This window comes from Thalassophryne amazonica, chromosome 5 (assembly GCF_902500255.1).
Source record: "Thalassophryne amazonica chromosome 5, fThaAma1.1, whole genome shotgun sequence".
Taxonomy (NCBI): Eukaryota; Metazoa; Chordata; class Actinopteri; order Batrachoidiformes; family Batrachoididae; genus Thalassophryne; species Thalassophryne amazonica.
This window is the reverse complement of record NC_047107.1, coordinates 88022512-88094600: the sequence shown is the minus strand read 5'-3', so window position 1 is coordinate 88094600 and position 72089 is coordinate 88022512. Positions and strand designations below refer to the sequence as shown.

The following is a 72089-nucleotide window of genomic DNA, read 5'->3' as shown; positions in this document are numbered from 1 at the left end:
TTTGCAGCATGTCTCAAGCTCCATCAGGTTGGATGGGGAGCATCAGTGCACAAAATTTTCATATCTCTCCAGAGATGTTCAATCAGATTCAGTTCTAGGCTCTGGGTTGTGTTTGTGCTCTGACATGCAACTGTAGGACCTTATATGTAGACAGGTGTAAGCCTTTCTAAATCATGTCTAATCAACTGATTTTACCCCAGGTGGACTCCAATTAAGCTGTAGAAGAATCTCAAGGATGATCAGTGGAAATAGGATGCACCTGTGTTCAATTTTGAGCTTCATGGCAAAGGCTGTGAATACTTATGCACATGTGATTTCTTACTTTTTTACATTTTTTTATAAATTTGCAAAAATCTAAAAAAAAAGTTTTTCACATTGTCATTATGGGGTATTGTGTGCAGACATTCGAGGGGAAAAATAGATTTACTCCATTTGGAATGAGGCTGTAACATAAAATGTGGAAAAAGTGAAGAGCTGTCAATGCTTTCCAGATACACTGTATATTGCATCTGCAACACTGCACCAATGAGTCAAAATTTCACACATTCCCAAGAGAAATGTTGGTTTCTGCAAAAATGGAGAACTACACCCTTCTTTTTCTTTTCAGTCACACCTCGTAAAATGGTCTAAACTGTAATTTTTTTTTTTTTTTTGTTCCTGTTGGGACAAGTGTACATTGTCCCAACAAGTGTGCATTTGACTGGCAACAGGTTAGCATAAACTAACTGTATCAGTGTGTACAGTCCCCTCTGAAAGTATTGGAAGAATAAGTAACATTCAGCACATCAACAAATTAAACTTGTTTAACTTCTTGGTAATTCTGTAAACCCAGATGTTGTTCATATATGAAAAACATTTAAAAAGTTCATATATATATATATATATATATATATATATATATATATATATATATATATATATATATATATATATATATATATATATATCTTCTTCTTCTTTGTCTTTCGGCTGTTCCCGTTAGGGGTCGCCACGGCAGATCAATCGTTTCCATCTCACCCTGTCCTCTGTATCTTCCTCTGTCACACCAACCACCTGCATGTTCTCTCTCAGCACATCCATGAACCTCCTCTTTGGTCTCCCTCTTCTCCTCCTGCCTGGTGGCTCCATCCTCAGCATCCTTCTCCCTATATACCCTGGGTCCCTCCTCTGCACATGTCCAAACCATCTCAATCTCGCCTCTCTGACTTTGTCTCCAAACCGTCCCACCTGAGCTGTCCCTATGATATGTTCATTCCTAATCTTGTCCATTCTTGTCACTCCCAAAGAGAATCTCAACATCTTCAGCTCTGCCACCTCCAGCTCTGCCTCCTGTCTTTTTGTTAGTGCCACTGTCTCTAAACCATACAACATAGCTGGTCTCACTACTGTTTTGTAAACTTTCCCCTTCACTCTTGCTGATATTCCTATATATATATAGGAATATTCAGCTTCAGCTTTCAGGCTCCTCTCCTGTGGAACCAGCTCCCAATTCAGATCAGGGAGACAGATACCCTCTCTACTTTTAAGATTAGGCTTAAAACTTTCCTTTTCGCTAAGGCTTATAGTTAGGGCTGGATCGGGTGACCCTGGGCCATCCCTTGGTTATGTTGCTTTAGACGTAGACTGTGGGGGGGTTCCCATGATGCACTGTTTCTTTCTCTTTTTGCTCCGCATGCATCACTCTGCATTTAATCATTAGTGATCGATCTCTGCCCCCCTTCTCGGCATGTCTTTTTCCTGGTTCTTTCCCTCAGCCCCAACCAGTCTCAGCAGAAGACTGCCCCTCCCTGAGCCTGGTTCTGCTGGAGGTTTCTTCCTGTTAAAAGGGAGTTTTTCCTTCCCACTGTGGCCAAGTGCTTGCTCATAGGGGGTCGTTTTGACCATTGGGGTTTTTCATAATTGTTGTATGGCCTTGCCTTACAATATGGAGCGCCTTGGGGCAACTGTTTGTTGTGATTTGGCGCTATATAAGAAAGGGGTTGATTGATTGATTGATTGATATATATATATATAATAAAACCTAGGAATCTAAACATTAATCTAAATATTAATGCTGACGATTGTGACAATACATTTATAGCTTCTATTTTGGATTTTCCAAATGGCATCCATAATACATATTTTTGTATAGCTCATAGCTTCATAGTGGAGTGGAGCAGCGAAGAATTTTGACTTGCATTGCCGATGTGCCTCCTGGAAAATTGTAGCTGAACTTTCAAGTTTTCTTAAAAAAAAAAAAAAAAAATCCTTCTCTATACCACTTCATCATGAAGCTCTATAAATGCTGATGCAAAATTCAAAACTTGCACTATGCACAATTTTTGCAGTTGCAGCCACAGAAACCTATAACGTCTACAGGGTTGTCTGGGTGTGTTGGTGGCTTTCCTCACTCGTCTCCTTGCATGGTCCTTAGTTTTTGAGAACTGTCTGCTTGACACAGATTTACCATGCAGTACCATACTGCTTGTATTTCATCATAACTGATGTAAATAAAGTCCAAGATATAATCAGTGTCTTGGAAATGTTCCTTGTCTGAAGAAGAGCAGGTGTAAAAGTGAACTGAATGCATAATGTAGAGATTACTTTTTACTGTGAGTTTACAGGGCATAGGTTTAGAAATTTTAATGTAAAAAGCTTGAATTTTTATTTTTTTTATACTTTTTTATGTCTTTCAAGCAGCACTGTATGTCCAAAGAACAGTATGGGAATGTTTTCTTTATATTAAAAAACTTCTGTTTATGTACACATTACCAAAGAACAAAAAAGGAATTCACATCTAAAGCTATACAAGGAACATTTTTATTTTTTTCTTACTGTCTAGCTTAGACCCATGTGCCAACATTGTGATTAAATCCTCAGTAAAATGTTTGACCAATTTTCTGTTTATACAAACAGTACTCTTTGTATAATTGTTATTTGACCATGTGATATTAATATTCTGCTATGGCCATATTGGCAGTTTACCAAAAGAAGGCCTGTCATGGTTCAGGATATTGTAACCTAAAGAAAACATTTAGCAAGGTCCCCAGAACAACTGAAGGTTAACCATATGTGTTGAGAAAACATTTTTATTACAAAGAAGCACTTGCACATGAATAATCACCTTTTAGGTATTATTTTTATTTTACTTTGAACAAAACTGAAGCAAATTATGAAATGTTTAAAACCCGTATGGGATTCCTGTAACATTTCAGCAGTTCAAAAACTTGTGTTGTGAACTGTCTTTAACCTCCACATTCCTGCACATGAAAGAAGACTGAGGTGAGGATGACCTGTTATTTTAGTTGTAGAGTTGTAAAGCTGAGGCCTGATAAACGTGAAAAGAGGAGGCTGTTCTGAATTCATCAAAGAATATCTGACAACTCAAAGGAAAATACCTGCATGGGCCAGATGCATGCACACAAAAATAGTGTATATCTGTGCCCCGTGATGAAAGTGAAAAACGCACACATCTGTCGATCAGGGTATGTCAAAGATTGCTGTGCTAGTCTGTTATCAAAAGCAGAAATACATACACAGTAATATATTGAAAGTGTTTATTTTGCAACTTTATAATTTTTTTCCCCAAGAAAGACTTTGCATATTATAATTTTTTTGCTTCAATTTAGTTGCATCTGAGCTCTACGTGTATTGTAAGTTCTACCATTAAGACTCAGGAGGTAGCAGACTTAAACATTTATTCCATAGAGATAGTCTTTGTATTGGGGCTGCTCCCCCTTTCCAATGGCTTCAGGCTATATTTAAGTCAAATCCTGCCACTGGAAGAAGGTAGGGTCAGAGCCTGCTCCTCGGTGCCAGACGTGGACTAACTGGTGGCAGAGGGGCGGGGGAGGGTGTGGCACAGGACAGTGACCAGGGTGGATGCAGGAAACAAGGGAAGACAACAGGAAGAGGAGGCAGCTGTGAGGCCAGTGACAGACAATGACAGAGAGGGGCAGACAGGGAGGCAGTGGATCATGGAGGGAGGACAGGAACCAACCAGGACATGGCAGGGCGGAGGAGGCAACGCCCCAGACAGCGTCTGCAAGCAGCCCAGAGGTGAGACAGGATTTGCACCTTTAACTGGCTTTGGCTTTTCTTATTGGTCACGGTTAATGCTGAAATTAAGATCAGCTGCATCTGATTAGATAACAGGTGTTATTAATTAGTAAATGTGAGGAAAGCTAAAACCTGAGTCTTCCTGGTAGAACCTGCACTATGCTCCATTTTTTTCACCTTCTCGTTTTTTTACTTGGGTCACCAAGTGAACAGACGATAGCAGTGCCAGTGTGAACTTGACTTTGGCTGCATGTTGCATCCAAAAGAGGTACAATGTTGTCTTTGTTTCAGCCTGGTCTCACGGCAAGTCGTGATTCAGCAGCATGAAATATACGTTAATCTAATGGTTCATGATATTGTGATGAAAGCGCCTTGGGGCAACTGTTTGTTGTGATTTGGCGCTATATAAAAAAATTGATTGATTGATTGATTGATTGATGAAAAGCGCCTCATTTTCGTCACGGTAGCACAAATTCATTCTAATTAATTTTGTGATGGCTGCATGAAATTAAAAGTGAAGTGGGGGGGGTCGGGGTGGTTATGGTTAGGGTGGGGGGGAAGAGTAAGATTAGGTTATGGTTAAGGTTAGGGTCGGGGGTAGGAGTAGGGTTAGGAATAGTGAGTTAAAAAAAAACCCCTTCACAAAAATTTGACTCATTTCGTCACGGGAGCACAAAAACAAAATGTGAGACTGGGCTGCTTTATTTATATGCATCCTTCAAATGTAACGTTTTAATGAGTCCATGCTCTGATATCTGTTAACACAATACCTAAAGAAACAACAAAAACAACAAACAAACAAACAAAATAAAAAAGAATAAATGCTGTCATCTTGAACATCTCCAAATTACAAGAGCATGTAGTGATGATAAAATATGGAGAATGTTGAGGCCACAGCAGCTTGTACTAAAAATGAAGATTAAAAATAAGATTTAAATGAAGGAAGAGTAGCTTTTTGTAGTTACTTTGTTTTGACCATATGCCTTTTAAAAACAGCGATCCAACCAGCTTGGTGCTGGAAGTGAAATATTATATATAGAATATATTTTCAATGATATCTGTTGCAGAAGAAGTAACCGAGTATGTTCAGCTTGGGGTTAAAGATGAAATCCAATGTCTGTAGATGAAAAGCAAAACCCCCATATTTGATGATGCCTTTAAATTTTTTCACCAGTTTCTCCTTTTTACTGAGCTACATGAAAGTGTTTTATGGAGAGCCGGTGTGACACAGAAGGATACCACCTCTGAAGTACTTTTCAGGACACTCGATTCATCCAATACATCACCTGTAAGTCTATCTTTCGGAAAGACAGTCACCCAGCCTTTGATCAATTGCAGACTTGTCAGAACCTTCAGTTTCAGAGGTCAGTACTGTACAATACAAATCACATGTGAGACAAAGTATGGCCTTATTCTAGTCAAAGCTAATAGGCTCTAGGAACATTATTTGTATTATCTTAAATGGACTGCGTTTATGAGGGGATGTCAAATGTCATTCTGCTTCACAAGGACAACGTACCAGTCCACACCAACTGGGTTGCCATGGCCACTGTGTACAAGTGTGGCTATGAACTTCTGCCTCGCCCACCCTATTCTCCAGACATAGCCCCTAACGACTTCCACCTCTTTCCCAGGCTGGAAAAATACCTTTGGGGTGAGAGATTTGAGGATGAAGATGAGCTGACTGCTGCAGCGGAGGGCTGGTTAGGGGGCCAAGATGTTAAGCTCTACCCATCGGGTTTCAATGACTGGCAAACTAGATGGAACAAGTGTATGGAGTTGGAAGGGGACTATGTTGAAAAATAAAACATTATGAATCCAAATATCTTGCTCTCTGTTTGAGGCTCAAAACGTTTTGATATCCCCTCGTATATCGCGTTTTCTTACTCAGTGTTTTACAGTGATGCCTCACATTTACTGAGCTGTCATGTAAGGTGCTCAATTGCGCACGTGGAGCAAATTGGGGCTTAAGGACCTTGGTCCAAGGCCGCTTAATGATTTTCTGGTCTTGAAGTGAGGATCCTCTGGTCACAAGCCACCACCTTAACCACTTGATCATCACCTCCCAGAAGGACTGGAATTTGAAATGTGTTTTTATTGAGGTGAAAGAGGCAGACTTGAAACAAGAGGTTCGTTGGTTCGTATTCCCATCAGACAACAAAACCTCTAAGGTTCCTTGGGAAAGGTCATTAATCCCTAAGTTGCTCCTGGTGTACAGCTGTGCACTTTACATGGCAGCATGCTGGCATGAGCGTGTGATTGTGAGGAACTCACAAGACAGCCCAGTCTCATGTTTTTTTTTCGTCCTCCCGCCACAAAATTATTCAACTACTCCTACCCCCAACCCTAACCATAACAACGGGTGCACTTTTAATTACGTGCATCCACCACAGAATGAATTAGAATAAATTTGTGCTCCCATGATGAAAAATTTGCACTTTTCATGACAATATGACAAACCAATAGATTAATGTATATTTTGTGCTGCTGAATCACAATATGCCGTGAGACTGGGTTGGCTATAGAATGCAGGCCATTATCATTTCTGCGTTGAGGAATTGTTAAAAGAATCTGTCCAAAGCTAATAAACTGTGAAGATGATGACAAGGTTGGATGTAATGTAAAATCGATCAATATAGCAATAATATTAAAAAAATTACATTTTCTATGAATAATTTCATCATTTTACAAGGAAAAAAAAGATAAACAACCCCTGAATATTTTTTTTGAAGTATAAAGAAAGTCACACATTTCGAAGAAAATATTTTCTGAGATCCAAGAGATGCGCTGAGATTTAAACTCACAAATTACAAGAAAATAAAAACACTTCCTTTTTTCGGTCAAGAAAAAACATTCCTTTAGGTCACACTACAGACACTTCCTGTGTACTGTGACTGCAAACTATACACATACACATGTTCACACCTGCCTACCGTACATAAGACATCACACACTTAATTGCAAAGTTGATTAGGTGGTTTACGTAGATCAGTGTACTGAATCCAGTATCACTCTTGTGGGTTGTGTTAATGTGTGTATGAAGGTATCTAGCGTATAATAAATTACAAACTACTATAAGGATCATATGCAAAATGCAAATACCATAAATTCTGTATGTTTTGTGTTACTATGAAGATGCACACCCACTGCGAAAATAAATTCAAGTGGAAAGAGTAATCCATGAATATTTCACCAATAATGTGTAATGCACCAAATAACATCAACATCTGAAGTAGAACAAAACACCAAAGATGTGAGAATGTCTATACTATATCCTTTGCCTGCCTCAGTCAGATGGCAACGCACATTATATAATACATATTTACACTGAAACAGTATTTCTGTATGGTACAAGGAGTTTGATGTGTCATTCAATAATATTTATACTGCATCCGTCAATACTAACTACTAATGAGTCTGAAAATATCCCCACCTTGAGGAAAAGCCTCCTATGCCTCGCTACGACTTCAACATTGCAGCATGAGTCCATATTTTTACAAGCTGTATGTATCTCTCCGATATAAATTGATACAACTCATATCTACATATATGAGTCACAATGCCTATGTTACAAAGCAATACTTTTTATTGTGTAATAATTTAATTAGATTACATGTGATTCGATTTGATGCAATTCTGTACAATTCTTTCTACAAGTTAGACATTTATTTTTCATGTTAATTTAGAATAAGCCAAAAGTGTCATTACTTACCCTTAAAATACATATTTAAAAAAAAAAAAACAAAAAACATGGACAGTCTTCAGGTTTTTGCAACTGTGCTGCAGCCACTGTTTTCCACTGGGGGCAGCACCACATATACAAAATGCAACATAGAATAAGTCCAGAAGAAGAAGACAGCTGTTGTTAGCATAGCATAAATAGCACAGTATAACCTTCCTGTTCTGAATCGATATGATGGTATCAACAAATTGTTAACTGAACGCTAAATTCAAATTGGTGCGTTTATCTATTATACCGCCTACTACTATCAGACATGTTGATTTTGTTTTACCTCGCAGGCAAAGGGTTTAGCTGAGACTACAACCACTTCAAAACACAACCTGTGAGAGTCTCGCAGCGACCTTTGCACTTTTCCGAGTTTAAGTACACAGAAGCATAAGAAAAACTATATTAATTTAACAGATGTATTACATTAAAATAAATCCATCAAACAGGTTATAGCACATTTGATCGATTCAGGGGTCATGTTAATGGAGTCGTATCTATTAGTTTCAAATCAGTTTTTGATTAATATCAATTAACTGTTACACCCCTTATAAGAAATAATATTTCCTAAGTAAAAACTAACAATTTGTGCCAAAGATGAAACAAAAATTTGACATCACCCTTGAAAAATCTTAGTAATAAGGCAACAGTGCACACTTTTGAACCCAAATGCACTGGGATCTAACAAAACGGGTCAGGATAAACATAAAGTTCACATTTCCTTTCTAAAATACAACAGTGTTCACGTGGGCATCTTTAACCTGCTCCACCTGTAGGAAAATTATCAAGAGAATCTTTGGAAGTCAGCAGGAGGTCCACGAACATGAGCTACTCAGCTGCTCCCCTTATAGTTCGGATCTGCTGGTCTGAGCAAAACCTGGACACGTTACACTACTGGAAGGTAAGATTTACACCCCTGCTCTGAAAGAAACCCTCAGAGCCACATTTCCCTTCCAGTGCAAGTAAATGTATTCTGTGCAGTGATGTAACAGTATATATCTGTGATACTAATGACTTTTGTGGTTTGCATGTGGAACAACTTTAGAAATTCTAAACGTCTCAGGTAGCGTCAGAAACCTGCTGCTGTGGGTGAAAATGACTTTTCTTTGCTTGTCCTCTGTCATTAGTAATGCGGGTCAAGAATGGTCCAAGTGTTACAGCATACATGTACATAGACAGGGAAAGTATTCACTTCCTTTGGACCTGAGGGGAAAGTGCAGACAGCTGAAATCTCCACTGCTTTCAGGCTTCATGTGAACACATGATTTCACTGCTATGACTCAGTGAGAGGACTTTTAAAAACATGACAGAGAAAGAGAGAGATTCCCCACAGACCCTTGTGGTAAAATACGATGAGAATAGATTTTAGAATTTCCAGGTGACCATGTGTTGACAGGCTCAATAACTCATCGTCAGTTATATCAGTTCAGAAAGGTCCTGAATAAACATAAAGACATTATACAAGTAGAGAAGAACCAGGTCTAGATACATGCACAACATTTAAGAAAGTGTCAAAGTTCAGACAAGTAAGAATACAAATGGTGGAAGACGTTCCTTTCTAATGAGTGAAACAAAGTGAGGAAGGAACCAAGGGAGATATTAATACAATAACATGCTTTTGGAGGGCAGTATGCATTTTCAGTCCCTCCATCCATGCCCTGTCACCCAAAATGACAGATATTCGCCCGTGTTAGACGAGGGCAAAAACTGCATGTTATTTGCATTATTATCACTTACTGAGATATACAACATGTGGAATCACATGAACAATATTTAATGTCATTTCAAAACGCACGACACCCAGCAAACGTGTACATAAAAAGTTGCCTCATTTTAACTTTTGTTGTGTCGGCTGGCACCGTGCTGCTCTCCAAATTCGCCAGGGCATCCTCATCAAGCTAGGTGCTTTGGCTGCTGTTCATTGTCAGACTATTGATGATACAATCATCCGGAATATCCATATTGGGACCAACACACACTTCTCACCTTTTCATGTTATCGTTTGCGGACAGTTCTTGGGTTACACATGCTATGACGTCATCACGTCATTACTGCGGGCAGGTATGGACAGGTAGCATAAATGTAAATCTATGCTACCAGCCCAGCAACGCCTCGGTAAGTGATAACAATAGCTGAATATTGGGTGGTTCTCATCCAACATATTTACACCTTTTCCTAAAGAACACAACACGATGAGTCACAAGAAGTGTTGGGCACAGCTAATGTAAAAGTTAGCTTCAATAGCATCTTATCTGTGAACTGAAAACTCTAAATTTAGAAATTGCTAAAACACTGAGGTGAAGCTACTGCTAACTTTGACTTGATGAATGTAGCTTTGATTTGTTTTTTTATGTGGGTTTTTTTTGTGTCTAAACTACTGAATCCAGTGTCACCATGGGCGCAGTTTGGTGGGGGATGGGGGGACATGTCCCCCCACCTTTTCAACCAGGGGGGACAGAATATGGTATGCCCCCCCCCACCTTCTGACATATATGTGTGTACTTGAAACATGTTATGCCAGTCTTATGTGCAAACCATGTCAGTCTTATGTGCAAAACCATGTCAGAATAGTATCTTTGTTTCTGCAAGTTTGTATTTTTAGCAGCACTGACTTGTTTACAACACCTGTTTCTTGTTAGTCACATTCAGAATTTTCTGGGACTGGATTTGCCCAGATTTGAAACCAAAAATGGTTGCCTCTAGGGACTAGTGTCTACACATAAGTATCAATGGACCATATGCTAATTTACTAAATTCTGAAAGTTGGGAAAGAAAATCAGAAAAGCTATCTGGGACCTCAGAAAGCCCATCTGCAATTATTGCTTGATCTCCAAAATCAGTCTATACAAGCGGAATTATGTTCAGTATGAGTGCTGTCATTGGTGCCACTTCGAAAATTAAATACATGATAAGTAATTTATTCTAAACTTATGATCTGTTGTTTTTCAAACTTATGCAAAAACAAATCTTGAGAAAAAAAAATACAGTATGCGATAGTTAATAATTATTAAGAGCCTGTTCTTTCATATTTATGAATAGATTTTACCACATTGCAGTTGTTTTTTTAATGAGAACTCAACCTATCATTGTTTTTGAGTTCTACACATGTGGTGATACCTTATTTACACCAGCATGTTAATAAAATCAATGCTGGCTATTCTCAGAATAAAGTACTTATATCCACAGTTTCAAATTGTATAAGTCAAATGGTGTCCACTTTATGGTCTTCTCAAAACATTAAAATTACTGTTCTGGATGCTCAGAATGCATCTGAGCTTATCTGGAAACCGTTGGCTTCTGGGGCCGCTTTAGGCCCCCAGACCCCCGGACAATGGCCTTTGGCCCTGCGGGCCTCGCACTTTGTCTCCCCAAATTTCTAGTTCTAAATTGTGCCCTTGAGTGTCACTCTTTTGTATTGTGTTTCCCCGTGTTTGTGAGTTATTTTAGCAATAAATCACAATTTTTTTTTTTTTTTTTTTTTTTACTGAAGCTACTGTTAACCACTAATTTTTATTTAATTAATTTTAGCTTTGGTTTGGTTTTTGTCTCTAAATCCCTGTCATACAGACTTAGCAAGTGGAATTTTAATATGATGACACATAAACATGGAGATTGACAAAAAGGTTTATATACTGGACAAAGCCTGCTTGATGTCAACCACAGGTTTTACATGGAGACCCGGAACAGCCGATTTGAAGCCTGTGTCTGGGCATCACCATGTTGGCAGTGGTGGCAGTGCTGATTCTAGCTACGTCACAATGAACGCATTAATACATGAAAGGCTGGCGCTTGTGTGGCTCAGTGTGTGATGAAAGAAGCCTGAACATGCACGTCTCTTGAACCAGAGTTTGAACCAGCTAACAGGCTAACCTCCGTTTGTATGTTTATCAAATCATATTTTTGGGGACTGCATGGCGGTTCTCCTAATGGTTTCATTTGGTGTAAACACAAATATTAGGAGCTTATTTTCTCAGTAATCATACATTAAAGGGACCCAATGGATCAGGCTACTCATAGCTGCTAAAAGGGCTAATTACATTAACATACAACATTAAATACGAGAGTTTCATTCAGTGCGAATATTGCAGCAGGGACATTTTAGATGATCTGATAGGATGTGCCACCACACAGCAAGCCATCTTATTTCAACAAAACACTCACAGCAACCACGTCCCGAATTATACAGAACTTTATGGCTTAAACCATCTTAAAGAAGGAGAAGAAGGTAGGGAAAAAGTTCACGTCCCATACCGTTGTCATGGAGGAGGAAATGATGTATAACCATTTTTTGTACAATCAATCAATCAATCAATTTTCAATCAATTTTTTTTTTATATAGCGCCAAATCACAACAAACAGTTGCCCCAAGGCGCTTTATATTGTAAGGCAAGGCCATACAATAATTATGTAAAACCCCAACGGTCAAAACGACTCCCTGTGAGCAAGCACTTGGCTACAGTGGGAAGGAAAAACTCCCTTTTAACAGGAAGAAACCTCCAGCAGAACCAGGCTCAGGGAGGGGCAGTCTTCTGCTGGGACTGGTTGGGGCAGAGGGAGAGAACCAGGAAAAAGACATGCTGTGGAGGGGAGCAGAGATCAATCACTAATGATTAAATGCAGAGTGGTGCATACAGAGCAAAAAGAGAAAGAAACAGTGCATCATGGGAACCCCCCAGCAGTCTACGTCTATAGCAGCATAACTAAGGGATGGTTCAGGGTCACCTGATCCAGCCCTAACTATAAGCTTTAGCAAAAAGGAAAGTTTTAAGCCTAATCTTAAAAGTAGAGAGGGAGTCTGTCTCCCTGATCTGAATTGGGAGCTGGTTCCACAGGAGAGGAGCCTGAAAGCTGAAGGCTCTGCCTCCCATTCTACTCTTACAAACCCTAGGAACTACAAGTAAGCCTGCATTCTGAGAGCGAAGTGCTCTATTGGGGTGATATGGTACTACGAGGTCCCTAAGATAAGATTGGACCTGATTATTCAAAACCTTATAAGTAAGAAGAATAATTTTAAATTCTATTCTAGAATTAACAGGAAGCCAATGAAGAGAGGCCAATATGGGTGAGATATGCTGTCTCCTTCTAGTCCCCGCTAGTACTCTAGCTGCAGCATTTTGAATTAACTGAAGGCTTTTCAGGGAACTTTTAGGACAACCTGATAATAATGAATTACAATAGTCCAGCCTAGAGGAAATAAATGCATGAATTAGTTTTTCAGCATCACTCTGAGACAAGACCTTTCTAATTTTAGAGATATTGCGTAAATGCAAAAAAGCAGTCCTACATATTTGTTTAATATGCTCTTTGAATGACATATCCTGATCAAAAATGACTCCAAGATTTCTCACAGTATTACTAGAGGTCAGGGTAATGCCATCCAGAGTAAGGATCTGGTTAGACACCATGTTTCTAAGATTTGTGGGGCCAAGTACAATAACTTCAGTTTTATCTGAGTTTAAAAGCAGGAACTTAGAGGTCATCCATGTCTTTATGTCTGTAAGACAATCCTGCAGTTTAGCTAATTGGTGTGTGTCCTCTGGCTTCATGGATAGATAAAGCTGGGTATCATCTGCGTAACAATGAAAATTTAAGCAATGCCGTCTAATAATACTGCCTAAGGGAAGCATGTATAAAGTGAATAAAATTGGTCCTAGCACAGAACCTTGTGGAACTCCATAATTAACCTTAGTCTGTGAAGAAGATTCCCCATTTACATGAACAAATTGTAATCTATTAGATAAATATGATTCAAACCACCGCAGCGCAGTGCCTTTAATACCTATGGCATGCTCTAATCTCTGTAATAAAATTTTATGATCAACAGTATCAAAAGCAGCACTGAGGTCTAACAGAACAAGCACAGAGATGAGTCCACTGTCTGAGGCCATAAGAAGATCATTTGTAACCTTCACTAATGCTGTTTCTGTACTATGATGAATTCTAAAACCTGACTGAAACTCTTCAAATAGACCATTCCTCTGCAGATGATCAGTTAGCTGTTTTACAACTACCCTTTCAAGAATTTTTGAGAGAAAAGGAAGGTTGGAGATTGGCCTATAATTAGCTAAGATAGCTGGGTCAAGTGATGGCTTTTTAAGTAATGGTTTAATTACTGCCACCTTAAAAGCCTGTGGTACATAGCCAACTAATAAAGATAGATTGATCATATTTAAGATCGAAGCATTAAATAATCCCTTACCAAAAAGTAGTATATGCAAGTATGTTTCAAGTATACTTCTAGTTTACTTTTTATATACTTATCAGTACTATTTTTTGGTAAGGGATGGTAGGGCTTCCTTGAGCAGCCTGGTAGGAATGGGGTCTAATAGACATGTTGATGGTTTGGATGAAGTAACTAATGAAAATAACTCAGACAGAACAATCGGAGAGAAAGAGTCTAACCAAATACCGGCATCACTGAAAGCAGCCAAAGATAACGATACGTCTTTGGGATGGTTATGAGAAATTTTTTCTCTAATTGTTAAAATTTTATTAGCAAAGAAAGTCATGAAGTCATTACTAGTTAAAGTTAAAGGAATATAGCTAATTAGCTGTTAGTTGAACGTATATCCACCCCGGTTACAAGCCACCTCTGGACAAGTTGTAAACTCTTGATCCACTCTGTCAATAGAAGTTGAAAGACAAGTATTAAACTGTAATTCTATGAAATGTCCTTTATGATGTTACCTTGGATTACACATGGTCCAGGGAAACAAGACATAAGAAAAATAAGATGCAGCCTTTCAGCTAATAACTGAACAGTGCCCGAATGTTGCATTAATGTGACAGTGTTATATCACAACTTTGTAGGAACATTCATTTGTGTTTTTGCATGTGCCACCAATTTGCACACAAGGTTGCAAACAAATATTGCAAAACTCTGACCATTGAATGTTGCAGTGAAAAGTTGTGTGAATATGGACACAATGTTTCTTTTTTTTCTGGTGCAACTAAACCTTCAGGCAGCATTATGAATACGTTACTACATTCACTGATAGAGCACTGGCACTGCTCAATTCAGTAGAAGAGATCAGTAGTCATGTAGACCAAAGGGAAATAGTAATAGGTTTATTTATTGACCTGAGAAAGGCTTTTGATACAATTGATCAGAATATATTATTTCAAAAGATGGAACTGTATGGGATCAGAGGAGTGGCTTTGAACTGGATTAAAAATTACTTACAAAACCGGAAACAGTTTGTTAAGCATGGGGATTGCTGCTCTTCATATCTGGACATCTTTGTGGGCTTCCTCGGGGTTCTGTTTTGGGACCCAAATTATTTATTTTGTACATTAATGATTTATGTAAAATTTCGGATCTGTTTAAGGCAGTTCTGTTTGCAGATGATACAGCCCTGTTTTGTTCAGGAGAAAAATTGCAGAAATGATTGTCCGATTTACATACTGGAATGATAAAGTTAAAGAGATGGTTTGATATTAATAAATTATCACTAAATTTGTCTAAAACTAAAATAATGTTATTTGGGAATCACAATAAAGACATACAAATTCAGTTAAATATTAGAAGGGGTAATCATAGAGCGTGTCAAAGAAAATAAGTTCTTAGGTGTTATTATAGATAAAAGAATTAATTGGAAAGCTCATATTCAACATATTCAAAAGAAAGTGTCAAAAAGTACTGCAGTACTAAATAATGTAAGGCATGTTCTTGATTGCAAAGCACTTCATACTCTGTATTGTTCATTGGTAGCACCCTACTTGGCTTACTCTGCTGAAGTTTGCGGTAATAATGATAAAACTACACTGCAATCATTATTTATTTTCCAAAAAAGAGCATTTAAGACTGTGCAATTAATCTATAAAGTGAAAACTAAGCAACTGCCCCTCAGAATTCAAGAATTTTTCAAGGACAGAGAGGGAAAATCTAATTTAAGGGTTTCTGTGTTTCTACTTGTGGCCCAAAAATATGGAATAATCTGACGAAGAAACTCAAGCGATGTCCAAATGTCAGTCAGTTTAAACGCCAGTATAAGGAACTGATGTTTTCTGAATATGTGAAAATTGTCTGAATTCTCTGAAAATTACAATTCATGTTGAAGGACTATATAGCTGTTAGTGGTATGAACAATTATGTTATTGATTTTGTATATATATATATATATATATATATATATATATATAATTATTATATATACATATATATATATATACATTATATATATATAATGCGATGTGTGCCTATGATGAGGAATTTGAGTTTATTATTTGATTATTTAGATTTTTAGATTAGATTTAGATATTTGATTATTTTGATTACTCAATTTGATTATTGAGAATTTGATTATTTTTGAGATATGTGCTTTGCTGTTCTGTTCACTTTGTTTTGTGGTTTTGTTGCGATAAGTATAAGTTGATGATGTAAAAGGGGTAGGTGTATATCAATCAATCAATCAATCAACTTTTTTCTTATATAGCGCCAAATCACAACAAACAGTTGCCCCAAGGCGCTCCACATTGCAAGGCAAGGCCATACAATAATTATGAAAAACCCCAACGGTCAAAACGACCCCCTATGAGCAAGCACTTGGCCACAGTGGGAAGGAAAAACTCCCTTTTAACAGGAAGAAACCTCCAGCAGAACCAGGCTCAGGGAGGGGCAGTCTTCTGCTGAGACTGGTTGGGGCTGAGGGAAAGAACCAGGAAAAAGAGATCGATCACTAATGATTAAATGCAGAGTGATGCATACGGAGAAAAAAGAGAAAGAAACAGTGCATCATGGGAACCCCCCCACAGTCTACGTCTAAAGCAACATAACCAAGGGATGGTCCAGGGTCACCCGATCCAGCCCTAACTATAAGCCTTAGCGAAAAGGAAAGTTTTAAGCCTAATCTTAAAAGTAGAGAGGGTATCTGTCTCCCTGATCTGAATTGGGAGCTGGTTCCACAGGAGAGGAGCCTGAAAGCTGAAGGCTCTGCCTCCCATTCCACTCCTACAAACCCTAGGAACCACAAGTAAGCCCGCAGTCTGAGAGCGAAGCGCTCTAATGGGGTAATATGGTACTACGAGGTCCCTAAGATAAGATGGGACCTGATTATTCAAAACCTTATAAGTAAGAAGAAGAATTTTAAATTCTATTCTAGCATTAACAGGAAGCCAATGAAGGGAGGCCAACACGGGTGAGATATCAATCAATCAACTTTTTTCTTGTATAGCGCCAAATCACAACAAACAGTTGCCCCAAGGCGCTCCACATTGCAAGGCAAGGCCATACAATAATTATGAAACACAGTCTACGTCTAAAGCAACATAACCAAGGGATGGTCCAGGGTCACCCGATCCAGCCCTAACTATAAGCCTTAGCGAAAAGGAAAGTTTTAAGCCTAATCTTAAAAGCAGAGAGGGTATCTGTCTCCCTGATCTGAATTGGGAGCTGGTTCCACAGGAGAGGAGCCTGAAAGCTGAAGGCTCTGCCTCCCATTCTACTCTTACAAACCCTAGGAACTACAAGTAAGCCCGCAGTCTGAGAGCGAAGCGCTCTAATGGGGTAATATGGTACTACGAGGTCCCTAAGATAAGATGGGACCTGATTATTCAAAACCTTATAAGTAAGAAGAAGAATTTTAAATTCTATTCTAGCATTAACAGGAAGCCAATGAAGGGAGGCCAACACGGGTGAGATATGCTCTCTCCTGCTAGTCCCCGTCAGTACTCTAGCTGCAGCATTCTGAACCAACTGAAGGCTTTTTAGGGAACTTTTAGGACAACCTGATAATAATGAATTACAATAGTCCAGCCTAGAGGAAACAAATGCATGAATTAGTTTTTCAGCATCACTCTGAGACAAGACCTTTCTGATTTTAGAGATATTGCGTAAATGCAAAAAGGCAGTCCTACATATTTGTTTAATATGCGCTTTGAATGACATATCCTGATCAAAAATAACTCCAAGATTTCTCACAGTATTACTAGAGATCAGGGAAATGCCATCCAGAGTAACGATCTGGTTAGACACCATGCTTCTAAGATTTGTGGGGCCAAGTACAATAACTTCAGTTTATCTGAGTTTAAAAGCAGGAAATTAGAGGTCATCCATGTCTTTATGTCTGTAAGACAATCCTGCAGTTTAGCTAATTGGTGCGTATCCTCTGGCTTCATGGATAGATAAAGCTGGGTATCATCTGCGTAACAATGAAAATTTAAGCAATACCGTCTAATAATACTGCCCAAGGGAAGCATGTATAAAGTGAATAAAATTGGTCCTAGCACAGAACCTTGTGGAACTCCATAATTAACTTTAGTCTGTGAAGAAGATTCCCCATTTACATGAACAAACTGTAATCTATTAGACAAATATGATTCAAACCACCGCAGCGCAATGCCTTTAATACCTATGACATGCTCTAATCTCTGTAATAAAATTTTATGGTCAACAGTATCAAAAGCAGCACTGAGGTCCAACAGAACAAGCACAGAGATAAGTCCACTGTCCGAAGCCATAAGAAGATCATTTGTAACCTTCACTAATGCTGTTTCTGTACTATGATGAATTCTAAAACCTGACTGAAACTCTTCAAATAGATCATTCCTCTGCAGGTGATCAGTTAGCTGTTTTACAACTACCCTCTCAAGAATCTTTGAGAGAAAAGGAAGGTTGGAGATTGGCCTATAATTAGCTAAGATAGCTGGGTCAAGTGATGGCTTTTTAAGTAATGGTTTAATTACTGCCACCTTAAAGGCCTGTGGTACATAACCAACTAACAAAGATAGATTGATCATATTTAAGATTGAAGCATTAATAATGGTAGGACTTCCTTGAGCAGCCTGGCAGGAATGGGGTCTAATAAGCATGTTGATGGTTTGGATGAAGTACTAATGAAAATAACTCAGACAGAACAATCGGAGAGAAAGAGTCTAACCAAATACCGGCATCACTGAAAGCAGCCAAAGATAACGATACATCTTTGGGATGGTTATGAGTAATTTTTTCTCTAATAGTCAAAATTTTGTTAGCAAAGAAAGTCATGAAGTCATTACTACACTTAACAAAAATATAAACGCAACACGTTTGGTTTTGCTCCCATTTTGTATGAGATGAACTCAAAGATCTAAAACTTTTTCCACATACACAATATCACCATTTCCCTCAAATATTGTTCACAAACCAGTCTAAATCTGTGATAGTGAGCCCTTCTCCTTTGCTGAGATAATCCATCCCACCTCACAGGTGTGCCATATCAAGATGCTGATTAGACACCATGATTAGTGCACAGGTGTGCCTTAGACTGCCCACAATAAAAGGCCACTCTGAAAGGTGCAGTTTTATCACACAGCACAATGCCACAGATGTCGCAAGATTTGAGGGAGCGTGCAGTTGGCATGCTGACAGCAGGAATGTCAACCAGAGCTGTTGCTTGTGTATTGAATGTTCATTTCTCTACCATAAGCCGTCTCCAAAGGCGTTTCAGAGAATTTGGCAGTACATCCAACCAGCCTCACAACCGCAGACCACGTGTAACCACACCAGCCCAAGACCTCCACATCCAGCATGTTCACCTCCAAGATCGTCTGAGACCAGCCACTCGGACAGCTGCTGAAACAATCGGTTTGCATAACCAAAGAATTTCTGCACAAACTGTCAGAAACCGTCTCAGGGAAGCTCATCTGCATGCTTGTCGTCCTCATCGGGGTCTCGACCTGACTCCAGTTCGTCGTCGTAACCGACTTGAGTGGGCAAATGCTCACATTCGCTGGCGTTTGGCACGTTGGAGAGGTGTTCTCTTCACGGATGAATCCCGGTTCACACTGTCCAGGGCAGATGGCAGACAGCGTGTGTGGCGTCGTGTGGGTGAGCGGTTTTCTGATGTCAGTGTTGTGGATCGAGTGGCTCATGGTGGCTATGGGGTTATGCTATGGGCAGGCGTCTGTTATGGACGAAGAACACAGGTGCATTTTATTGATGGCATTTTGAATGCACAGAGATACCGTGACGAGATCCTGAGGCCCATTGTTGTGCCATACATCCAAGAACATCACCTCATGTTGCAGCAGGATAATGCACGGCCCCATGTTGCAAGGATCTGTACACAATTCTTGGAAGCTGAAAATGTCCCAGTTCTTGCATGGCCGGCATACTCACCGGACATGTCACCCATTGAGCATGTTTGGGATGCTCTGGACCGGCGTATACGACAGCGTGTACCAGTTCCTGCCAATATCCAGCAACTTCGCACAGCCATTGAAGAGGAGTGGACCAACATTCCACAGGCCACAATTGACAACCTGATCAACTCTATGCGAAGGAGATGTGTTGCACTGCATGAGGCAAATGGTGGTCACACCAGATACTGACTGGTATCTCCCCCCCCCCCCCCCCAATAAAACAAAACTGCACCTTTCAGAGTGGCCTTTTATTGTGGGCAGTCTAAGGCACACCAGTGCTCTAATCATGGTGTCTAATCAGCATCTTGATATGGCACACCTGTGAGGTGGGATGGATTATCTCAGCAAAGGAGAAGTGCTCACTATCACAGATTTAGACTGGTTTGTGAACAATATTTGAGGGAAATGGTGATATTGTGTATGTGGAAAAAGTTTTAGATCTTTGAGTTCATCTCATACAAAATGGGAGCAAAACCAAAAGTGTTGCGTTTATATTTTTGTTGAGTATAGTTAAAGTTAATGGAATACTCAGCTCAATAGAGCTCTGACTCTTTGTCAGCCTGGCTACAGTGCTGAAAAGAAACCTGGGGTTGTTCTTATTTTCTTCAATTAGTGATGAGTAGAAAGATGTCCTAGCTTCACGAAGGGCTTTCTTATAGAGCAACAAACTCTTTTTCCAGGCTAAGTGAAGATCTTCTAAATTAGTGAGACGCCATTTCCTCTCCAACTTACGGTTATCTGCTTTAAGCTACGAGTTTGTGAGTTATACCACGGAGTCAGACACTTCTGATTTGAAGCTCTCTTTTTCAGAGGAGCTACAGCATCCAAAGTTGTCTTCAATGAGGATGTAAAACTATTGACAAGATACTCTAACTCCCTTACAGAGTTTAGGTAGCTACTCTGCTCTGTGTTGGTATATGACATTAGAGAACATAAAGAAGGAATCATATCCTTAAACCTAGTTACAGCGCTTTCTGAAAGACTTCTAGTGTAATGAAACTTATTCCCCACTGCTGGGTAGTCCATCAGGGTAAATGTAAATGTTATTAAAAAATGATCAGACAAAAGGGAGTTTTCAGGGAATACTGTTAAGTCTTCTATTTCCATACCATAAGTCAGAACAAGATCTAAAATATGATTAAAGTGGTGGGTGGACTCATTTACTTTTTGAGCAAAGCCGATAGAGTCTAATAATAGATTAAATGCAGTGTTGAGGCTGTCATTCTCAGCATCTGTGTGGATGTTAAAATCGCCCACTATAATTATCTTATCTGAGCTAAGCACTAAGTCAGACAAAAGGTCTGAAAATTCACAGAGAAACTCACAGTAACGACCAGGTGGACGATAGATATGCTCTCTCCTGCTAGTCCCCGTCAGTACTCTAGCTGCAGCATTCTGAACCAACTGAAGGCTTTTTAGGGAACTTTTAGGACAACCTGATAATAATGAATTACAATAGTCCAGCCTAGAGGAAATAAATGCATGAATTAGTTTTTCAGCATCACTCTGAGACAAGACCTTTCTGATTTTAGAGATATTGCGTAAATGCAAAAAGGCAGTCCTACATATTTGTTTAATATGCGCTTTGAATGACATATCCTGATCAAAAATAACTCCAAGATTTCTCACAGTATTACTAGAGATCAGGGAAATGCCATCCAGAGTAACGATCTGGTTAGACACCATGCTTCTAAGATTTGTGGGGCCAAGTACAATAACTTCAGTTTTATCTGAGTTTAAAAGCAGGAAATTAGAGGTCATCCATGTCTTTATGTCTGTAAGACAATCCTGCAGTTTAGCTAATTGGTGTGTATCTCTGGCTTCATGGATAGATAAAGCTGGGTATCATCTGCGTAACAATGAAAATTTAAGCAATACCGTCTAATAATACATATATATAAGCGTTGCTTCTACCTACACCCTTTCGGTTGCATGGGTTGACTTCTGACTTCTGTTCTTCTTTTTTCCTTGCACCCAATAAACTTGAAACTTGAAGATGGGTTGTGTCTGGTGATACTCTTGCAGTCGAGAGAGGAATACTAAAAAACAAATGTGAATTAAAAATCTGTGTGCATGGGTAAAACACCGGCGCCACTACTATTTCCTGGACTAATGGCCTGTTAACTGTCATGAAAGTCTCCAGCAACTGTGCTGGAGGTGGAAAAAACCTTAAGAAGAATAACAAGAAAAAAAAAAAAGTCAACCCTAAATAAAATCGCAGCGTACATTTTTAAGCCATCTACATGCTAACCAGCCAAGCTAGCTTTAATGTTGCAAGTTATTATAGCGACTAGCTATCTAGTATGATTGCTATCTGGGTAATAAGTTGATATTTATTTGATATATTTGTACCTTCCAGTCTTATCTTGCAGCTGGCTACTTTAACTACAATATATTAACTTGTTTTGGGAAGCTCAGGCCAAAGTAAAACTTTATAAAACTGCACTAGACTGTTTTAGCTAATTTCATAGACATTTGCACAGATATGACAGAGAGACAGGAGTGGACATCGTCTTTCACCACATCTTGTTTAAACAAGACTTTAAACTTCTTACTACTTACAAGAGTGTGTGACATCAGTCCTGGCTATAACTACCGGAAGCCTCAGATTCAGAATCAGAACGGTAACAGAGGCAACTGAAACTCTGAAGCAATCATGGCGATAAATGCTCAATTTTGAACACAGTTTCAAAATAACTTAAAATCAGTGCAGAGCTGTTTAAAGAGAAGGGCACTAGATTCTGCTGACGAGTTAAGTAGGCTTGTTTCCAGTGTGGATGTTCCTGGTTCAAGGCAACACCTGCCCATTTGCCACATAATGTGGAGTTGCATCAGGAAGGGCATCCAGTGTAAAACTTGTGCCAATTCGACCCTGAGTGGCAACAAAGGAGAATGAGTTTTTTGTTTTGTTTTGGTTTTTTTGGCAAATCCAAGCTAATTTGAAGATTTTGCCAAATAACACTGACATGGAGTGACGCTTAAAGTAGACCTGCATTGAAATAAATGGGGTCAGATTTCAGAAAGAAATAGCTGATATGTATTTATAAGACCCTTGTGAATGCAGTAAAGTAAATCTGTAAGCCCAAATTTGTAATTCAGCAGAGAAATCTTCGTTTAGAAATGACAAATTTGAGCTAAAATTTAGCCCTCTGTGAAAACAGTTTGTACAGCCGTATCATTTCCATGACGTCAGGGACAAGACGACGCGCTCCCACCTTCAGTCCGATCCCGCATTGAAATTGATTTTATCTGTTAGTAATGTTACTTATACACGTCCTGGTTTCAACATCCAAAAGTAAGCTGCAATGAATGTGAGATACAGATCTGTGTGCTCAGATCAGCAACGACATCGACAGCGGGCGCCGTTCTTCCTCTCCGGCTCTCTGCCTCCGCTGCGCTTATTAAGTCTGCGGGCTCCTTAACGAGCTTGTTAACCGCCGACGTAGGCCACTCACACCGCCCGTGTCTGCTTTGCAGCCGGCATCACCTCTCTGTCTACTGAATGGAGCTGCAGCACACTTGGCACAAGTCCTGAGATTTAATGCGAAGCGGCCGGAACACCTGTTGCTGCAAGGACAGACTTCTTGCGGCAAAATCCACAGCACCGCACGTCTCGGCAATCGGAGCCCCAGAGCTCCATGGACGCTGAGAGAGGTTTATATATTTTTAATGACTGGGATTCTTTGCGGGTCTCGCCTCCATATCCCGCGATGGTACCGGAGGCGAAAGACAGTAGATTTTCATTGCGACACCACTCAATCAAATGGGCGTATGAAAAAGTCCCCCAAAATAATTTTCAAGCACAAATAAAAGAAATGTGTACTCACCAAACGTGCCGCAAGACAATATGAAGTTTTAAAAAAGTAGATCCTTCCGTATAAGACAAGAAAAAGATGTTTGCAGATGCAAACTGACGTAAATCCACAAATTACAACTGGCACAATGCATGCTGGGAGAGGGTCTTGTCCGTGACGTCTCGGCAGCGTCCATGATGAGAGGGACAATTTGCGGAGGGCTAAATGTTAGCTGTAAATTTGTCATTTTCAAATGAAGATTTCTCCGTTGAATGACAGATCTGGGCTTCCAGATTTACTTCACTACATTCAGAAGGATCTCATGTGTAAATGTAAGTCATTTTTTGTTCAAAAAATCTGACTGCATTTTTTTCAATGCAGGTCTCCTTTAATAATTTTGCTGCCATACCTGCTATATTTTGCCAAGCAGAGAATTTTGTTTGCACATTTTTATTTCTCCAACCTTCCTTTGATAATTATTTCAAACCTCAGTAAGTTTTTCTCTTATCCTTGTCCATCGGCACCTGTTACATTTATTAATACTTTCCATGGTTTCAGTGTTATATTATATGGCACTGGAAATGTTTAATAGAATTTGGAAATAGAGCTCTGGTGGATCAGTGGTTCACGAGCTGAGGAGGTATGACCTCCTGGCTCAGATTTCCATGGCAGCCTTAATATTTGATTCCACTCGTCACCATCTTGGTGCCTATTTGTCCCCGCGCCGGCACAGGTGAGCTAAGTTTGACATTATAGCATAGTCCTGGCACCAGAACTGATCACAGCAGCTGTTGGTTTCATATGAACACATGATTTCAAAAAGAAAAGTACCTGATCTGATTACACTCAAACAGATGAGTGCAATAAAAGCTCACTAAGCTTTATTTGGATTAGGAAGAGGCTCTAATGGTATTAATATTAGTCGACAGTAGCACATGCTGTTTCATAGTTGGCTTCAACAGTAACGTGTTCTCAGGTGCCCGTTAGAACACTAAACACTTTCCCTTGGGTGAATTTTTTAGTCAGACTGGTGTAATAGTGTCAAACTGTTCCACATTCAGACCAGAAGAAAAGTTAGTAAAAGTAAACCCCAAAACTACTTCAGGCTACATGAGTTGCACATTGAGACATTTTCCACATGTTCCAACTTACATCTGACACAGTTGCATTTTTTGTGATCTATTCAGCCGTCAAACTCTCCTCTCTGGTTACTTTACAACCACAGCTAGCTTAGCACCTAAACTGGCCTATCTCCACCCCAGCGCCCACCTGCTCCTATTAACTGACATGTTGTTGTTTTTTTTTACAGTAATGAGGTCAGAGATTTGTTGGCCAACATTAGCTGTGAGCTCATGCTGTATTTATATACAGTAAATAAGGGTAGGTTTGTCTTCTGGCTAGCTTAGAATTTATATAACTTCCTTTTAACAAAGTCCTTCATGCCACACTAACATAAAGCTGTAATTTGCAAAACAGCTCAGCCTCTTGTAACACTTCCTCTGTTGTCATGGCTTTAATTAATAGTTGATCATTTGCATTGACGCCATTCACCATGTGGTGCATTTGGAGAAGGTCAACATTTCACCTGGCTGCAACACATAGATGGTTACTCTCCAGAAGTGAGGATGGATTGATTGTCTGCCAGGGTGGTTGCTATCCAGGACCCTGTAAAGATGAGGTGGTGGGTGCAGCTATGTGACACCCCTGCATGCTCCCAGACTTGACAGGGATAAACAGGGATGTGATCGTCATTATAACTACTTTTCACTACCATGTGCATAGAGTAGGCAGCTTAGACAGATAAGGTGTTTGGATAGATGTGGGTTTAATTCCCCGTCACGCAAACTGTCTGTCCTTGGACAAAACACTTCATCTACATTGTCTCAGGTCATCCACCTGTAAATGGGTACTGGCCTTGGCTGGGATAGTATCCTGCAATGGATTGGCATCTCATCCAGGAAAAGTCATAGACTATATCTCTGAAATTGGAGATAACAACTGGCACCAGTGGTCCCCCGGGGCCTACAAAGGACTTATTTCTTCTTCTTTTTGTCATTGTCATCACTTAAATGTTAAAATGTCATTGAGTCATCCTAACGGAAAGAATCATTTTCACCGCACAGTTTTCTCTGATGTTTAGGATGGCTTTCTTGAATCAATGAAATGAAGTTCCTGATGCAATTCCAGTTTGATTATTATTATTATTATAAGGTCCATGGATTATTTCATGAAAAAAAATTCAAACATTTTCTGGTTCTGTTCCTGGATCCACATCATGTAATCCTGATGATCAATGAAAACAACCACCTTTGATGGAGGTCAGAATCTGTTCAGACTGACGTGACAAAATGAGGAAATGGCACACATCACAGCTCAGAAGAGAGACGATCGATGGTGAAGAGTGGATGCTCTCGGACACCTGATTGATGGAATAGCCAAACTGCATGCACGTTTTTTTTTTTTTTTTACTGTGTGGCTGCCTTTGTGCTTCCTCCCTGGTAAAACATCCCGATCATGAAACACACATTTACATTTCAACTGCCGAACAAGAAAGGGGGCAGTGCAGGCTATAGTGCAACATGTGTAAGCAGATCTGACTTCATTTGAAGTTTTAAAAGCTTCTGCCCGAAAGATTTAGTATGAGGAGGGGGAGCTGTATATGACACCCTTACAGGACCCCTTATAAATTGAAATCAAATTTTCAAAGAGAATCATAAAAGTCTTTCTCTCTCGGGCCATGCCATGCTGATGGCTCCATTTAAAGTGGGCCGATCCACAATCTTTAGCCATTAGTGCTAAGTATCAACCTCAAACATTAGCTTCACTGACAGAGGGTTTGGGCCAAAGCTTAACAAATTTTATGGCCCAATTTGTGCAATTTTTTAACATGACATCAGGATACATTGTGGTATTATTTGGGAAAACCTGAAAATTAATACAGTGCCGGGGAGAACGACAAAACCATCCACTTCTTGCAAAATGACGAGGTTGATGAGAAAAGCAAAGCACGTGTAACGGTTTGGAACACTCCTAAAAGGCCCCATATGTTTGACGGAGACGGTAAAAGGTTTCTGGACCTGTCACGCTTCACTTGTGGAGCTTGTAACAAAGAGAGGACTCTCCGGAGTAACTGGTGACACAAAGGAGATGGGAAAGCCTGTTTGCTCTGATCATTGCTTTGATCTTGATCCCCAAAAACCATCTAATAATGAACTGATAACATTTATCACTTTACTGTTTCATTACTCCTTGTTGGGAAAATATCAGTGACCATATAAAAAGTCAGATGGAAAGAAGGTTCTGGAATAGAGATAACCTTTAAAACTTGGTCTCCAAACTGTATAACTGAGTTCCTTAAACTATCACGAAAGGGCCCTTGAATAAGAAGCAGAGGATACACAGAGCCTGTAAAATATGATACCGTGCATCCGGAAAGTATTCACAGCACTTTATTTCATTTGGGAATTTCACCTACAGTGGAAGGTGGCAATCATCAGGTGACACCGCCATTGAATATGTATTTGAGGCACTGTTGGCTCCACTCCACCCTCACTGGTTGCAGATAGTCAACCCGTGCAAAATCATGAGTGAGAACTATCTGACTGTTCAGTCTATTAAACCACAAAAATGAAAGTAGATCAAAAATCTGATCTGTTGCATCGGTGCAGCATCCACCACACCACAGAATTACCTTGGAGCCAGATCAGGTGAAATGTGAGCATTCCCTTGGCCTTCTTCAGCCTCTGGCGTCCTCAGCACTGAAGCACCTGCATGTTGCAACATGTCCAGAGAAATGTGCAACACGGCCCACGTGTCATGATCTGGACTTTTTGTGTCATGTTTTTCTGTTTGCTCTGTTTAGCTTAGGTTTGACTGTTTTTTTTTTCAGTTAGTGATTTCTCTTGCTGGGTTTTTCCTGCTTGGGCTTTGTCTTTCCCTATCTCTCTTGTCAGTCTCTCTTTGTGCTTGGTGGTGGTGGTGCACACTATTTGGGCCACACCCTATTCTGGAACGTTCCACACACCTGTTTCTAATCTGCAGCTCATCACCAGGGTGTAGCATCACTGGTTGCACTAGTCCCTCACCAGATTGTTGTGCTTTATGCCTTTGCTTCCAGCTCTGTTCTTGTGTTTTCCTAGTCCTGCTAACCACGTTGTGTCTGTTTTTGACCATGCCGTATCACTTGATGTACCTGATTTGTTTGCTGTTTTTGGATTGCCTTTTTGTGTACCAGACCCTGCTTAAGCTAGACTAGCCACTGACATCACGGCTCTACTCTGATTGGCTGTCACCCCGCCCCTCAAAAAAAGAAAAGAAAAAAAAAAAGGAATAGAATAAAACAGAATGTGACTTTTTAACCTCTTAAATTAGGTCAAGGTTAGCCATCTCTGAACTTGTCCAAGATCTGTGTCCCAAGCAGGGGTGCCGCCAGTTATTTTGGTCCCCATGAAAATAAATCTTACTAAAGTCTTCGCAATACCTGATGGCCATATTTGATGGCCTCGGGTAAAAATGGGAGATTTAAAAACAGATTTAACACAATAACGCTTCTTTAAATGCAAATACAACATATGTGAGAGGTTAATGTGAATCGTACTCACTCGTGCCTGCTTCCACCCTCAGGGAAACTTCAGGAACATAATTTGCCTGCTTTATTTGTGCTGGATGTAAATGAAGCAATCTCAGCATCAAGGTCATATTTCAGTGTTACTTTTGACCTCTGAGGATTTACTCTAATTTGCATCAATGGAACAAATACACATTTTATTGACTTCATTTTTATTTAGTTTGTGATCAACTAAACCTGTAGTTATAGTCAGAGGTGGGACAAAGTCACCAGCAAGTCACTCAAGTCATGAATCAGCAAGTCTCAAGTCATAATGTCCACCAATTGGGAAAGTATTCACAGCTCTTCACTTTTTCCACATTTGGTTATGTTACAGCCTTATTCCAAAATGGATGAATTTTTTTCCCCTCAAAATACTACACACAATTACCCATTACAATTTGAAAAAAAGTTTTTTTTTTTTTTTTTTCATTTTTACACATTTCTTAACAAGAAAAACTAAGAAATAACGCGTACATAAGTATTCACAGCCTTTGCCAGGAAACTCAAAATTGAGCTCAGGTGCATCCTGTTTCCACTGATCATCCTTGAGATGTTTCTATGCTTAACTGGAGTCCACCTGGGGTAAATTCAGTTGATTGGACATGATTTGGAAAGGCACACACCTGGTTACATATAAGGTCCCACAGTTGACAGTGCATGTCAGAGTACAAACCAAGCATGAAGTCAAAGGAATTGTGTTTCTTCCTGTTAAAAGGGAGTTTTTCCTTCCCACTGTCGCCAAGTGCTTGCTCACAGGGGACCATTTTGACCGTTGGGGTTTTTACGTAATTATTGTATGGCCTTGCCTTACAATATAAAGCACCTTGGGGCAACTGTTTGTTGTGATTTGGCGCTATATAAATTGATTGACTATTGACTATTGTCTGTAGAACCTGAAACAAGATTGTCTTTAGGCACAAATCCGGGGAAGGGTACAGAAATATTTCTGCTGCTTTGAAGGTCCCAAAGAACGCAGTGGAATTTTAGATCCACCAGGACTCTTCCTAGAGCTGGCCACATGTCTAAACTGAGCTGGAACATACCATTCAACGAGCCTCGTTGAATGGTATGAATGGTAACTGTCATCCACATTGGGTTTTCATTGGAATTTTGACCAACTTTGCTATCTTATGTCAGGCTTAAATAATCCTTGTGTGAGATCTTTGATCAGCTTGTCTATTTGGTGGTTTGATCTTTTAGGATGACTTGATTTGTCAAGATCCCAAAGAAAATCCTTACATTATTACAGTATTTCTAGTATTCATCATCCATTTAACAAATCTGTGAGTACATGTTGCCTAATTACAGTGTAAGTTTGTCTGGCTGACAGAAGTGCTTGGAAAAATTTTCCTTCAGATCCATCTGGACCTTCACTCTTTGCCGTCTGTTCTGTGACACTTCTTCTTTCCTTTCTCCCTCACGGATGGAAGCAAATAGGACTCGGTGCCACGGTGGTCTCCAGAAAGCGATGTCGCTGTAAAGACGAGGAGAACCTGGAAGGAGCTGTTGCTGAGTCTGGTGGGATTTTTGGCTTGGTGACCCACTCAGCTGTCACTGTAGTGATAGAATCTTCACAAATCTCATGTGCATTTTGGATTTGTGTTGTGATTAACAGTCATTTTCTTTGCTTCATTATTTCTTTCATGTAATGAACAAGAAGAGCCTTTACTGTCATTGTACATTCATACATACAATGAAATCTGTCCTCTGCATTTAAACCATCCCAATTACAGTTAGACACAATCCAACCACAGTCTGGCACCCAGGGACCAACTCCAGATGCAGAAACGCTGCCTTGATCGGGGGCAGAGAAAGGACCAGACCCTAAATAAGCATGTTTTTGATTGTGGGAGGAAACTAGAGTGCCCGGAGTTAACCCACACAGACACAGGGAGAACATGCAAACTGCACACAGAAAGGGCGGGAAGCGAGCCCACGACCTTCTTACTGTGAGGCACCAGTGCTAACCACTAAGCCACCATGCCGAAACTGTAGCATATCCCAGGATGCACTGTTCCAAAACAGCATGCTTTATCTTTGCAGTAATGAAATTGTATCCAAGAAAGTATGAAGATGAGAATGAAACATGTTTTTTGTACAGTGGCAAAGCAGGAGAAGGAAAGGATACATTCAGCCACTGAACAAAATAAAATGAAAACTACGTATCCACCACCCTGCCAATACTACTACTGCTACTACTAATATATGTTGTTTCTTTGTTTCTCCTAAAAATGATTTATATATTTGACAAAATGAAACAGTGAAATCAGTAATTCAATTCAATTCAATTTTTTTTTTATATAGCGCCAAATCACAACAAACAGTTGCCCCAAGGCGCAATGAAATGTGTCCTTGAAAAGTAATGAGAAGAAAGAGAAAAAGAATTTCCAAATGATGAAAAACAGACACATTAAAGTAACTGTGTCCCTGTGTGACCCTTTAGCCCGGCTGTTTTCTTTTTCCCCACAGTTCTCCTCTGCTGTCGCTCCCCCTCAGCTCTGCTGCCGACGAGAAGGCGTGCTCCTCTCTCAGCCAGAAACCTGTTACTGTGCAGCTCCTCCAGGCTCGGTCAAGCTGTGCCCGACAGCTGCTGTGTAAACAGCGGTGACCAGACGCCCACGGGCCGGTGTGTTAGTGAATCACTCACGCTCTGCAGGGAAAGTGGCAACAAATCACTGCCAGTGCCGCTGCTTCAGCTCCTTCTGGGGAGGTTAACAAGGTTAAGAAAAATGTGCTTATGCAGGACTAACTTTGAGGATATCGTCTATCAATCACCTTCACCTCAGTTAACCTTTACAGGGGAAGACATCAGGATGTGAATTTTTAATTTAAAAATTGAGGGTACACACACACTGAGGTCCATCGGTATTTTGGACAGTGACATGCTGTGTAATTTTGTCTCTGTGCACCACATCAGGGGATTTGATATGAAACTATGCAGAGGTTGTAGTGTGACCTTTAGCTTTAATTCAAAGGATTTAACGAAACACAACTGCAAAGGAGTTACAGCCTTCTGTGGTTGTGATTGATGAAACTGAGCATAGTGCAACTGACGACTGCAAGGATTCTCTTAAAAAGAAGACACCAAATTTCAGCTACAGTTCCCCACAAGGCACGTGGGAACTAGACCCCAGAGGTGATCTTTTTTCTTGTATGGTTGTTGTTGGCCCTGCCAAACTGAGACATCTTTCTAACCAATTAACATTGGCACTTGGTGACTGTGTGATTCATTAAATGGAAAAATTTAAAAATCTCGGTTTGACTTAAGTCCGTCATTGTCTTTTGATTTGCACAATATGGAGGTCTTTAAGACGGCCAATTTTCACTTGCATAATATTGCAATGATCAGGCCTATCCTATCCCTATATATGATGGATGCAGAAATTTTGATTAATGCCGTTGCGTCTTCCAGAATTGATTACTGCAATGTTTCATTTTCTGTATTACCACATAAGAGTATGAGATGTCTACAGATGATGCAAAATATTGCTGCTGGAATTTTGACAAAAATCAGGTTTTGATCACATAACACCTGTTCTGGCTGCCTTTCACTGGCCCCAGTGGTGGCCATAGCTAACAAAAAAGTTAACTTCAATAACCATTAATCCACTAACTGAAAAGTCAACTATATAGCTAAACTGATAACCCCCTAAAAGATTTTGCGGTAGTTACAGCTAAAAGCTAAACCGATAACTTTTAGTATTGACTCCAGTACACTGGCAGCTACTGACACTTCTGAATAAATTCAAAGGTAATCAAAAACAACAAGGAGCCAGCGCTTCTGTCTCAAATTAGTCTTCTCTCAGCAAAGAGACCTGGTGACCAGAGAGAAAGGAAGGGGAGCAAAGAAAAAAAAAAATCATTTATTTTCACAGACTTGCAGACATATCACAGGAGCCATGCACAGTAAGACAGTTTTGATTTATGGTTAAATTTTTAAACAAACTACGTAATTCCGGACATGTTTCTGAAATTAACGTCACCTCTGTTGTTTTACAAAGTGAAAATATGACCTATATGTTTTAGTTTTAAAATAATGCACTAATTTTGAAGGGTCTAGTGTTTACAGGCACACATGCGGAAAGGCATTATGGGAAAATTCGTTTCCTGTCATCAGTGGTTGGACAGTTTATATGTAAAAACCAATACACACGAGTTACTGTAACGTGTGTGTTTGGTTTTTACAAATAAATCTGTATTTGTAAATGTCTTTTTTATTTGTAAAACAAAAAGGTAATCGCCCAGCAAGTCAGATTTAACAAGGGTCAATCATTGGAGTCAAGGTCATTGGGATCAGTGGGACTGTGGAAAGTATATATTCATGTTGTTATGTTGGCCTTATTCAAAAATGAATGAAATTAATTTTGTCAAAATTCTACACACAATACCCCATAATGAAAATGTGAAAAGGTTTTTTGTTTGTTTGTTTTATTATTATTTTTTTTTTAGATTTTTGCATATTTATTAAAAACAAAAAAAAAGTAAGAAATCACATCTTCATAAGTATTCACAGCCTTTGCCATAAAAGTTAAAACTGAGCTCAGGTGCATCCTGTTTCCACTAATCACCCTTGAGATGTTTCCACAGCTTAACTGGAGTCCACCTGGGGTAAATTCAGTTGTTCAGTTGATTTGGAAAGGCACACACCTGTCTACATCTAAGGTGCCACCGTCAGAGCACAAACCATGCATGAAGTCAAAGGAATTGTCTGTAGACCTTCGAGACAGAATTGTCTCAGGGCACAAATCTAGGGAAAGTTACAAAAACATTTCTTTTGCTTTGAAGGTCCCAGTGAGCACAGTGGCCTCTATCATCCATCAATGGAAGACGTTCAGATCCACCAAGACTCTTCAAAACTGAGAGATCAGGGGATAAGGGTCTTAGTCAGTGACCAAGAACCCAGTAACTCTGTCAGAGCTCCAACATTCCTCTATGGAGAGAGGAGAACCTTCCAGAAGGACTATCATGTCTGCAAGAATCCACAGATCAGGCCTGTATGGTAGAGTGGCCAGACGGAAGCCACTCCTTAGTAAAAGGCACATGACAGTTTCCTAGAGTTTGCTAAAAGGCACCTGAAGGACTCTCAGACCATGAGAAAGAGAGACAAAGATTGAACTCTTTGGCCTGTGAATGCCAGGTGTCATGTTTGGAGGAAACCAGGCACCATCTCTACAGTGAAGCATGGTGGTAGCAGCATCATGCTGTGGGGATATTTTTCAGTGGCAGGAACTGGGAGACTAGTCAGGATTGAGGGAAACAGAGACATCCTGGATGAGAACCTGCTGCAGAGTGCTCTTGCCACAGGTGGAGGTCAAGGTCAATGGGGTCAAATATCAACTTTCTGTTGTCGTAAATGGACTGCATTTACAACCCCAATTCCAATGAATTTGAGATGTTGTGTAAAATGTAAATAAAAAAACTGAATACAATGATTTGCAAATCCTCCTCAACCTATATTCAATTGAATACATCACAAAGACAAGATATTTAATGTTCAAACTGATAAACTTAATTGTTTTTGTGCAAATATGTGCTCATTTTGAAATGGCTGCCTGCAACATATTTCAGAAAGCTGGGACAGTGGTATGTTTACCACTGTGTTACATCACCTTTCCTTCTAACAACACTCAATAAGCATTTTGGAACTGAGGACACTAATTGTGAGTGTCATGAATGGGTATAAAAGGAGCATCCCCAAAAGGTTCAGCTGTTCACAAGCAAAGATGGGAAGAGGATCACCACTTTGAACACCTGCATGAAAAAAAATAGTCCAAAAGTTTTAATAACAATGTTTCTCAATGTTCAATTGCAAGGAATTTAGGGATTCCATCATCTACAGTCCATAATATAATCAGAAGAGAACTTTCTACATGTAAGCGACAAGGTCGAAAACCAACACTGAATGCCCGTGACCTTCGATCCCTCAGGCGGCACTCCATTAAAAACCAACATCACTGTGTAAAGGATCTTACCATGTGGGCTCAGGAACACTTCAGAAACCATTGTCAGTTAACACAGGTCATCCCTACATCTACAAGTGCAAGTTAAAACTCCACCATGCAAAGCGAAAGTCATACATCAACAACATCCAGAAACGCCACTGCCTTCTCTGGGCCTGAGCTCATTTGAAATGGACAGACGCAAAGTGGAAATGTGTGCTGTGAGCTGAAGAGCCCACATTTCAAATTGTCTTTGGAAATCATGGACATCATGTCCTCTGGACAAAAGAGGAAAAAGACCATCCAGATTGTTACCAGTGCAAAGTTCAAAAGCCAGCATCTGTGATGGTCAGGGTTGGGAGGGTTACTTTAAAAATGTATTCCGATACAGTTACTAATTACCTGTTGAAAAATGTAATCAATAACATAATCCAAGTACCATAATATTAAAGTAATGTAATTTGATTACTTTCAATTACTTCTGGATTACTCCAATATCAAATATCTAATACAGACAAAAGAAACTAAATAGAAATAGTCTTGACTACATAGTACAGTTTATTAAGCAAAATAAAACTGTTTCCTTTACATGGCATGCTCTGTTTTACTTCACATTATGAATTAAGAGCACCCACAATATCGTTTTAAACACACCCACTGTTCACCTGCTAAATTTTCAACAAAAAATGCCAAACAAATGAAGGATAATGAAAACTCAGGCGTGTGCGGATGAATTTGTAATTAAAAGTGGCTTGTAAATTCGCACCATGTTTAACATATCAGTCCACTTATTGAACTTTCAAAATAAGAACAAAAGCATAATGAAAACCATTAAGTAAATACTGTCAGTAAGGAGGCGTGGTCGTCATTTTAATTCCGGGCAAGTTAGTGATTTGCGTGCATAGAAGTTCAAGAAACAGGTGGAATATGCCGGAAAGCTGCGCATGTTGGCAAAGCCACAAACGGAGGAACAAGGGAAACAATATTTCCTTCCATAAGTAAGTGGTTTTGGTTCTTCTTGTCACTTTGTCCGTGATATTTGGATGATAAACAGCTGTATGTTTCCTGCCGTACCTGTGTCGCCTGATGACATGGACCATTAACTCTTCACTTATGTCTAGTTGATATTTTCCACTGCTAGACTAATGTCTAGTTAAAATACTTGTCGTTAGTGATTAAAATTGTTTGACAAGACTGGGGATTTTTTTTATTTATTTGCACCTTGAAATAATGAGATTATAATGACCCGCGCACTGTGCCACTCAGTCACACCCACACATAGAGATGTGTACCCACACCACTGACTTCATGAATGAAACTCAGTCAATAAAGCATAATTGTGTAAAAATATTATATATCTTTGTCTTTCGGCTGTTCCCGTTAGGGGTCGCCACAGCAGATCAATCGTTTCCGTCTCACCCTGTCCTCTGTATCTTCCTCTGTCACACCAACCACCTGCATGTCCTCTCTCAGCACATCCATGAACCTCCTCTTTGGTCTCCCTCTTCTCCTCCTGCCTGGTGGCTCCATCCTCAGCATCCTTCTCCCTATATACCCTGGGTCCCTCCTCTGCACATGTCCAAACAATCTCAATCTCACCTCTCTGACTTTGTCTCCAAACCGTCCTACCTGAGCTGTCCCTCTGATATGTTCATTCCTAATCTTGTCCATTCTTGTCACTCCCAAAGAGAATCTCAACATCTTCAGCTCTGCCACCTCCAGCTCTGCCTCCTGTCTTTTTGTTAGTGCCACTGTCTCTAAACCATACAACATAGCTGGTCTCACTACTGTTTTGTAAACTTTCCCCTTCACTGTTGCTGATATTCTTCGGTCACAAATCACTCCTGCCACCTTTCTCCACCCACTCCACCCTGCCTGCACTCTCTTCTTCACCTCTCTACCACACTCTCCATTACTTTGAACAGTTGACCCCAAATATTTAAACTCATCTACTTTCACTTCTACTCCTTGTAACTGCACTATTCCACTGGGCTCCCTCTCATTCACACACATGTACTCAGTCTTGCTTCTACTGACTTTCATTCCCCTTCTCTCCAAAGCATATCTCCACTTCTCCAGGCTAGACTCAACTTGCTCTCTACTCTCACTACAGATCACAATGTCATCTGCAAACATCATAGTCCATGGGGACTCCTGTCTGATTTCATCTGTCAACCTGTCCATCACCACTGCAAACAAGAAAGGACTCAGAGCTGATCCTTGGTGTAATCCCACCTCCACCTTGAATGAGTCTGTCATTCCGACTGCGCATCTCACCGCTGTCACACTATTCTTGTACATGTCCTGCACTACCCTAACATACTTCTCTGCCACTCCAGACTTCCTCATACAATGCCACAACTCTTCTCTTGGCACCCTATCATAAGCTTTTTCTAAGTCCACAAACACACAATGTAACTCTTTCTGTCCTTCTCTGTACTTTTCCAATAGTATTCTCAGAGCATCTGTAGTGCTCTTTCTCAGCATGAAACCATATTGCTGCTCACAGATCTTCACCTGTTTTCTAAGCCTAGCTTCTACTACTCTTTCCCATAACTTCATGCTGTGGCTGATCAGCTTTATGCCTCTGTAGTTACTGCAGCTCTGCAGATCACCCTTGTTCTTGAAAATAGGAACCAGCACACTTCGTCTCCACTCCTCAGGCATCCTCTCACTTTCCAAGATTTTATTAAACAATCTGGATAGAAACTCTACTGCCATCTCTCCTAGACATTTCTATGCCTCCATTGGAATGTCATCTGGACCAACTGCCTTTCCACTCTTCATCCTCTTCATAGCAGCCCTCACTTCTTCCTTGCTAATCTCTTTTACTTCCTGATTTACTCTCACCACATCATCCAGCCTTTTCTCTCGCTCATTTTCTTTATTCATCAACTCTTCAAAATATTCCCTCCACCTTCTCAGCACACACTCCTCACTTGTCAGCACATTACCATGTGCATCTTTTACCACCCTAACCTGCTGCACATCCTTTCCAGCTCTGTCCCTTTGTCTGGCCAATCGGTACAAGTCCTTTTCTCCTTCCTTACTATTCAACTTCTTGTACAGCTCGCAATATGCCTTTTCCTTTGCTTTTGCCACTTCTGTTCTCGCCTTACGCCGCATCTCCTTGTACTCCTGTCTACTTTCTTCGTCTCTCCGACTATCCCAAAACTTTTTCGCCAACCTCTTTCTCCTTATGCTTTCCTGGACCTCTTCATTCCACCACCAAGTCTCCTTGTCTTCCTTCCACTGTCCAGATGTCATACCCAGTACTGCCCTAGGTGTCTCCCTCACCACATCTGCAGTACTTTTCCAGTTGTCCAAAATTGCTTCCCCTCCAACTAGTGCTTCTCTCACCTGCTCGCTAAATTTCACACAACAGTCTTCCTCCTTCAGCTTCCACCATCTGATCCTTTGTTGAGCTCTCACTCTCTTCTTCTTCTTTACCTCTAAAGTCATCCTACAAACAACCATCCTATGCTGTCTAGTGACACTCTCTCCTGCTACCACCTTACAGTCTGTGATTTCTTTTAGCTTGCATCTCCTATAAAGAATGTAGTCCACCTGTGTGCACCTTCCTCCACTCCTATATGTTACCCTGTGCTCCTCCCTTTTCTTAAAGTAGGTATTCACCACAGCCATTTCCATCCTTTTTGCAAAATCAACTACCATCTGTCCTTCCCCATTCCTATCCTTGATACCATATCTACCCATTACTTCCTCATCACCTCTGTTCCCTTCACCAACATGCCCATTGAAGTCTGCTCCTATCACCACTCTTTCATGCTTGGGCACACTCTTCACCACCTCATCTAACACACTCCAGAAATCTTCTTTCTCCATCTCACAACCTACCTGTGGGGCATATGCACTGATGATATTCATCATCACCCCTTCAATTTCCAACTTCACACTCATCACCCTGTCAGACACTCGCTTAACCTCCAACACACTTTTAACATACTCTTCCTTTAAAATGACCCAACACCATTTCTCTTCCTGTCCTCACCATGGTACAACAACTTGTACCCACCTCCGATGCTCCTGCTCTTACTTCCCTTCCACTTGGTCTCTTGCACACACAATATGTCTACCTTTCTCCTCTCCATCATATCAGCCAGCTCTCTCCCTTTACCAGTCATACTACCAGCATTCAAAGTCCCCACTCTCATTTCCACCCTTCTAGTTTTCTTCTTCTCCCGCTGTTCGTGGCAGCGTTTTCCTCCTCTTCTTCGTCGTCTTCGCCCAGCAGTAGCCCAATTTCCACCGGCACCCTGTTGGACAATAGCACCGGTGGCAGACGTTGTTAACCTGGGCCACGACCGATCCGGTATGGGAATTCGATTCTGAGTCTGCATAGTTGGGTTGGCTTGTTTTACGCCGGATGCCCTTCCTGACGCAACCCTCCTCATTTATCCGGGCTTGGGACCGGCACTCAGAATGTACTGGCTGCACACCCCATATGGCTGAGTTAAAATATTATATATACATACATATATATATATATATATATATATATATATATATATATATATATATATATATATATATATATATATATATATATATATAAATGTAATGGTTTAGGCGCCGCGTTGCATTGAACAGCAGCAGCTGCTGCAGGATGCCTCAGCTCAGCAGCTTGAACAGCGCAGACTGTGTCACTTTCAACACTAATATTTAGAAATGTTTGAGTGTCAGAGTAAGTTTAATACTTTCCTGACATAATGTAATGTAATTTAATTTTACTGGCTCGATATCCAGGTCAAAATGGCATTTTTTACGAGCATTTTTCTGAGTGTGTCCAGTCGCGGATCTCCATTGAAAATGCATTAACATCCGGGTACTTCATCAATATTTTGCCCGGTGAGGAGATGCCATGTTGCTGTCCATGAAGGGAGAAAAAAATATTATATACAGATAACATCATAAAATGCATTAAAACTGTAATCCCCATTTTTACTAAATATACCTGTAATCTGAATACGTCTTTTTTTTCTGTAACTGTAGCGGAATACAGTTACCTTTTTTTGTATCCTAATTACGTAACACCGTTACATGTATTCCGTTACTCCCCAAGCCTGGTGATGGTATGGGGGTGTGTTAGTGCCCATGGCATGGGCAACTTACACATCTGTGATGGCAACACATGCTGCCATCCAAGCAACGTCTTTTTCAGGGACGTCCCTGCTTATTTCAGCAAGACAATGTCAAGCCACATTCTGCAGTGTTACAACAGCGTGGCTTTGTAGTAAAAGAGTGCGGGTACTAGATTGGCCTACCTGCAGTCCAGACCTGTCACCCATTGAAAATGTGTGGCGCATTATGGTCTGGCTGGGTTTTGAAATGAGGAGTCTCCTGTCTGAAGCCCAATACGTAACTACTGGACCATCACCCATGAGGTGGTGATTGTGAGTTGAATTAACACTTAGGATGTTGCTGTGTGTTCATATATATATTTTAATTTAACATTGCAGTTGTTGAATACTTCCAAAAAGAGGAGAACTTTTAAAGATGGTTTGTGCTTTTATACACTGTAAAATGTCTGACTATGGAAAAGTAACACATCTAATTCTTTTAACAGGAATATGGCTGCAGCTGCAGGGCAGATCACAAGTTAAAGCAAAATAAAAAGAGAGGAAAAAAACAGCTAAAAACTGTTAAAATAACTCAACCGGGTCAAGAACCAAGCAACGGGGAAAACAGATTGGATGTAACTAAACAAGATACATGTGACACATGTGTCCCCGACATGAAAAGGTGCAGCTTAATGTGCATGACCTTGCATAAACACTTGCCATAAAAGTTAATGCAGAGGATTTTGAGCTGCTTCAGCTCCTTGATGTGGGCTCACTGATGACCGGTCCAGATCTGATCCTTTGGCAGCAACCAGCTGCTCCTTCGGCTATTTCAAATCATCAGCCCGGCTAGTATGACGCAGCTATTTCCATGTGAGCAAGTTGCAATAGGAGCAGGAATGCGGAGCCATAAAGAAAGCAAGCGGGATCTGGAATCTAGATTGGAGCTTATAAAGCAGCACATTAATCTCTGCTGGAGGCTTTCCCTTTGTGACCTGCGCATCTGTCCAACTCCAGGTTTAACGAGCGGCCTCGACCCTTGCCTTCTGCCATTGGCTGTTTGAGCAAGCATGAGCAGCCAAGGCGGGGCGTGGTGCAGCGGGATGGGATGAAAATCTTTAAAGGATGTAGGGTGATGTGATCTACTGAACTAATCTTGTTCTCAGATACAAAAGCTCTGAAACTGAGAATAAATCAGAAGAGGCCCCTGCTTTTAAAACCAAGTGTCTTTTTTTTCATCCTCTTCTTTTGTTCCAAGATCCCACATGTGCCCAATATATCACTTCGACTGTATCACCTTCTCCCTTTGTTTATCTCCATGGATCACCATGTGGAATCCCCATCTCATCCCCTTTGCCTCGTCTCCAGGGTTCCTAAACATTATTTTACAAGTGACCAGTTACGGAGCCTAATGCTTTGCAGCAGCAGAGCTGCTCGTGCACATGATATCTTCAATGTAACAATCAAAGCAGCATGCAGGATTTTGGTATTTCCGCTGACTTTCAGATGTGCTGAAGTTTCCAGAAGCTGTCCGATAAAGAAACAGAGAAAAACAAAAAAAACAAACAAGCTAACATCTTGTTGCCATGTGTCACTATTGCTGATCAACATGACATGTATTTCTCTGTGCATTGGAAACCTGCAGATGCTTTGACGCTGTTAACTGCTAAATCACGTTTTAAGTTTGAAAAATGCTTTTTTGGGGTTTTGTTACCTTGCAAGTGTGGAGCTGGTGTGCAAAGTAGTCAGTAAACCTCACTCCCCAACAGCTAGAAGGACTCTGAGCCTGGGTTTTGACCTTCTGTTTAGAGCGTCTGACTCCCATGCTGGAGACTGTGAGTGAAGTGATGCAAATTATTGGTTGTGCTAATAGGATTAATAAATGGAATAGTTTTGACTGTGTTGAATGTTTGGTCACCAAAGGACGTCCATTGGATTCAGTGATTATATGTTACTCCATAACATGATAACTGAGCATGACAGATGGTGCAAACTAACCCATTTTAAAACTCTAACTAAAACAATAGCTTGCATCACTTTTTACCAAAATTGGAGCAACTTCAGTTTTTAACCCATGTACGAACTCAAACTGAGTTTTGCCATGAATCCATAACATTAAGTCAAAGATAGTCCAAACTATACTTTTTGGAATTGTGATGATCAGACAAATGTGGTATATTTTTCAATGCGATTGGAGCATTTTTCGAATTTCATTTGGAAAATGGCTGCCACGGCAGCCATGATGAAAATTCAGGATGGCTCAATATCCAGATTTTTTTTAAATATGTTTGGCTACATTTGTGCCAAATTTGGTGCTTTTATCACCAAATGCACAATTCTTAAGAAAACAAAACAAACAACCAACAACAAAAAAAAGTTATGCTGCCCCACTACTGGTAATGCAGTTTTTATGTCACAGAATCTCCTGCTGTGGTCCATGAAGTAAAATTTTGCTTTTATTACTAATTGTCACACCACCTCCAATCCCACGAGTACCTGAGGCCTGCTTCTCTGTCAGTGTTCCTGGCATCCAAATCACCAGTTTTGTCCTTTTCTGTTATTCCTTTCTGCAGATTTTGGCTGTGGTTAGGCACCAATACAAAGCAAGTGCTTGTTTTTTTTTAGTTTGACTGCTTTACAGCAATTTGCGCCCATTTATGGTGGTACTCTATAAGCATACGATTGTCATAATTTTTTTTTTTTTTTTTTTTTTTACAACATCTAACATGCACCATCAAAACAAGCTAATTTATACCTCATTCAAAACACTTCGGGAGAAATTAAGAAAAGTCTACGCAAAAACGTGCAATTCTCACATGCCTGTGTGTGTGTGTGTGTGTGTGTGTGTGTGTGTGTGTGTGTGTGTGTGTGTGTGTGTGTGTGTGTGTGTGTGTGTGTGTGTGTGTACAGTGAGGAAAATAAGTATTTGAACACCCTGCGATTTTGCAAGTTCTCCCACTTAGAAATCATGGAGGGGTCTGAAATTTTCATCTTAGGTGCATGTCCACTGTGAGAGACATAATCTAAAAAAAAAAAAAAAATCCAGAAATTAAAATGTATGATTTTTTTAAATAATTTATTTGTATGTTACTGCTGCAAATAAGTATTTGACCCCCTACCAACCAGCAAGAATTCTAGCTCACACAGACCTGTTAATTTTTCTTTAAGAAGCCCTCTTATTCTGCACTCTTTACCTGTATTAATTGCACCTGTTTGAACTTGTTACTTGTATAAAAGACACCTGTTCACACACTCCAACCTGTCCACCATAGCCAAGACCAAAGAGCTGTCTAAGGACACCAGGGACAAAACTGTAGACCTGCACAAGGCTGGGATGGACTACAGGACAACAGGCAAGCAGCTTGGTAGAAGACAACTGTTATGATTATTTATTAGAAAGTGGAAGAAACACAAGATGACTGTCAATCTCCCTCGGTCTGGGATTCCATGCAAGATCTCACTTTGTGGGGTAAGGATGATTATGAGAAAGCTCAGAACTACACAGGAGGACCTGGTCAATGACCTGAAGAGAGCTGGGACCACAGTCACAAAGATTACATTAGTAACACATGATGCTGTCATGGTTTAAAATCCTGCAGGGCAGCTAGGTCCCGCTGCTCAAGCCAGCATATGTCCAGGCCCATTTGAAGTTCACCAGTGACCATCTGGATGATCCAGAGGAGGCATGGGAGAAGGTCATGTGGTCAGATGAGACCAGAATAGAGCATTTTGGAATCAACTCCACTTACCATGTTTAGAGGATGAGAACAACCCCAAGAAAACCATCCCAACCGTGAAGCATGGGGGTGGAAACATCATACTCTGGGGGTGCTCTTCTGCAAAGGGGACACGACAACTGCACCGTATTGAAGGGAGGATAGATGCGACAAAGTGACAAAGTGACAAAGTTTTTTAATTCGGCACACAAAATATTCAAATAGAAAAAAATGAACAATTCCACAAACAAACACAGACAAAACTAGTGAGTCCGAAAGGGTGTGGGCTGAAGCAAAGCTTATTAGCGCCCACCCCTGCTAGTACAAGTCCAACAATTCTAATCAGTCATATTTACATAAATATAAATTCACTACTACATGTCGACACACAGACATACACATCAATATACTATTCACTTATAATTATATTTATATAGTACCAGATCATAAGAAAGTCGAATCAAGGCACTTTACGCCAGTAAGGACTAACCTTACCAACCCCCAGAGCAAGCACTAGGCAACTGTGGTGAGGAAAAACTCCCTATAAGGAAGAAACCTCAAGCAGACCAGGCTCTTGGGGGTGACCCTCTGCTTGGGCTGTGCCACATATACCTATATACATACGTATATACTTTACAAACATAAATATATACATACATATACACAGTCACTTATATACATATACACCTACCCATATCTATATATCTACATACGCATATACATACCCACACATTCAAATATACAATAAGTCCCACTTATAAATTGAACATTCCATATAAATCAAATTATATTGCTTCTTTATGATACTTAGACATAATGTTCTTTTGAGTAGTTTCTTAAATCTCACTAAGGTACTACTCATTCTAACCTCTGTTGAACATTTGTTCCATTTCCTCACCCCAACCACAGACACACAAAAACCCTTTACATTTGTTCTTACTGGTGGTTTCATAAAAATTGCACAACCTCTTAAACTATATCTGGATTCCCTCAATCGGAACAGACTCTGGACATGTCTCGGTAAGGCTTGGTTTTTCGCTCGAAATAAAGTTTGAATTGTAATGTAATCGACCAAATCAATGAATTTTAATAAATTTAAAGACACAAATAGAGAATGAGTTGGTTTACGATATTGTTTATTGCAGATGATTCGTATGGCTCGTTTTTGCAAAAGGAATATTTGATTTGTAAGTGTTTCCCCATGACTCAACACAATATGTCATATATGGTACCATCAGAGAATGATATAAAGTAAGTAACCCTTCTTGCGGCAGTAGGTCTTTGGCTTTATACAAAATGGCTATAGTTTTTGACAATTTTGATTTCACATAATATATATGTGGTTTCCAGCTAAGTTTATTATCAATTATAACACCTAAAAATTTATTCTCTGTTACTAACTCAATTTCCTTATTGTTTATAGTTAAATTTTTACATTTGGGTGCCTGTTTATTTCCATATTTATATATATATATATATATATATATATATATATATATATATATATATATATATATATATATATATATATATATATATATATATATATATATATATATACAGTGAGTATAATAATATACTACAAAAATGTGTGTGTGTGTGTGTGTGTATATTATATATATATATATTTTAGGGCAACAAGGTGGCTTAGCACTGTTGCCTCACAGCGAGAAGGTCATGGAACTGAGTCCTACTTGTGGCCTTTCTGTGTGGAGTTTGCATATTCTCCGCGTGTTTACGTGGGTGCTCTGACTTCCTCCCACATCCAAAGACATGCAGGTTAGGTGGACTGGAAACGTATTGTCCGTAGGGGTGGGTGTGAATGTGTTTGTTTGTCTATATGTGGCCCTGCGTCAGACCGGTGTCCTGTCCAGGGTGTATCTCCCCCCCGTGACCCTTAATTGGAGTAAGCGGTTGAAGGTGTGTGTATATATGTATGTGTGTATATATATCCAGAATATGACGCTTTTTGATTTAAATGAAGTCCAAGACATATTCAATGACTTAGGAATGTTAATGTATCATCCTTTGATTTGTATAAAGAAAGCTGTCTATACTGTACAAGTGATAATTTGAATAAAAAAGAATCCTTACAGTGTTTGAATCCAACCTGCCTGTGGTGTTGGAGAAAACACTTAAGCCCAATCTCAATTCTCTTTTGTACCCCTTCTCCTTGGCCCTACCCCTACCCCTATGCTGACGCCTTTAAAACAAGGGGTAAGGTGAAGGGGTATGCCTCTAGCCCTATGAATTGAGACACCCCTCCACCTTGGGGGGGGGGGGGGGACCTGCCCGTCTCAAACTTCCGTCTTCACTGTTTGTCAACATGGCAACCGAAGCGAAACTTGTTGCCGTAGCCTGTTTGCTCTTTTTATTTTCTCGCCTTTCTGCGTAAATGCAAAGAAAAAGAAGAAGTCGCAGATTTCTTCGACGCATCGCAATCATGTCGGGAGAATTTTGTGGTATTAATAATTAATTTAATTAATTAGTAATTTATAATAATAAGAATAATCAGTATTAATAATTACTGTTAATAATACTATTAATAATTAATAATAGTATTAATTAATATTGTTAATTGATTAATCATTACTTGATTGATTAGTAATTAATTGATTAATTAATTAGTAATGAAAATAAATAAACACTTGAAATATATCAGTCTGTGTGGAATGAATGTACACATTATACAAGTTTCACTTTTTGAATGGAATTACTGAAATAAATCAACTTTTTCATGATATTCTAATTATATGACCAGCACCTGTATGTATGTTATGGGCTGCATCTAGTTCTGTGAAACTTATATTTCTTTTTCAAATTCTCCCATTTTTTTTGCATCCAGCCCTGTTTCCTTTAGAAATTTCCTTTAAATAATAGTAGTCTATTAGGACATCAGGTTATGTGTTACACATATACGTGTGTGTGTGTGTGTGTGTGTGTGTGTGTGTGTGTGTGTGTGTGTGTGTGTGTGTGTGTGTGTGTGTGTGTGTGTGTGTGTGTGTGTATATATTTTCCAACTTATTCCCATTAGTGAAACTTCTCCTCATTTTCTGCCTGAAAGCTTATCAGGAGACGAGTGTGCTCAGGGCTCCCTGTTTGTTTACAAAATACACACGCGTTACAGCATCACTATTATCCAAAGATTTACGAACATACAAATTAACGTGCTTATCGTCAGCGGTGGGCACAGTTCCGATAATCCGATAACTGATAATTATCGAAGATAATGTTTTCATTATCGGATTATCTTTTTAGATAACTTTAAAAACCATTGTCGGACTAATTATCTTGCGCAAAATTTTTAGACTGATAATGTGGAACATTATGTAGCTGATATGTAGTTCTACCCTCTGCAAAACTGAGAAGAGATGCTTTAAGAAGAAACCACTCAATCCTCTGCAGGCAAAGGAGAACCACTACTACTGGCCAGTAGTGTTCATTTGCCCTATTGACGTTTCCCATAATCCCTTGCGTGCCAGAGAGTCGCTGCAGTCAAACAACATATAGAGAATCAACACAATGACAGTTGTATATTAATATTATACTACAAAAATGTATTTTTTATCCTTTTTGTGTTACGTTAATAAGAGACTGCTGCATGATACCCTGAAAACCTGCTAAAACAGTTATAACAATAATCCGTGTCTGTTAAGTTTAATCTGCGTGGAATTTAATAAACGCAAACCGAATTTCAGACATATTATATATATTAGTCTCGAACAAAGAGGACAAACAGTTGTAAAGAACAATAATCAAGACGTTAAAGAGAAAACTTCACTTTCCTCCAGAACGACATGATCAGGAAGCAATTGTAGCTCACAGCAGCTCCCACTGAAAATAACGGAGAGACAGCCTGTGATTCTTGCATATTTACATAAAACACACACAATAACAACGTCTATAAACCCAGAGAAAATATTCACGAGAGTTTTAGGCACAATATAAAAATAGTTTTATGTTGCGATGTTAATGGTGTTGTGTGTGTGCAGCAGTTAAATTGCAGCGTGATCAGAGGATCTCAATGCAGTTCTCAATGTTACTGAGATCTCGCCGCGTGCCACACTCTCCGAGGTTTTGCGGGATTTGAAACGTCAATAGGGCGGCCAACTTTTATGTGTCAAGACAATATTGAGTTCACATTTTACAGTATAATAAAACATGTGCACAATATAATAAAACGTGTGCACAACATCATAAAATGTGCACACAATAAAATAAAATGAGCGCACATTCTCTCCACATGCAAAACATTTTGCAATGACACTTCCAGGGCTCCGTAAAAATGCCTGTTTTTACAAATAAAAAAATGGAATATTTTACAAAAGCACATTTATCTGTAAACACCAACACACGACACATGTCACATTAACGTGTTGGTTTACATAATGAATGACTGAACCAATCAGTGTTTAGCAGAGGCACATTTTACCCAGAATCCTTTGCGATCTGTCTGTGTTTTTTACAAAAATTCAGAATTAGTACATTATTCAACATTAAAAGATATGTTATATTTTAACTTTGTACAAATGACAGAATTGACATTAATGGAGTTATTCTCTCGGTATTAATGTTATTTATAAATCAAAACCATAAGTCAGCACTGCTTTATTTTCCAAGACCTCCACCTGACCGGAGCGTTGTGATTGGGTAGAGAGCTGGGGTAAAAGTGAAATAAAAGTGTTGTGAAAAGTGTAGGAACACGGACCCACAACAGGGGGCGCAAATGAACAGACAATGGAATAAGCCAAATATAACAACTGAATGTTGTGAATGTGCACAACAGAGCAACAGACAACACAATTGAGATCACCAGTCAAATAAGTTACGGTGGTGTGTGAGCAGGCTCGAGGATAGGAGACGCCCGTCCAGAAAAGAGCCGGATCCCACACGCCTTCCACTCCACCGGACCTGAAGCAATCCCGGAGCTGCCAAGCACTGGGTCCCCAGGTGGCCACTGCCTCCGGCTGTCAGATCAGGTACTGCTGGCAGGAAGAACAGACAGGTGATGGTGGGTGTATGAACACCCAGCAAACAGTTCAACACAAAGGTGGAAAGCACCTCCACCTCTCAATCACGGAGTTTGTACAGATCCTGAAGTAACAACTAACAGTCTGCAAACTCTGAATAATGTCAGTAAGTACAGAAGTAAAAATGTTACTACTGTATGTAATCAAAGGCTGAGACGTTTACTTAACGGTAGACGATTTCTCGGCAGTGAGGTGAAGATGCTGCCCGGCTCTTATGGAGGTGTGGATGATGATGATGAGTGACAGCTGTGTTGTTGATGAGTGACAGCTGCCACTCCCGGTGCTCCGGCGCCCTCACGTGCCTGAAGCCCGCACTTCAGGCAGGACGCCCTCTGGTGGTGGGCCAGCAGTACCTCCTCTTCAGCGGCCCACACAACAGGACCCCCCCCTCAACGGGCGCCTCCTGGCGCCCGACCAGGTTTGTCCGGATGTCGGCGGGTAGAAATCGGCCAGGAGGGCCGGGTCCAGGATGAAGCTCCTCTTCACCCAGGAGCGCTCTTCGGGTCCAACAAAAAGTGTCTTATTGTAGCGTTCGTGTGTATATGCATTATAACGCCTCAGCGCACGAGCAAAGTTACGGTATTCTTCAGATCGACAATATACGCAACATGCATCCAGCAGCATGCACGTTGGTGTCATAGGCAATTGCCTGTAAAGTTTTCTGGCAAGTTATAACTTTCTAAACAAAGTAATTTGTAATGAAAGCTGCTTTCATTTGTGCGGTTCTTTTGGTGGCATGTTTGTTTCTTTCGAGACAGCTGTAAGCTCCTACTCCTCCAAACGGAGTGTGCATCCAGATTCCCTCAGTTTGGAGGGGTTTGTAGCCCTCCACCTTCCCCTCCGCCTTGCTCCAAAAAGAGAATTGTCCTCTTGTGCCCATGCAAAACGGAGGGGAAGGGCCAAGGGGTAGAATTGAGATTCTGCATTATCACAGCCACCCAGCTGTAAATGAGTACCAGCCTTGCCATGGGAAAATAATTCACATTGGACTGGCGTCCTGTCCAGGGGTAATCATAGACTCTTATGCACTTCATGCTACAGAATCTGGAGGCAGGTGACAACTCCCGTGGGTCTCAGGGCCTGCAGAGAACCAGCCACCTTTAAAAGTTCTCTCTTTTTTTTTGGAAGTATTCAACAACTGCAATGTTAAATAAAAAAAAATATATATGAACACACAGCAGCATCCTAAGTGTTAATTCAACTCACAGTCACCACCACAGGGGTGATGGTCTAGTAGTTATGTGTGGGCTTCAGACAGGAGGATCCTCAGTTCAAAACCCAGCCAGGCCAGAACACCGCCCTAGTTGTTCCCGGTGTGTAGTGAGCTCCTTCCATGGCAGGCCCTGACATCGGTGTGTGAGTGTGTCTGTGTGAATGGGTGTATGTGAGGCATGACTGTAAAGTGCTTTGAGCTTCTGATGCAGATAGAAAAGCGCCATCTACAACCCCAATTCCAATGAAGTTGGGACGCTGTATAAAATATAAATAAAAGCAGAATACAATGATTTGCAAATCCTCTTCAACCTATATTATAGAGCCAACCTACTGGTGGTTGGCTCTCACTGCGGTATTGTATCACTTCCTGTTCCGGAGCACAGCGGTGTTTTTCTGTATCTGTTAGCTGTTTAATCTGCGCAGTTAGATTGATCTAGTTATCTAGATTACGATTTGTTTCCAGTGTAATCTTTACGTGCCTTAACTAAAGCACTCCTTCTGCTGAATCACCTCTAAATTATTTACACATTATTCACTTTGCGTGTTTTTAGGAATCCGCTAGCTTAGCGTAGCTACTAGCTCTTAGCCGATTTAGCATGGCGGCTTCTCCTGTCTCTCCCGCACTTTTCTGCTCTGGGTGTGAAATGTTTAGTTATTCCTCGGCCTCCTTTAGCAGTAATGGTACTTGTAATAAGGGTAGCTTATTCGTAGCTTTGGAGGCCAGGCTGGGCGAATTGGAGACTCGGCTCCGCACCGTGGAAAATTCTACAGCTAGCCAGGCCCCTGTAGTCGGTGCGGACCAAGGTAGCTTAGCCGCCGTTAGTTCCCCCCTGGCAGATCCCGAGCAGCCGGGAAAGCAGGCTGACTGGGTGACTGTGAGGAGGAAGCGTAGCCCTAAACAGAAGCCCCGTGTACACCGCCAACCCGTTCACATCTCTAACCGTTTTTCCCCACTCGACGACACACCCGCCGAGGATGAAACTCTGGTTATTGGCGACTCTGTTTTGAGAAATGTGAAGTTAGCGACACCAGCAACCATAGTCAATTGTCTTCCGGGGGCCAGAGCAGGCGGACATTGAAGGAAATTTGAAAACTGCTGGTTAAGGCTAAGCGTAAATTTGGTAAGATTGTAATTCACGTCGGCAGTAATGACACCCGGTTACGCCAATCGGAGGTCACTAAAATTAACATTAAATCGGTGTGTAACTTTGCAAAAACAATGTCGGACTCTGTAGTTTTCTCTGGGCCCCTCCCCAATCGGACCGGGAGTGACATGTTTAGCCGCATGTTCTCCTTGAATTGCTGGCTGTCTGAGTGGTGTCCAAAAAATGAGGTGGGCTTCATAGATAATTGGCAAAGCTTCTGGGGAAAACCTGGTCTTGTTAGGAGAGACGGCATCCATCCCACTTTGGATGGAGCAGCTCTCATTTCTAGAAATCTGGCTAATTTTCTTAAATCCTCCAAACCGTGACTATCCAGGGTTGGGACCAGGAAGCAGAGTTGTAGTCTTACACACCTCTCTGCAGCTTCTCTCCCCCTGCCATCCCCTCATTACCCCATCCCCGTAGAGACGGTGCCTGCTCCCAGACTACCAATAACCAGCAAAAATCTATTTAAGCATAAAATTCAAAAGAAAAATAATATAGCACCTTCAACTGCACCACAGACCTAAAACAGGTAATGTGGTCTATTAAACATTAGGTCTCTCTCTTCTAGTCCCTGTTGGTAAATGATATAATAATTGATCAACATATTGATTTATTCTGCCTAACAGAAAACCTGGTTACAGCAGGATGAATATGTTAGTTTAAATGAGTCAACACCCCCGAGTCACACTAACTGTCAGAATGCTCGTAGCACGGGCCGGGGCGGTGGATTAGCAGCATCTTCCATTCCAGCTTATTAATTAATCAAAAACCCAGACAGAGCTTTAATTCATTTGAAAGCTTGTCTCTTAGTCTTGTCCATCCAAATTGGAAGTCCCAAAAACCAGTTTTATTTGTTATTATCTATCGTCCACCTGGTCGTTACTGTGAGTTTCTCTGTGAATTTTCAGACCTTTTGTCTGACTTAGTGCTTAGCTCAGATAAGATAATTATAGTGGGCGATTTTAACATCCACACAGATGCTGAGAATGACAGCCTCAACACTGCATTTAATCTATTATTAGACTCTATTGGCTTTGCTCAAAAAGTAAATGAGTCCACCCACCACTTTAATCATATCTTAGATCTTGTTCTGACTTATGGTATGGAAATAGAAGACTTAACAGTATTCCCTGAAAACTCCCTTCTGTCTGATCATTTTTTAATAACATTTACATTTACTCTGATGGACTACCCAGCAGTAGGGAATAAGTTTCATTACACTAGAAGTCTTTCAGAAAGCGCTGTAACTAGGTTTAAGGATATGATTCCTTCTTTATGTTCTCTAATGCCATATAACAACACAGTGCAGAGTAGCTACCTAAACTCTGTAAGGGAGATAGAGTATCTCGTCAATAGTTTTACATCCTCATTGAAGACAGCTTTGGATGCTGTAGCTCCTCTGAAAAAGAGAGCTTTAAATCAGAAGTGTCTGACTCCATGGTATAACTCTCAAACTCGTAGCTTAAAGCAGATAACCCGTAAGTTGGAGAGGAAATGGCGTCTCACTAATTTAGAAGATCTTCACTTAGCCTGGAAAAAGAGCTTGTTGCTCTATAAAAAAGCCCTCGTAAAGCTAGGACATCCTTTCTACTCATCACTAATTGAAGAAAATAAGAACAACCCCAGGTTTCTTTTCAGCACTGTAGCCAGGCTGACAAAGAGTCAGAGCTCTATGAGCTGAGTATTCCATTACTTTAACTAGTAATGAGTTCATGACTTTCTTTGCTAACAAAATTTTAACTATTAGAGAAAAAATTACTCATAACCATCCCAAAGACGTATCGTTATCTTTGGCTGCTTTCAGTGATGCCGGTATTTGGTTAGACTCTTTCTCTCCGATTGTTCTGTCTGAGTTATTTTCATTAGTTACTTCATCCAAACCATCAACATGTTTATTAGACCCCCATTCCTACCAGGCTGCTCAAGGAGCCCTACCATTATTTAATGCTTCGATCTTAAATATGATCAATCTATCTTTGTTAGTTGGCTATGTACCACAGGCTTTTAAGGTGGCAGTAATTAAACCATTACTTAAAAAGCCATCACTTGACCCAGTTATCTTAGCTAATTATAGGCCAATCTCCAACCTTCCTTTTCTCTCAAAATTCTTGAAAGGGTAGTTGTTAAAACAGCTAACTGATCATCTGCAGAGGAATGGTCTATTTGAAGAGTTTCAGTCAGGTTTTAGAATTCATCATAGTACAGAAACAGCATTAGTGAAGGTTACAAATGATCTTCTTATGGCCTCGGACAGTGGACTCATCTCTGTGCTTGTTCTGTTAGACCTCAGTGCTGCTTTTGATACTGTTGACCATAAAATTTTATTACAGAGATTAGAGCATGCCATAGGTATTAAAGGCACTGCGCTGCGGTGGTTTGAATCATATTTGTCTAATAGATTACAATTTGTTCATGTAAATGGGGAATCTTCTTCACAGACTAAAGTTAATTATGGAGTTCCACAAGGTTCTGTGCTAGGACCAATTTTATTCACTTTATATATGCTTCCCTTAGGCAGTATTATTAGACGGTATTGCTTAAATTTTCATTGTTACGCAGATGATACCCAGCTTATCTATCCATGAAGCCAGACAACACACACCAATTAGCTAAACTGCAGGATGTCTTACAGACATAAAGACATGGATGACCTCTAATTTCCTGCTTTTAAACTCAGATAAAACTGAAGTTATTGTACTTGGCCCCCACAAATCTTAGAAACATGGTGTCTAACCAGATCCTTACTGTGGATGGCATTACCCTGACCTCTAGTAATACTGTGAGAAATCTTGGAGTCATTTTTGATCAGGATATGTCATTCAAAGCGCATATTAAACAAATATGTAGGACTGCTTTTTTGCATTTACGCAATATCTCTAAAATCAGAAAGTCTTGTCTCAGAGTGATGCTGAAAAACTAATTCATGCATTTATTTCCTCTAGGCTGGACTATTGTAATTCATATTATCAGGTTGTCCTAAAAGTTCCCTAAAAAAGCCTTCAGTTAATTCAAAATGCTGCAGCTAGAGTACTGACGGGGACTAGAAGGAGAGAGCATATCTCACCCATATTGGCCTCTCTTCATTGGCTTCCTGTTAATTCTAGAATAGAATTTAAAATTCTTCTTCTTACTTATAAGGTTTTGAATAATCAGGTCCCATCTTATCCTTAGGGACCTCGTAGTACCATATCACCACCAATAGAGCGCTTCGCTCTCAGACTGCAGGCTTACTTGTAGTTCTAGGGTTTGTAAGAGTAGAATGGGAGGCAGAGCCTTCAGCTTTCAGGCTCCTCTCCTGTGGAACCAGCTCCCAATTCAGATCAGGGAGACAGACACCCTCTCTACTTTTAAGATTAGGCTTAAAACTTTCCTTTTTGCTAAGCTTATAGTTAGGGCTGGATCAGGTGACCCTGAACCATCCCTTAGTTATGCTGCTATAGACGTAGACTGCTGGGGGGTTCCCATGATGCACTGTTTCTTTCTCTTTTTGCTCTGTATGCACCACTCTGCATTTAATCATTAGTGATCGATCTCTGCTCCCCTCCACAGCATGTCTTTTTCCTGGTTCTCTCCCTCAGCCCCAACCAGTCCCAGCAGAAGACTGCCCCTCCCTGAGCCTGGTTCTGCTGGAGGTTTCTTCCTGTTAAAAGGGAGTTTTTCCTTCCCACTGTAGCCAAGTGCTTGCTCACAGGGGGTCGTTTTGACCGTTGGGGTTTTACATAATTATTGTATGGCCTTGCCTTACAATATAAAGCGCCTTGGGGCAACTGTTTTGTTGTGATTTGGCGCTATATAAAAAAAAATTGATTGATTGATTGATATTCAGTTGAATACACCACAAAGACAAGATATTTAATCTTCAAACTAATAAACTTTATTGTTTTGTGAAAATATTTGGTCATTTTGAAATGGATGCCTGCAACACATTTCAAAAAAGCTGGGACAGTGGTATGTTTACCACTGTGTTACATCACCTTTCCTTCTAACAACACTCAATAAGCACTTTGGGAACTGAGGACACTAATGTTGAAGCTTTGTAGGTGGAATTCTTTCCCATTCTTGCTTGATGAACGACTTCAGTTGTTTAACAGTCCGGGGTCTCCGTTGTCATATTTTGGGCTTCATAATGCGCACACATTTTCAATGGGTGACAGGTCTGGACTGCAGGCAGGCCAGTCTAGTACCCGCACTCTTTTACTACGAAGAAACGCTGTTGTAACACGTGCAGAATGTGGCTTGGCATTGTCCTTGCTGAAATAAGCAGGGACGTCCCTGAAAAAGACGTTGCATGAATGGCAGCATGTGTTGCTCCAAACCTGGGTGTACCTTTCAGTATTGATGGTGCCATCACAGATGTGTAAGTTGCCCATGCCATGGGCAACTAACACACCCCCATACCATCACAGATGCTGGCTTTGAACTTAGCGCTGTAACAATCTGGATGGTCTTTTTCCTCTTTTGTTCGGAGGACATGATGTCCATGATTTCCAAAAACAATTTGAAATGTGGACTCATCAGACCACAACACACTTTTCCACTTTGTGTCTGTCCATTTCAAATGAGCTCGGGCCCAGAGAAGGCGGTGGCATTTCTGGATGTTGTGGATGTATGGCTTTCACTTTGCATGGTAGAGTTTAACTTGCACTTGTAGATGTAGCGATGAACTGTGTTAAACTGACAATGGTTTTCTGAAGTGTTCCTGAGCCATCGTTGCTTGTGAACGACTGAGCCTTTTGGGGATGCTCCTTTTATACACAATCATGACACTCACCTGTTTCCAATTAAACTGTTCACCTGTGGAATGTTCCAAACAGGTATTCTTTGAGCATTCATCACTCTTTCCAGTCTTTTGTTGCCCCGTCCCCACTTTTTTGAAACATGTTGCGGCATCCATTTCAAAATCAGCAAATATTTGCACAAAAACAAAGTTTATCAGTTTCAACATTAAATATCTTTTCTTTGTGGTGTATTCAGTTGAATATAGGTTGAAGAGGATTTGCAAATCATTGTATTGTAGTTTTATTTACATTTTACATAATGCCCCAACTTCATTGGAATTGGGGTTGTACTTAGTTGCAAAGGTAAACTTACAAAAATTGTATCACTGTTGTATAAATTATGGACCCAATCATTCCTCCTCCCCCGCCTCTTCTATGTCTGTTTTTATTCCCTACAGTGGTTGTAATGTGCCATAATACTAATACAACATTGGAGGTGGAAGGGTAACAATATGCTCAGGCAAGCAGTATATGTGCATTGTAGACCCGTTTTTCTAAAGCATGTGTGAAGCCTGTTTCATGCTTCTGCAGCTCTACCTCTGTGACCATACAATCACGCTGACGTGTGTGTGTGACCCTTTTGAAGTTTTCCATCACATTAATGGGTGTCTCAACACAGTTTACCGCCAGAATAGTTGTGGGCGCCACATGAAGAATAAGGCAGAGACTTTCTTTCAACCTGCTCTGCCACTGCTGCTGGTCTTTTTTTTTTTTTTTTTTCCTTTTTCTGGACTAATTTGTCCCTCAATGACCTCCACTTCTTTATACAACCATCAACCTCCAATCCAACATTACGCACATTTTCCCTCCCTGAGTAGTCATTTGAGTGTCTTTGTAATTTTTCGACTCTGTGTTGTAAAGTTGGTCATATTTGCAGACTTCTTCTACCAAGCAATCCTCTAGTTGATCCATGATCGAAATGTAATCGTGTGCGCACTACAAAAATGTTTAATCAAACTTTAAATATGACGTGAGAGGAAGGAGTGAAATAGGAAAAGTGACCAATCGCAGCCAGGGCAGCCTCCTGTCATTTTGACGTGTAGTTTAAATTTTTGGGAGGTGCACTTCAGGCTACAGAGAGGGGTTCAGAGGGGGTATGCAGTGATGTAGAGGACTCTGCATGGCTACAGATCGGTAGAGACAGAGTAGCATAAATCAGGCATTAGTGTTGCACTCTTTAAATAAATAAATGGACTGCATTTATATAGCACTTTTCCATCTGTATCAGACGCTCAAAGCACTTTACAATAATGCCTCACATTCACCCCGATGTCAGGGTGCTGCCATACAAGGCGCTCACTACACACCGGGAGCAATAGGGGATTAAAGGCCTTGCCCAAGGGCCCTTAGTGATTTTCCAGTCAGGCGGGGATTTGAACCCATGATCTTCTGGACTCAAGCCCAACACCTTAACCACTAGACCATCACCTATACATACATATATACTAAACATCCAATACGCAGCTTGTAGCCTAGGTTGGCTCATATCATATTTTAAAAGCATATATAGCCTAGTATTTTGCTTTTAATAATGGGCTATAAATGATCACAATAGCCTATCCCATTATTTTAAGGTTCGGTGTTTGCAGGTCCCTGTATGACTGCAGCAGGAGCTTGGTTCGCATTGCCGGTAGTAAGTCAAACCTGTTTCCAGTGCACGTTGGCCTCCGCCAGGGCTGCCCTTTGTCACCGGTACTGTTCATTATTTTTATGGACAGAATTTCTAGGCGTAGCCAGGGTGTAGAGGGGGTCTGGTTTGGGAACCACAGAATCTCGTCTCTGCTGTTTGCGGACGATGTGGTTCTGTTGGCTTCATCAAATCAGGACCTTCAGCGTGCACTGGGGCGGTTTGCAGCCGAGTGTGAAGCGTCCGGGATGAAAATCAGCACCTCCAAATCCGAGGCCATGGTTCTCGACCGGAAAAAGGTGCTTTGCCCTCTTGAGGTCGGTGGAGTGTCCTTGCCTCAAGTTGAGGGGTTTAAGTATCTCGGGGTCTTGTTCACGAGTGAGGGACGGATGGAGCGTGAGATCGATAGACGGATCGGTGCAGCATCTGGAGTGATGCGGTCGCTGTATCGGACCGTTGTGGTGAAGAGACAGCTGAGTAGGGGGACAAAGCTCTCGATTTACCGATCAATCTGCATTCTGATCCTCACCTATGGTCATGAGATTTGGCTCATGACCGAAAGAACGAGATCACGAGTACAAGCGGCCGAGATGAGTTTCCTCCACAGGGTGGCTGGGCGCTCCCTTAGAGATAGGGTGAGGAGCTTGGTCACTCGGGAGGAGCTCGGAGTCGAGCCGCTGCTCCTCCACGTCGAAAGGATCAGTTGAGGTGGCTCAGGCATCTTTTCCGGATGCCCCCTGGACGCCTCGCTGGAGAGGTGCTCCGGGCACATCCCATTGGGAGGAGGCCCCGGGGAAGACTCAGGACACGCTGGAGGGACTACATCTCTCGGCTGGCTTGAGAACGCCTTGGGGTTCCCCCGGAGGAGCTGGGGGAGGTGTGTGTGGATCGGGAGGTCTGGGCGGCTTTGCTTGAGCTGCTGCCCCCGCGACCCGACTCCGGATAAAGCGGAAGAAAATGGATGGATGGATGGATGTTTGCAGTGCCCACAAGAATGAGCTTATAGTGGCACCTTCGTGGCAAACATGGGGATCGTGCTGCTGCTTCCACATCAACCTCCAGTGCTTCTGAACTAAGTTGACTCAATGTCAATGCTGATCGAGGTTCATCTTTGTTTTGTTTTCTTTTTAATTATTATACAGTGGTCCCTCGCTGTAACGCGGTTCACCTTTTGAAGCCTCGCAGTTTCGCAGATTTTTTTTAGTGCAATTTTGCATGCTTTTTTTTTAAACAGCGCTTTTTTTTTCAATATTTATTTCATTCATCCATCCATCCATCCATCTTCTACCGCTTAGTCCAATTAAGGGTCGCGGGGGGCTGGAGCCTATCCCAGCCTTTAAAAGAAAAACAGAAAGCAGAAATGAATATATTACAAGACATTGAATGAAAAGGAGCAGAGGGAAGAACAAGTCTTATATTTTCTGCCCCTTTTTACAATACAGTCTTTCAATTTTAAGCATCATTATTCAACATTATTTAACAGATTACATTTTTGACTTTGTCACATACCACTGACTTATTTCATAATTTTAGCCATTATTTAAAAGATTACATTTTTAACAGGTTACATTTTAGACTTAAAACATTTTAGACATTATTAACAGATTACATTTTAGACTTTGCCACAACCCACTGACTTATTTCATAGTTTCATACTTACTTAATACATCTAGTTTAATACGTTTTTTAAATCATTTAAGCGACCTTGATTCTTTGATTTCTTTGTTGAGGTTGTTCCATAATTTTACACCATTCACTGCAATACTCCGTTCCTTTACTTTGGTTCTGAATCTTGGTTTTTTAAAGACTTCTATTCCCTTCAAATTATAACTACTTACTCTTTTTTCAAACATATTTTGAATGTTTATTGGTAAGGTATTTTTATTAGCTAGGTGCATTGTTTGTAACATTTTCAAATCAACTAAATCATGAAATTTAAGTACCCTATACTTAATGAATAATGGATTAGATGGATCTCTAAAACGACTATTGCTAATCATTTTTAAAGCTCTTTTCTGCAGAATAAATAATGGTTGTGTATACGTTTTACATGTTGATCCCCATATTTCTACACAATAAGTTAAATATGGGACAATCAATGAATTGTACAATGTTAATAAACCATAACTATTCAACGAAAATTTTACTTTATGCAAAGCAGCAATGGCTTTCGCTATTTTTCCTTTTGTGTAATTTATGTGTGACTTCCATGTAAGATCTTCATCAATCATGACTCCTAGACATTTCATTTCTTTTACCCTTTGTATGTCCATTTCATCTATTTTAATGACACATCATTTTTTTTCCACTCTGTCATTAAACAATATGAAATTTGTCTTATTAAGATTTAGTGACAATCTGTTTATATCAAACCAATGTTTAACTTTTTCCAACTCTGTATTTATCACTTGTACTACTTCCTGTATATCTGATCCAGAGTAAAATAATGTTGTATCATAAGCAAATAATATGCTGCCAAGTACTTTAGATGCATTCACAAAGTCATTGATATACAAAATAAACAGTTTGGGTCAAAGTACCGACCCTTGTGGTACTCCATAAATAATGTTACACATTTCTGATTTAGTATTATTTATCTGAACAAACTGTTTTCTATTTTCTAAGTAGCTTTTTACTCACTGATGTGCAGTACCTCTAATTCCATATTGTAACTTGTGAAGCAATCTTAAGTAGTCAATAACATCAAAAGCTTTTTTCAGGTCAATAAAAATACAACATAATCCTTATTATCTATTGTTGTTGATATTTTCTCTGTTAATTCCATAATTGCCATAGCTGTCGAATGTTTTGTTCTGAATCCATACTGAACATTATTTAAAATATGATGTTTCTCAATGAATTTGTCCAACCTTGTCACAAAAACTTTTTCCATAATTTTAGAAAACTGTGGAAGCAATGACACAGGCCTGTAATTTGAAAAATTATGTTTGTCTCTCCGTTTTTATATAATGGGACTACCTTGGCAATTTTCATTTCGTCTGGGAAAATTCCTGTTGACAGAGACAGATTACAAATATAAGTGAATGGTTCAGTAACAGTTTCTATTATACTTTTTACAGTCATCATGTCTAAATCTTCATAGTCAGTTGATCTTTTGCTTACACAGTTTTTTACAATATTTCTTATTTCATCTTTTTCCACATTGTCAAGGAAAATACTATTGACCGTATTTACAAGTGTATTTAATTTATCTTCTACTATTAGGTTATTTCCCACCAGACTTGATCCCACATTTGAAAAATAATCATTAAACTCATTTGCATCTTCTTTTATGTCATATCTCTTTATTTTCCTTGACAAAGTAATTTGGAAAAGTTGATTTCGCTCCATCACTTTTAGTCACACTACTTATAATTCCCCATGTTGCCAATATATTATCTTTACTCTTATTTAATTGTTCACTATAATAATCTTTTTTTTGTTTCCTAATTATTGTCAATAGTTTATTTTTATATTTTTTGTATCTGTGTTCTGTTTCCTTTGTGTTGTGTGTTGGGGGGTGTGGCTGGACATTTTGGTGTTCTTTTCTTTTCTTTGGTCTCCAGGTGGTATGCAAACTGATTTATTGTCTGTGGAGAAGGTGCTGGCAGAAGAGTCCTTCACCCTCATCAACATGATGTGCAGCACCTGTGGATGGTGCTCACGTGCAACCTTAAAGACTTTCAGCTGAAGCAGATAATGAGATGGCGTTCTGCATTTAAGTCATGTGTGATTCAAGCAGAATTGCAGGGAACTCGACCTTGTGATGTTCGTTTGTGAGACGCTGAGGACCGCGCCTGGGTTTGACACATCGTGCCTGTGAAGGAGGAAGGGTGAGGGACACATGCTGTCAGCACACATCAGAGGTGATTGATTATCTGAATAATTGTTAACAGTAACTTGGTATTTTGTTACGCAGTATATTTGAACTTGATGAGAGTTGTGTAGCTCGCTTCTCACGGCCGTGGCGTGCGGACTGATGATCCTCCACCTGTGTGAGAAGCTGCTCATTTACATAAAGCTTGAATTCGGACCTGAATGTGTTGCTGATAGTGTGTGCCTTTTGAAGGATATTAGTTGTAGCTGCTGACTTACCTCACCTTTTCTATCCTTCGCAGAGTCGGTTTGTCGTGTCCACCTGGGGGGTGTTTGGCGGTGAACGTGGGTCCAGAAGCGCCGGGCTTCGATCCTTTTGGGCGCTGGAGAGCGTGCCGTCCTTCACTCCGCCAGACCGACGCAGTTTTTGTTTGTACACTTTGTTATGCACCAAAGGGGGAAAATAAATTGTTTTGTTATTGGAACCGCTTTCTGGTTGTTTTAGCACTGGGGTCTGTCAGACGCAGGTCCGCTCCTCAACCCGCGTCGACACATAACACTTTGTTTGCATTTTTAAAAAGCACCTATATAAATAATTTTTCTTTACACAAGCATTTGTTATTCCCTTAGTCCGCCATGGTTTATTTACTCTTTTCTTACTAATTTGTATTAATTTACAGTTTTTAATTATATGATTTCATCAGTATTTTCATAAATGAATTACAAGGTCTATTAGAAAAGTATCCGACCTTATTATTTTTTTCAAAAACCATATGGATTTGAATCGCGTGTGATTGCGTCAGACAAGCTTGAACCCTCGTGCGCATGCGTGAGTTTTTCCACGCCTGTCGGTTGCGTCATTCGCCTGTGAGCAGGCTTTGAGTGAGGAGTGGTCCCGCCCCCTCTGCGGATTTTCATTGTCAGGAAATGGCGGAATGATTTGGGCTTTTTTTCCATCAGAATTTTTTCAGAAACTGTTAGAGACTGGCAGCTGGAAACCATTAGAAAAATTTATCTGGCTTTCGGTGAAAATGTTACGGGCTTGGTAGAGAATAAGGAGTGCTACTGTCGCTTTAAGGACAGCCCGCAGCGGCTGTGGGGCGTGCCACGCTCCGAAGCCGTCATCGACAGGCTGAACGACCATTTCATTTCTAAACGGATGGCTGTCTGGATCCGTGACCATCGTGTGCCATTTCTCTGGTTATCACAAGAGCTGGACATCAACCATCTTCCGGCAGATTTAACTTTTAACAAGAGATTTTGTCATGGAAAGCCGAGCGGAGGCTTCGCGCATCACGATGGATTCGCTACTGGAGCGAGACAAAACCACTTCCATTTTGGTCTCACAGGACGGCTTTGAGATGGCGTTCAGACAGCTGTCGGTGATTTTTCCATCGAGTGATTATCCGAGAAATTGTGGATGTGCCTGGACGCGCGGAATTCCTCTGCACGTCGTCTCAATGTGCCAAAAAAGAGCTGATGTCCACGTCTTTTCACAATTCCTGTGCTAGTCAGATGAGGTCCCGGATAAAACACAGTGTCCAGTTGGAAATGAACGGCACATTTCACTGTTACAGGAGTTTTTGTCATGGAAAGAGGACGCGGAGGCTTCGCACGTCACGGCGGTGCCGCATGGCGCACAGCAACGCCGTGATGAAGCCTCACGGGACATGTTCTGGCATGTCCAGGCACATCCACAATTTCTCGGATAATCACTCGATGGAAAAACCACCGACAGCTGTCTGAACGCCATCTCAAAGCCGTCCTGTGAGACCAAACGGAGGTGGTTTTGTCTCGCTCCAGTAGCGAATCCATCGTGACGCGCGAAGCCTCCGCTCGGCTTTCCCATGACAAGATCTCTTGTTAAAAGTGAAATCTGCCGGAAAATGGTTGATGTCCAGCTCTTGTGATAACCAGCGAAATGGCACACGACGGTCACGGATCCAGACAGAGATCCTGTTTAGAAATGAAATGCTCGTTCAGCCTGTCGATGGTGGCTTCAGAGCGCGGCGCACCACCAGTCGCTCTGGGCCATCCTTAAAGCGACAGTAACACTCCTTATTCTCTACCAAGCCCATAACATTTTCACTGAAAGCCAGATAAATTTTTCTAATGGTTTCCAGCCGCCAGTCTCTAACAGTTTCTGAAAAAATTCTGATGGAAAAAAAGCCCAAATCATTCCGCCATTTCCTGGCAATGAAACAACGATGAGGGGGTGGACCACTCCTCACTCAAAGCCTGCTCACAGGTGAATGACGCAACCGACAGGCGTGGAAAAACTCACGCATGCGCACGAGGGTTCAAGCTTGTCTGACGCAATCACACGTGATTCAAATCCATATGGTTTTTGAAAAAAATAATAAGGTCGGATACTTTTCTAATAGACCTCGTATATGCTACATTAACGTCGCCGACATAAACTTCTTCCCAATTTTGATTTTTAAGGTCATAATTTAATGCCTCTTAGGCTTTTACTGACTTATCTCTTTTAAAATTTATAACAGTTTTTTTCTTGTACCAATTTTTGTATTTAAATATTGAAAAAACTGGTAAATGATCACTAAGATCTGTCATCAAGATCCCATTCTTAATCATTTCATCTGTTCTATTTGTGAATATATTGTCAATTACAGTTGCACTTTGCGATGTAATTCTGGTTGGTTTTGTTATCAAGGGGAATAAACCCAAACTATACATTGAATTCACAAATCACTTTTTCTTTGGCAACTGGAGCTGTCTATATTAATGTTAAAGTCTCCACACATAAAAAGCGTTTTGTTTTTGATTTGATGGAATAATTCTATTATTTATCTGTAAATTTCACAGCACAAGAGTCTGGTGCTCTGTATACACAACTGATTAGAATATTCTTAGATGTTTCATGTACAATTTCCACTGTTACAACTTCTATGACATCATCTATAATTGTCATTTCTTCTACAGGTGTACATGTCAGATCTGTTTTTGTGTACAAAGCAATACCTCCGCCTTTTTTATCTCTTCTGTTTACAAATACAGCTCATATCCCTCCATCTGAACATCAGCCATGAGGTCATCTTTAAGCCAAGATTCTGTGATTGCAACAATGCTAAATCTATTTTTAAACTGATTTAAATAATCTTTTATTTTTGACATTTTACAATACAAGCTTCGGCTGTTTATATGTATGAGTGACAGGGTATCTTCTGTAATTTTTTTCACTATTTAGCTGTTCTTCCATATAAGACTCACAACCAATTGTTTTTAAGTCAAATATACTTTCATCAGTGTTGGTGTCTATATCATATATTTTATCACCTGTTTCCATGTTGGTCAAATTACCAACTGGCGTCATACTTAATTGTCTATTCAAGTCTGTATTTTGTAAGGTCATCCATGTTTTTGATTTGTATGCCATTTGTTACTTCTTTCACTCTAATCCACACCCTACAGTTCCAGACCCATGTAGCAACAATGTGGTTCTGTTTTTTAGTAGTCTTGCTTCCCTAGCAATATGTGCATTTTTTTTTCGTTAGATGCTCATTTATATAGACACTTGTTCCTTTCAGATTCTTTGCCTGTCTTAATAATTCATTTTTGTATTTTCTGCTTGTAAATCGTATAATAATGGTAGATAGTTTATTTTTACTATCTTTCGATGGAATAGTATGACAATCTGAAACAGTGTCCTTGATGGATGACAACACCTTTTCTGATATAAAAAAATTGTAACTTGTTGTTCCAATGTTTGAAGTTCTTCAGGTGGTGCATCCTCCCCATTGGCTCCACTGAATCCACTACTCTTGCATAAGACCGATGTTTTGTTCTAAACCAGATATTATAACATCGTCTTTTTCTAGAGTATTGTTCAAGTTCATCCACATGTTGTTCAAGCTTCTTAATAATCTTGTCCTGCTCTTTACAAGATTTTTGAGCTCTTTAATCTCCTCATCAACTTGTCTAAACTAGACATGTCTTTTGATATACGGTTTAATGAGGTCTTTATCTCCTCTATGTTTTCCTCAAGTTTATCCGTTTTCTTAGGTGGTGCCATGTTGACTATTGTGATTTAGTACTGGCCACTATTAATTGTGAAACAATTCTCACTTATAGTCTCCACCACCACAGGTCCGGTCGCCGCACATCGACCCGCCCCGATGTTAACCTTGGATATAGCTGCCACCAGCCTCGGATGTAGCCGCCGGTAGCCTCAGATGTAGCCGCCGCCAGCCTCGGATGTAGCCGCTGCCAGGCTCGGTTGTAGCCGTTGCCAGCCTCGGATGTAGCCGTTGCCAGCCTCGGTTGTAGCCGTTGCCAGCCTCGGATGTAGCCGCTGCCAGCCTCGGTTGTAGCGGCCATTAGCCTCGGTTGTAGCCGCCGCTAGCCTTGGATGTAGCCGCCGCTAACCTTGGATGTAGCCGCCGGTAGCCTCGGTTGTAGTGGCCTATAGCCTCAGATGTAGCCGCCGCTAGCCTCGGTTGTAGCAGCCGTCGCTAGCCTGGGATGTAGCCGCCGTTAGCCTCTGTCAGCTCCTCTTTTGCCTCTCCACCTGGGCACGGGTCCGCCACACCAGTTTGTCGTAGAGATTGAAGCAGCATCCAGGAAAACAGACAAAAAATTTGATGCAGCACAGTGGGTCAGCAGTTTGAGGTGTTGCCTCACAGTGTTGCCTCACTTGTGTTCTGCGTTATCAGGTGGGCCGGTCGCGGCACCGGTCGGCATCACCGCGATTGCTCTCAATGCCTCCGATGCTTACTGAGTCTGCGGGCTCGGTAAATGCAGCAGCGGGCCACTCACACTGCCCTCCTGTGCTGTGCGGAGCAGCGCCAAATCTAGCAACAGGTCCAGAGACTACGCTCGCTGTTTTGATGTGGATGTTGACCGCAGCCACAGAGCTCCGTGACCACCGAGAGAGGACTTGGATTCTTTGCGGGTCCCGCATCTGTACCTCCGGAGGCAGTGAGCAAAGGGAGAGTTCTGTGTGGTCTGTTTATAATCTTCTCGCCCAGAAGAAAAAAAGAGAGTGTTTACACAGGAGAGAAAAGTGAGAAAATGTTAATGCCTGTTTGAGAAAAGTGTATAAAGTGTGTAGTGAGGGGTTTTACAGCCTTAAAACATCTATAATAATTGCAAAAAATAGCGCTGACTACTTCACAGATTTCGCTTACCGCAGGTTATTTTTAGAACGTAACTCCCGCGATAAACAAGGGACCACTGTAATCATAGTAGCCTACTATTGTCTACTAACTGTGTTCCACTCCAGCAGGAACAAGCACCTCTGTCCCTTGTGAGAGGATTTTCTCCAAGGCTGGGGAAATTGTAAACAAATGGAGAAACCATTTAAAACCCACTGTTGTGGAACAAATACTTTTCTTAAATGAAAATTTGGAAAAATGTAACCCTGTTCCAAAAACACTCTCGGTAAATACATTACCCCAATATCACCCTTTGTTGCACAAGTACATTTCACTCTTCCTCCACTCTGATAAATTTGTATAGCACTTTTCCACAAGCCACCTATAGTGAATATTTAGCTCACTGGCTAAAAGTGCACTCCCCACTCTGAACTCATTCCCATCATGACAACACCATCTATGTGGAGTTTGTCAGCTATAGTTTCAACCCTAAACTATAGGTCATTTCTAGGCTATAGGTAGAGAAATTGCCTTCTTTCTGCAATTAGTACACATAAAACAAATGATAGAAATAATAATAATAATAATAATAATAATAATAATAATAATAAATAATATAATAATAATAATAAGTAAGACAATGAATTCTCCTGGTCATAACTTTTATTCTCAAGTGAGATAAGTTGCATTTCTACGGATGTGTCAATACTGTTTCATTAGGTTTTTTTTTTCCTTGCCTGTTGTAATTTCAACAAACCACCAGATGACACCAGTTGTCCCTGATGCTGTGATGCCTCGAACCTTTGGGATACAATCAGGCAGAACTGAAGCAAAGCTTATTAGCGCCACCCCTGCGTACAAGTCCAACAATTCTAATCAGTCATATTTACATAATATAAATTCACTACTACATGTCGACACACAGACATACACATCAATATACTATTCACTTATAATTATATTTATATAGTACCAGATCATAAGAAAGTCGAATCAAGGCACTTTACGCCAGTAAGGACTAACCTTACCAACCCCCAGAGCAAGCACTAGGCAACTGTGGTGAGGAAAACTCCCTATAAGGAAGAAACCTCAAGCAGACCAGGCTCTTGGGGGTGACCCTTGCTTGGGCTGTGCCACATATACCTATATACATACGTATATACTTTACAAACATAAATATATACATACATATACACAGTCACTTATACATATACACCTACCCATATCTATATCTACATACGCATACATACCCACACATTCAAATATACAATAAGTCCCACTTATAAATTGAACATTCCATATAAATCAAATTATATTGCTTCTTTATGATACTTAGACATAATGCTTTTTGAGTAGTTTCTTAAATCTCACTAAGGTACTACTCATTCTAACCTCTGTTGAACATTTGTTCCATTTCCTCACCCCAACCACAGACACACAAAAACCCTTTACATTTGTTCTTACTGGTGGTTTCATAAAAATTGCACAACCTCTTAAACTATATCTGGATTCCCTCAATCGGAACAGACTCTGGACATGTCTCGGTAAGGCTTGGTTTTTCGCTCGAAATAAAGTTTGAATTGTAATGTAATCGACCAAATCAATGAATTTTAATAAATTTAAAGACACAAATAGAGAATGAGTTGGTTTACGATATTGTTGCAGATGATTCGTATGGCTCGTTTTTGCAAAAGGAATATTGATTTGTAAGTGTTTCCCCATGACTCAACACAATATGTCATATATGGTACCATCAGAGAATGATATAAAGTAAGTAACCCTTCTTGCGGCAGTAGGTCTTTGGCTTTATACAAAATGGCTATAGTTTTTGACAATTTTGATTTCACATAATATATGTGGTTTCCAGCTAAGTTTATTATCAATTATAACACCTAAAAATTTATTCTCTGTTACTAACTCAATTTCCTTATTGTTTATAGTTAAATTTTTACATTTGGGTGCCTGTTTATTTCCATATTATATATATATTATATATAGATATATATATATATATTATAATATATATATATATATATATATAATATAATATATATATACAGTGAGTATAATAATATACTACAAAAATGTGTGTGTGTGTGTGTGTATATTATATATATATATATATTGGGCAACAAGGTGGCTTAGCACTGTTGCCTCACAGCGAGAAGGTCATGGAACTGAGTCCTACTTGTGGCCTTTCTGTGTGGAGTTTGCATATTCTCCGCGTGTTTACGTGGGTGCTCTGACTTCCTCCCACATCCAAAGACATGCAGGTTAGGTGGACTGGAAACGTATTGTCCGTAGGGGTGGGTGTGAATGTGTTTGTTTGTCTATATGTGGCCCTGCGTCAGACCGGTGTCCTGTCCAGGGTGTATCTCCCCCGTGACCCTTAATTGGAGTAAGCGGTTGAAGGTGTGTGTATATATGTATGTGTGATATATATCCAGAATATGACGCTTTTTGATTTAAATGAAGTCCAAGACATATTCAATGACTTAGGAATGTTAATGTATCATCCTTTGATTTGTATAAAGAAAGCTGTCTATACTGTACAAGTGATAATTTGAATAAAAAAGAATCCTTACAGTGTTTGAATCCAACCTGCCTGTGGTGTTGGAGAAAACACTTAAGCCCAATCTCAATTCTCTTTTGTACCCCTTCTCCTTGGCCCTACCCCTACCCCTATGCTGACGCCTTTAAAACAAGGGGTAAGGTGAAGGGTATGCCTCTAGCCCTATGAATTGAGACACCCCTCCACCTTGGGGGGGGGGGGGGACCTGCCCGTCTCAAACTTCCGTCTTCACTGTTTGTCAACATGGCAACCGAAGCGAAACTTGTTGCCGTAGCCTGTTTGCTTTTTATTTTCTCGCCTTTCTGCGTAAATGCAAAGAAAAAGAAGAAGTCGCAGATTTCTTCGACGCATCGCAATCATGTCGGGAGAATTTTGTGGTATTAATTAATTTAATTAATTAGTAATTTATAATAATAAGAATAATCAGTATTTAATTACTGTTAATAATACTATAATAATATTAGTATTAATTAATATTGTTAATTGATTAATCATTACTTGATTGATTAGTAATTAATTGATTAATTAATTAGTAATGAAATAAATAAACACTTGAAATATATCAGTCTGTGTGGAATGAATGTACACATTATACAAGTTTCACTTTTGAATGGAATTACTGAAATAAATCAACTTTTTCATGATATTCTAATTATATGACCAGCACCTGGTATGTATGGGCTGCATCTAGTTCTGTGAAACTTATATTCTTTTTCAAATTCTCCCATTTTTTTTGCATCCAGCCCTGTTTCCTTTAGAAATTTCCTTTAAATATAGTAGTCTATTAGGACATCAGGTTATGTGTTACACATACGTGGTGTGTGTGTGTGTGTGTGGTGTGTGTGTGTGTGTGTGTGTGTGTGTGTGTGTGTGTGTGTGTGTATATATTTTCCAACTTATTCCCATTAGTGAAACTTCTCCTCATTTTCTGCCTGAAAGCTTATCAGGAGACGAGTGTGCTCAGGGCTCCCTGTTTGTTTACAAAATACACACGCGTTACAGCATCACTATTATCCAAAGATTTACGAACATACAAATTAACGTGCTTATCGTCAGCGGTGGGCACAGTTCCGATAATCCGATAACTGATAATTATCGAAGATAATGTTTTCATTATCGGATTATCTTTTTAGATAACTTTAAAAACCATTGTCGGACTAATTATCTTGCGCAAAATTTTTAGACTGATAATGTGGAACATTATGTAGCTGATATGTAGTTCTACCCTCTGCAAAACTGAGAAGAGATGCTTTAAGAAGAAACCACTCAATCCTCTGCAGGCAAAGGAGAACCACTACTACTGGCCAGTAGTGTTCATTTGCCCTATTGACGTTTCCCATAATCCCTTGCGTGCCAGAGAGTCGCTGCAGTCAAACAACATATAGAGAATCAACACAATGACAGTTGTATATTAATATTATACTACAAAAATGTATTTTTTATCCTTTTTGTGTTACGTTAATAAGAGACTGCTGCATGATACCCTGAAAACCTGCTAAAACAGTTATAACAAATAATCCGTGTCTGTTAAGTTTAATCTGCGTGGAATTTAATAAACGCAAACCGAATTTCAGACATATTATATATATTAGTCTCGAACAAAGAGGACAAACAGTTGTAAAGAACAATAATCAAGACGTTAAAGAGAAAACTTCACTTTCCTCCAGAACGACATGATCAGGAAGCAATTGTAGCTCACAGCAGCTCCCACTGAAAATAACGGAGAGACAGCCTGTGATTCTTGCTATTTACATAAAACACACACAATAACAACGTCTATAAACCCAGAGAAATATTCACGAGAGTTTTAGGCACAATATAAAAATAGTTTTATGTTGCGATGTTAATGGTGTTGTGTGTGTGCAGCAGTTAAATTGCAGCGTGATCAGAGGATCTCAATGCAGTTCTCAATGTTACTGAGATCTCGCCGCGTGCCACACTCTCCGAGGTTTTGCGGGATTTGAAACGTCAATAGGGCGGCCAACTTTTATGTGTCAAGACAATATTGAGTTCACATTTTACAGTATAATAAAACATGTGCACAATATAATAAAACGTGTGCACAACATCATAAAATGTGCACACAAAAATAAAATGAGCGCACATTCTCTCCACATGCAAAACATTTTGCAATGACACTTCCAGGGCTCCGTAAAAATGCCTGTTTTTACAAATAAAAAAATGGAAATTTTACAAAAGCACATTTATCTGTAAACACCAACACACGACACATGTCACATTAACGTGTTGGTTTACATAATGAATGACTGAACCAATCAGTGTTTAGCAGAGGCACATTTTACCCAGAATCCTTTGCGATCTGTCTGTGTTTTTTACAAAAATTCAGAATTAGTACATTATTCAACATTAAAAGATATGTTTATTTTAACTTTGTACAAATGACAGAATTGACATTAATGGAGTTTTTCTCGGTATTAATGTTATTTATAAATCAAAACCATAAGTCAGCACTGCTTTATTTTCCAAGACCTCCACCTGACCGGAGCGTTGTGATTGGGTAGAGAGCTGGGGTAAAAGTGAAATAAAAGTGTTGTGAAAAGTGTAGGAACACGGACCCACAACAGGGGCGCAAATGAACAGACAATGGAATAAGCCAAATATAACAACTGAATGTTGTGAATGTGCACAACAGAGCAACAGACAACACAATTGAGATCACCAGTCAAATAAGTTACGGTGGTGTGTGAGCAGGCTCGAGGATAGGAGACGCCCGTCCAGAAAAGAGCCGGATCCCACACGCCTTCCACTCCACCGGACCTGAAGCAATCCCGGAGCTGCCAAGCACTGGGTCCCCAGGTGGCCACTGCCTCCGGCTGTCAGATCAGGTACTGCTGGCAGGAAGAACAGACAGGTGATGGTGGGTGTATGAACACCCAGCAAACAGTTCAACACAAAGGTGGAAAGCACCTCCACCTCTCAATCACGGAGTTTGTACAGATCCTGAAGTAACAACTAACAGTCTGCAAACTCTGAATAATGTCAGTAAGTACAGAAGTAAAAACGTTACTACTGTATGTAATCAAAGGCTGAGACGTTTACTTAACGGTAGACGATTTCTCGGCAGTGAGGTGAAGATGCTGCCCGGCTCTTATGGAGGTGTGGATGATGATGATGAGTGACAGCTGGTGTTGTTGATGAGTGACAGCTGCCACTCCCGGTGCTCCGGCGCCCTCACGTGCCTGAAGCCCGCACTTCAGGCAGGACGCCCTCTGGTGGTGGGCCAGCAGTACCTCCTCTTCAGCGGCCCACACAACAGGACCCCCCCCTCAACGGGCGCCTCCTGGCGCCCGACCAGGTTTGTCCGGATGTCGGCGGTAGAAATCGGCCAGGAGGGCCGGGTCCAGGATGAAGCTCCTCTTCACCCAGGAGCGCTCTTCGGGTCCAACAAAAAGTGTCTTATTGTAGCGTTCGTGTGTATATGCATTATAACGCCTCAGCGCACGAGCAAAGTTACGGTATTCTTCAGATCGACAATATACGCAACATGCATCCAGCAGCATGCACGTTGGTGTCATAGGCAATTGCCTGTAAAGTTTTCTGGCAAGTTATAACTTTCTAAACAAAGTAATTTGTAATGAAAGCTGCTTTCATTTGTGCGGTTCTTTTGGTGGCATGTTTGTTTCTTTCGAGACAGCTGTAAGCTCCTACTCCTCCAAACGGAGTGTGCATCCAGATTCCCTCAGTTTGGAGGGGTTTGTAGCCCTCCACCTACCCCTCCGCCTTGCTCCAAAAAGAGAATTGTCT

At 40.4% G+C, this 72089-nt stretch overlaps 1 long non-coding RNA gene across 1 annotated transcript; it reads right to left on the bottom strand.

The window, feature by feature from the left end:
• Positions 1-41527: 41527 nt before the first annotated feature.
• LOC117509831 lies at positions 41528-63850 on the bottom strand. Its single transcript, XR_004560551.1, has 3 exons — positions 63840-63850; positions 59693-59705; positions 41528-41646 (listed from the first exon to the last, which is right to left on the bottom strand). It is a non-coding gene; the product is annotated as an uncharacterized LOC117509831 (long non-coding RNA).
• Positions 63851-72089: the final 8239 nt, after the last annotated feature.